General features: G+C 47.5%; 1 protein-coding gene across 1 annotated transcript; it reads left to right on the plus strand.

Annotated features, from left to right (window-relative positions):
* The first annotated feature begins 2,554 nt into the window (after window positions 1-2,554).
* On the plus strand, window positions 2,555-34,263 carry LOC146202076 (histone-lysine N-methyltransferase SMYD3-like). Its single transcript, XM_084583940.1, has 12 exons — window positions 2,555-2,661; window positions 13,170-13,233; window positions 14,862-14,972; window positions 16,303-16,372; window positions 17,567-17,694; window positions 17,786-17,853; window positions 18,080-18,188; window positions 18,294-18,395; window positions 20,071-20,152; window positions 23,815-24,001; window positions 26,544-26,652; window positions 32,646-34,263. The coding sequence occupies exons 1-12, from the start codon at window positions 2,555-2,557 to the stop codon at window positions 32,751-32,753; spliced, it is 1,245 nt and encodes a 414-aa protein (XP_084440066.1). The 3' UTR covers window positions 32,754-34,263.
* The last annotated feature ends 37,826 nt before the right edge of the window (window positions 34,264-72,089 follow it).

Raw genomic sequence — 72,089 nt, forward strand, 5'->3', positions numbered from 1 at the left:
GCAAGGGTTGATGAGCACCCTCCGTTCGCAAGCCGAGCCAATGTTTCGACAAGGGGCCCAGCTGAAGACAAGTCCCCTTTTCGAAACATTGGCTCGGCTTGCGAAATTTAGCCCCTCCTCAACTTCTGTTCAGTGCTGTTTGGTACTGTATGATGTGGTGTGGTGTGGTGTGGTATGGTATGGTATGGTATGGTATGGTATGGTATGGTATGGTATGGTATGGTATGGTATGGTATGGTATGGTATGGTATGGTATGGTATGGTATGGTATGGTATGGTATGGTATGTACCGTCTTTGCAAAAGGTAACCAGGCTGAAGGATCTGCTTCTCAGCCATGAAGTAGCCGATTCATACCATTTGTGAAGCTGTAAATATCTACAATATAAAGGTAAGTAGCTGTCTTCACTTCTTAATTGGTTGAGATACAGTGGGAATTCTTATTTGCCCTATAAAACAAGTGAGAAGCAAAATTTGCAGCCTGGTTACTTTTGGCAAAGACGGTACATCGGCTATGAGAGATGTCGTAGTGGATGGTTGCGGTAATTACGATCACCCGGAGTTCTGTAATGTGCACTCACGTGACGACAGAACACACGCGTGAGCCTTGCGTATCGTCTTCATCGGACCGCGTCCTCGGGGTTAGCATCCGAGCGCTCTAATTACGTAGTCACGTCGGCGGAACAGTACTCGTCATCTAGTGCGCTCTATATTTTCAAGTCAGCTCATGACGATCAGGTCAAACTTGCTCATGTTTTAAACGTTGAACGACCACAAATTTCATTAACCGAGAATTCGGAGCTCTTACTTTTTATCGCAAATATTAGCCGACTTTAGCGTCCAACACCCGACTACATTAGCGCGCTAATTTGGTTACAGTGAAGTAAGAAAAGCAAGAAAAAAAAAACACGCAGACAGACAGAGAGCAATTAGCTGTCACTTCCTAAGTGCGCTAAACTAAGGCCCGTTTCCTGCGTTTTAAAAATGGAAGGAACATATACGCCTAATTCTTGAAACCATTTAGTTGTGGCCACACAAGAACGAGGACTGAGAGAATAAGGACAGAAAAAGTGCTCACTATCGACTGACAAAATTTTATTGGGACACGAAATTATATCGAAAACAGAAAAACGAACACAAATAACAAAAACATGTGACATGCGCAGTCCAGTTCATGTGAAAACGGTCGAATCAAGAAGGCACGTGAAACAACTCAAACCGTATCAAGGGAAAGTGCATCATCAGGTTATTTATACTCCGAGTTGAGTAATAACAACGGAGGCACGCTCACACATTTATCGGCGGATTTTCTTATTCTAAAGGCCTCCATAATCTCCCGTTGGTTTGTGGGGTTTAACGTCCCAAAGCGACTGAGGCTATGAGAGACGCCGTAGTGGAGGACTTCGGAAATTTCGAGCACCTGGGGTTCTTTAACGTTCACTGACATCGCACATCACACGGGCGCCTTGCTTTTCGCTTCCATCGAAAAGGGGCCGCCGAGGCCGGGATTCGATCCCGCGTCCTTGGGCATAATAGTCGAGCGCCGTAACCACTGCACCACCCCGGCGGGGCAAATAATCTCCCGTGTTGTTTTATTTTTGTGTCTCCACAGAACATGTTTGGAAAGGTGTCCCGAAACCGCCATCAAGGGACTTAGCATGCTCACGGAAGTCAGCCGATGATTGTGTGAGCGCGCCTTCATTGTTATTACTCGTCTCAGAGTATAAACATCTTGATGATGCACTTTCCGTTGATATGGTTTGAATTGTTTCACGCGCCTTATTGACTCTACCGTTTGAACATGAGTTGGACTGCGCATGTCACACGTTTTGTGTTCTTTGTGTTCGTTTTTCTGCTTTCTATATAACTTCGTGCCCCAATAAATTTTTGTCAGTTGATAGTGAGCACTTGTTGTGTCCTTCTTCGCCTCAGTCCTCGTTGTTGTGGTGCTACAACCAAATCGATCCGTACCAGCGCGCCCTCTTTTCGACCCTTCTGTAATTCTTGCAACTTCTTCACACATCATATTTGTATATTTGAGCATTTATGGTTGGTGCACCGTATGGAACCAGAGTTTACTATTGTTTACTACTGTCGCCACTGCTGAGTGTTTGTAGTTGCGAGTTGGCTGAACGAAGCAACGAACCACTCGAAGTGAACAGATGACGGTGAGAAATATACAAGTGTCATGGCGGCCGAGGTGGCCAAGCCTCTTCGAGCAGTGCCCTCTCGTCGTCCTCGCTCGCGCTCCAGTCTGTCGGAACATTGGACGAACGAGGTTGGCGCGGGTTGCGCGCTGCCACGCAACCTGCGCCGGTCTGCCAGCGATTTAGCGGAGTTGGAGAGAGAGAGAAAAATAGAAAGAAGGGAGCTTAGAGGAGGAGAACCGCGCCAGGGTTAGGAACCCAAGTTCGTACACATAACGGCACCGGGCCCCGGTGGCTGCCAAGTGCAAGTCTGTTCGCGGGAGGCAGCGTCTGCGGAGACGGACGACTCTTAGCGGTTGATTCAGAGAGTGCAGGCCGGATCCTCCGCGCTGATTCAAATATCGCGGCCATGCTAACATACAAGCCGGGCGACTTGATCGTCTCCTCCTTGCCTTTTGCGTACGTAGTGGACCCGCTGAACGGAGCCGGCAGGGTCTGCGACTTCTGCTTCAAGAGGTGAGTGCGCACGCGACGCGGCTTGCAAGGAGTGGCTTAGGCCGCTATTGTCTTGTGGCGTGTGCAACGCTGCTCAATAGATTCTATGTCCGCTGTAAGGAAATAAATACAGGGGGTCAGAATTCATGATTTAGCAACCGTTTATTTGATTCAAGAGAGAGCGGGGACGGTTTAGGGCTCGCAACGAGAAAAAAAAAAAAAGTTTGTTCCGTTGTTGGGCACTGAGCAGTCTTCGCAAAGCGTCGTAGCAGACGACCGACGCAGTGGTAGTTTCGGTTTCCCTTCCGCCACGAATATTTAGATGGCGCCCTTCTTTCTCTCCGCCTTTTTTTTTTTTTTTTCGGTAGGCCGGAGTGGCGACGCTATTAGCATGCTCAGCACTATAGGCCGACGGGATATACTTGTGCACATGCAGGCCCGCAGGACCCACCTAAAGCAGATCTTGCGTTGTCATACATGCATGCTCACCCATACTTATAGTGCAAGAAGCCAACGATTCTAAGCGCTTACTTGCCGATGTTTTGACTAACTACAAGAAAACTGACGTCTGTGCACGAGTATAGGTGCCAGATCCTTTCACATGTAATATTTATTTTTTCTCGCGCGAGAAAGATATTTTTAACAACTACACGAGTAGACAACGTCACTGACTTTCTTAGATGATTTAGTATTCTTAGTGAACTTTCGAAGCTTCTGAAGGCAGTGACGCCCCTGTGTGCGACCGAGCTTTTGTTGCCACGCCCGCAGACGTTTTTACAATGTGGAACTATGAAAACGGCTCAAATTTGAAGCGATTTTTGGAGACGAAAACGCGATTTGTGAAAACCCTATTGGCCCGTTTGGTATTTGCCAGCGGAAACGAATAGAGCAGAGACTTAGCTTTCTATGCTTCAAGCTTTTGTTTTTCATAACAGTGAAACAAAGTGTCCGAAATTGACATTTTCAGAACATAGTCATCTATGCCAGCGTAGTAGCGGTATAAGCCAACCTGTCCCCTGTTCACAGTCGTTCCTCTGTCGCCGAGTGGTCTAATGATGCTACTTCCGGTCCATGTGACCCAAACCCAGCGCTTTCGCTATTTCTTTACGCATGATGTCAGCGCGCCATGTCTAGTTTAGAAGGCAGCCTATCTCTAGTTAAAAGCTCTGCGCCATCTGGTGGCAGCCAAGGGAACTAAAAGCACTTAATTGTGCTTAAATCCTGCTAATGGCAACGATTTATTGCCTTATAGACAGAGAGAAAACTTTATTGTACATCTCAGCGCCTATACAGAGGCTGTCATTCAGTTTTGTGTGATAAAAAAATTTATCCCAGGTTATCCCAGAGGTCGACTTTGGGATAAAACCAATAAAGCACTGAAAAAAAAAAAGTAGTAAACTCGGCAAACGTTTTGTGTGAATCGTGAACGTTTGGACTGACATTACATATCTAAATTAATAGAGCAGGTAAAGGTTCAAGATATGCAGACGTTGTTTCGGGACACATGCGTGTGCGTAGAAATATTACGGGGAACCTAAATTAGAACGCGACTCATGAATTTCGATCATGCCCGAAACAATTAAGATGACGCCTTCATAGAAGTAATTAGAGACAAACTAATGATGGACCACTGCAAATACTGCCCGATTATCAAACGCATATGTGCTAGTATGCGAAGGAATGACCAAAGGGAAGTAAAGATGTAGATACCGCAATGACAACTCGAACACACAGAAAATAATTCAATTTTATCTAAAGTATCAACTCTGCATATAGCCGGATATATAACTCGACGCCGCGGAAGCGAATGCTCCTCAAAAGAAAACCCTCCAGGCTCCAGCCAATCTTGTCGACCAGTTCTCATGACTTCGCAGTTAATCCCTTCGCGTGAAATATCAGGTGAATAGCGGACGCGCCTGTGGAATATTGGATTAACCACGGCGTTGTGACAGTCTATCGACGCCCTTTCTGAAAGCGCCTATTTGATGGGTGTCTTCTGCTGCGTTCTTGAGTTGTGCCTGATATTAACAAGAATAAAAATGATTATTTTTCCATATAAACAAACACCTGAATACATGTGAAATAAGCAGCCTATCAAAATATTTCGCAGAGGACCCGAAAAACACACAACATGCATCAATAACGACGAAAGGCACATATAAGCAGTCAAACATTACAAACGCCTTCAAGAATGTAATAAATAAATGTTTCACTTCACGTCTTCACTCCAATGATCTAGAAATGGATGTACTTGGTGAGCAAACTAGAACGCAACTTGCTTCATAGAACTTATAATACTCTTTTGTATGGTTTATAATTTTTTTTTCCAAACAGACAGTTCAGAAGAGTACATGGTGAAGAAAAAAATGTGACCATGATTTATCCATCCATGAAACATGTTTGACGTCTCTTTAGTGCATGTTAAGTCAGAGTATGAAAGCTTCCAATCCAACAGGCCAGATAGAATTGGCCGAGATATCAAAGCTAATCAATAAGCGCAACGTGGCCGATATAAGGAAGTATAACATGGAGAAAATTGAGCATGCTGTAAAGAACGAGGGAAGCCTTAAAGCGGTAAAGAAGAAATTGGGCATGGGCAAAAACCAGATGTATTCGATTAAGGACAAGGCAGGCAACGTCATAACGAATATGGACAAGATAGTCAAAGTAGCCGAGGAGTTCTATACAGCTCTCTACAGTAGCCAAAGTAGTCGGGACCGTAATGAGGTTGGCGGTAGGGAAAAACAGTCAGATGCTCCACCAGTGACGAAGGACGAGGTCAAGAAAGCATTAGAAACTATGAAAAGGGGGAAAGCAGCTGAATATGATCAGATAACTACAGATTTGTTAAAGGACGGAGGGATATCGTGCTAGAAAAACTGACCACCCTGTATACGCAGTGCCTGGTGTCATCGACGGTACCGGAACCATGGAAGAATGCAAACATTATCCTCATTCATAAGAAAGGGAACTCTAAAAACCTTAAAAATTACATACCAATCAGCTTACTATCTTTTACGTATAAGGTATTCACTAAGGTAATCGCTAATAGAATCAGGACAACCTTAGACTGCAATCAAGCAAGTTTTCGGAAACGGTATTCTACTATCGATCATATCCATACCATCAATCAGGTGATAGAAAAATGCTCGAAATATAACCAGCCCTTATACATAGCATTCATTGATTACGAAAGAGCATTTGACTCAGTAGAAACCTCGGCGGTGATGCAGGCATTGCGAAATTAGGGGGTAGACGAGCCATTCGTGAAAGTGCTGGAAGATATATATAGTGGTTGCACGGCAACCATAGTTCTGCATAAAGAAAGTAACAAAATGCCCATAAAGAAAGGTGGTAGGCAAGGAGACACGATCTCCCCAGTACTATTCACAGCTTGCTTAGAGGAAGTATTCAGAGACTTGGAATGGGAGCAGTTAGGGATAAGGGTAGATGGAGAATACCTCAGTAATCTGCGATTTGCTGATGACATTGCCTTGCTAAGGAACTCGGGGGTTTAACTGCAAATAATGATTGATAACCTAGACAGGAAAAGTAGAAAGGTAGGCTTGAAAATCAATATGCAGAAGACTAAGGTAATGTTCAACAGCCTCGGGAAGGAACAGCAGTTTACATTAGGTAGCGAAGTACTGGAAGTAGTAGGCGAATATGTCTACTTAGGACAGGTAGTAACCGCAGATCCGGACCATGAAAAGGGAATAACAAGAAGAATAAGATTGGGATGGAGCGCATTTGGCAAGCACTCGCAGATTATGACTAGCAGATTACCGGTATCGCTCAAGAGGAAAGTTGCATCTTGCCTGTACTCACCTATGGGGCTGAAACGTGGAGGCTAACCAAGAGAGTTCTACTTAAGTTGAGGACAACTCAGAGGGCTATGGAACGAAAAATGGTAGGGGTAACATTAAGAGTTAGGAAGCGTGCACAGTGGGTCAGAGAAATAACTCAAGTTACTGACATTCTAGTGGAAATTAAGAAGAAGAAATGGACATAAGCAGGACATGTAGTGCGAAGAGAGGATAACCGATGGTCGCTTAGGGTAACAAACTGGATTCCAAGGCAAGGAAAGCGTAGCAGGGGGCGGCAGAAAGTTAGATGGGCGGATGAGGTTAAGAAGTTCGCAGGGGTCAAGTGGATGCAGCTAGCACAGAACCGGGTTAATTGGAGAAATATGGGAGAGGCCTTTGCCCTGCAGTGGGTATAGTCAGGCTGATGATGAAGCCATTTTTGTTGGAATCGATCATGCTCTGTATACAGCACCCCCTCCTGGCTGCAATGATTGGATGTACTGTCGCCATCACAACATTGCAGGACATGGCAGCGCGTTACAGAGTGGCGTTACAAGCGCAAGCTTCACGCGCTTAATTAGGTATTTTAGGTCTAATTATAATTAGGCTTAACTGGAAGGTGTAATTACGGCCAATACGTGTTCAGACAGCAATATACTGTACTGTAACCTCGGGGTCGGGACCTCAAGTCAAGCTGTTACCACAGCTTTTAGTCCCATCTCCTCCTTTGTAACAAAGGAAATAAATTTTGATTTGGGAGGTGGTTTGTTCGAAACCCGCCGCCGGACACCCACCGGTAAAAATGGGTACAAGCGTCTCCCGGCCTGGCGCTCGGCTTTCACAGGGGTGTGCGCTTGGAAGAGGCTCCGCAAACCCCGGTAAAATAGTTTCGAACACTTCAGCCTGCAAAGGTGGTTCGAGTTACCGTGTTTCACGGGGTTCAAAACTGAAAACGAGTAGTGTCCTGCACACGCGAAAACTCAGAAAAGCCTTGAAGTTTCAAGTGCGAAACGCTCTAACCAGCGTGTCGAAAGACGTGAAAGTTCACTGTCACTGGTGAAGTTCACTTCTCAGAGAATCACTGCAGTCCTGGGCAAGTCCGGATTTCTGGCTGTTTGACTTTGCGAGAAAAATTCCTTTAATAGCCGGGCGCCATGACCAGGGGACGCCTGTACCCATTTTTACCGGTGCGTGTCCAGCGGCGGGTTTCGAATGAACCTTAGAGGTCTAACACGCTCAATTTGGGTTATGTGTGTTCAGACACATTCAGACTTCATTTGCTAACCTGTGCTTTAATTAAGGCTATAATTAACATTGACCTTGCCCTTGGTCATAGTACTCATCTTGGTCACTCAGCAAGCCAGTATAACATTGCACTGCAAGCTCGGCTTGGCTTCTGCTATAGCAACACTCGATTAGGCACACTTCAGTGAAACCGGAAATCGACGAAATCTGTCGTTCTAGGCTAGAAGTGCTTTCGCAATAAAAGGAAACAATCTCAGTAAACCTAAATTCTCCTTTTCTGCGTTTGAGGGCTCTAAGCTGCTAATCATTAAAATTGGTGCTTTTGCCAGTTTCATTTCAGCCCATGACATTGCAATTTGACAGCCTAACCTGTCCCTTCCGATTGTAGATCTCAAGTAGTTTTAGAAAATAATTGCAGCTCAGAAAGACTTATTCCGCACTGTTTCGCACTATAGGCACATACACGCATATATCGTCAGCAGCAGGGTGTTCAGCACCTAAGTGCAGGCGTCGTAAACGATTGGGGCACATCCTACAGCATTATATTAATTAATTATTGCCAGGTAGCCTAATGCTGCCTGACTCCTGGCCTCTTTACGGTCAATGTCTGCCACTTTAAGATGCCTATTAATTACTATCATAGAGAATGCGCTCTTTGAGAAGTCGTCGTGGCAGGGTGTCGGTTTCGTAATGGAATATCGTGCTCATTCTGAGTTGAAGAAGTGAGCGAAAAATTTCGACAACCTCATCAGCATATCACTCGCCCCGAACCTCCCCCTTTGCCTCTTGCACTGCAGCTGCTACACACCCCCTAAGCAGTACTCATAGTGCGGTCCGCGTACTTCGTAACCCCCAATTACGCATCTGCGGCATACTGCGGATGGACGTCAGCGTACGTTTCTAGCCGGTATGTGCACGTAATGTTCATTAAAAAGGAGAAAACAGGGATACCGGCAAGTGTGTCATTTGGGAGATCACGAGGTACAAACGAAAACTAGCAGGCCAACCAGCAGTGTCACATGCATCTGCTTATCCATTTCAGCGGCCCCCGCTTGGGTGCAATCGAAACGAAATAAACTCGGTCAGCTGCGCCGCCGCTGCCACACCTCGAGTGCCAACATGGCGAATGAAAGCCGTCTGTCAGCGTCCATCAGGTGACATACGCAAGCGAGCGACAGGCGACTGTTCAGAGCCAGAAAAATAGAGAGGGGAAGGAAAGGAAGAAGCCAACGAGATTGCAGCGAGGGGATAGTTGTGCTATAAAGGAGCAGAAGCGATGGGGCGCAAGCGTTGGCCGCACAAGCGCTGCTCAACGTACGCCGCGTATGGGGGAGGCACGCACGGCACTGCCACCAGAGCGTTCCGTCACTCGGACCGACCGGTACCGAAGGGCTGACGGGCTCTCGCATCGCACCCCCCCCCCCCCCCCCCCCTCCCCCAAAATACACGCCGGCTGCCACTGCTGCACTGGGCGCGCGCACGCGCGCTTGTTTACTTAGTGTACACGAAAAGCTCGACGCGCGGTGATTTTTCTTTTGCTTGGCACGGCGTCAGACGGCTAAGCTCGCTCCCGCAGCACCGCTTCTCTAATTGCGCCCCCCTTTTCCCCTTCAGCTTTCCGCCTCTGGCCGGTCGCACAGGTAGCAAGAGGTGCTTCTTCATTACGTCGAAAATAGACGGTGAGGGATGCCCCTTGTGTATCGCGGGGCTTACGCGCGAATGCAACCTTGCGCGCGATGTGACCGCTCTGCGACCGTCCTTGCGTTGGTTGCCCACCTGTGTCGTAACTCCAGTGGCGGAAAACAAAACAGGCTTCTCTTCGGCGTTGCACATTTTGCTTTCCGTGTCCTTTATTGCATCAGTGCTGCGATACAGAAGGGTTAACCTGCAGGAGCCAGATCTGGCGCGAGGGTCACATCACAAGTGCCCTCTTTACCTTTTAATTGCTAGCATTGTTCTGCTCGAGCAACGCGGCAACCGTCGCTTCTCGGAGCTGAGAAAGACGGCTTCATCGAATTTTTAAGGCACCATGTCAGGGCGGCGGTTCTTCCCCGGAACCGTACAAACAAGGCAGCCAGCAAAATGTCAGTACAAGGCAACGTCAATCTCATTGGAACTATCATCCGGAGCGTCACTGAAGAGGGTCCAAAGTTCTCGTTTAGAAGATTAAACCGAAACGCGCCGATTCAAAAATAGGGGTGTTCTATCGGTGACGGCCTTGACTACCTCATCCGTACTGCAAATGAGCAGCATCAAAGACTCCTCCTTTGAAGATAATTAACTGCTTGCCAGAGAAGACCTTGCAATAATTCAGGCTCATAGAAAGGCGGCTTTGTTATTACGTCAGCAGGGAAGGTTTTATTAGACCAGGAAGAATTTCAGGCCTATAGAATATTGCGAGGAGGGAGGGTCAAAACAAGCCTCCAGGAAGCTCCTCAAAAAGGTACAGCTCAAGTTTGCGCTCAGCGTGTGTGTGTCTTCCTGCCATTGTTTTCGTTCCTACTCTCCTAAAAAGCGTGTGGTTCACCGAGAACGGCAGCGGCTATGCATGCACTGCGCAACCGAATAGTCGAGCAATGAATCGCTTCTTTACTAACTACACTTTAAAATACGTACACGGACGTACTGGTGGTCTTGATCCCCTAAAAGAGAAGACAAAATACCTTTAACCCTTTCACTACTAAGTTTTTTTCTGACCTATCCTCACTCCCTGCCAGTTCGGTATGTCGGCTCGGTCTTTTTTTTATGTTAGATCTTTTAAATGTACTGCTAATAATGCACTATGATGTTCTGTAGCACATGTAAATATTCTAATTCCACTCGCCGATCAAGTTTCCTCTCCTTGATTGGATCCTCGGACGGAAGAGGTTCTTCCTCGCTGTCTTCGCTCGACAGCCGTTTAGCTGAGCCGTTGCATTGTTGCTCCTTTCACCCGAGTCAGAATTCATCAACACAATTTCTTCGTCCATCAAAGCACGGACTCATCTGGCACGCTGACTATAGTCATGGCTTGGTTGGGTTGCTAAGACGACGATACAGCGATGCGGCAATTAGGACAGTAATGGAAATACAGAAGCATCCGCTTCATCTGTTTGTCTTAAGATTTACCCTACAAGTTGTCTGTGTTTATGTGGCCTCTCCGTCGACCGTGCGACATGCCCGCAATATTAATTTTTACGCTAGTTCCCTTGGGAGTGGCAGGGTGCGAGTTAAAAGGGGAGTAACCGGGGTTAAGCGTGCGTGGTCTGCCGAGTTATCTCTGAAGCGGCAGCGAAAGGGTCTGAAAACGGGGTGTCAGTCAGGAAGAAAATTTATCCGCTGTTATTCATCAGTTGTGTGCCTGCAAAAACATGCACATCTTTCGCATTAATTTGAGAACGATTGGATGTCAGGATCAACTGGAAACACTTGAGAAACATGGTACGCGGACGAAGTTGTCAGGGGGCGAATGAGAGAGAGAGAGAGAGAGAGAGAGAGAGAGAGAGAGAGAGAGAGAGAGAGAGAGAGACTGAGCTTCTGGGTGCGCAGAACGTTAGCGTAATCCCAGAAATTACAAAGGTAGGTGTTTATGTTAGTTGGTTGGAAGAGGAAGACACGAGGTAAAGGGAATATTGGACAGCTGCTTACTGTATCCCCTGACGTTTCTTTCACTCGCTGCGAAGAACGACGTAAGAGACAGGAATTGTTGCGAGGAGAATAGTCGCGCTCAAAAGGCAATAAAACGAAAGAAATCCCATTAGGAAAAGTCGAGGAGTCGGTAAAAAAACACCAAGGGACAGTGCAAGGCCTCGGTACAGACAGCACGTTTTCAAGCAGCGCCATCCAAGACACGTCGATCCCGTGAAACGCCCTAAGTTGATATTGCAAGCCGAAAATACAGTGAACATATGGTTTTCGCTCATGCCAACATGAATAAACCTATTCTTTTTTTTTTTTCGGACAGCAGTACGAGTGAGACTAAACAAGGGGTTTACAGTTCGTCTTCTTAAGCGCAGTAATCATAGAAGATTCAGATTACGAAAGGGACTGATCAGGGGGATTCAAATGTCGCGGTATATATACATTTGGCACTTAGTCCCGATTTGAACAGCAACTTGCCGCTGTACCGGTCAGGCTCATGCTCTGCCTACGAAAAAAGGTTTAGATGCTTTGATTTGCCGCTGACGTGATCTTACTTTGCGTTTCCTGTGCTTTCATAGTGTGTCGAGGGCTGCTGGTCGCTACGATTGCATTGGTGTCTTTTTTTTTTTTTTTTTTTTTCATTCCGCCTATCATAACATCAAGCGGGGTTGCAGGGCCCGAAAAATAGAGAAATAAAATGGAGTACACCCACTGCGATGACTCAGTGCATTTGCCGTTCGGCTGACGATTGAATCCCGGTCGCGGCAGCCGTATACAAGCCCACGTGCAGCATGATTGAATCGCGCGTCTGAGAGCCCCATAGGGCCCAAAGTAATATGAAGGCCTTCACTACGGGGTCACTTGTGCAGCTTTGAAAAGTAAGACTTTTTATTTATTCATACTGTTGGCCACAGGCCGTTACAGGGTGGTTACAAAACAAAAATTACAAAATAGCAGTACTGCTATGCTTAAAGCAGGTAATACAACATGAATATTCAAGAAATGGCACAAATACAAAGTAAGAAAAAAGATAAATTCATCAGGATGTCACCTTTCTACAGCTGAAAATGAAAACATAATGACAATCAGAAATAAATGTACATATTGAAAATAAACACAGCATCAATGAATTGTTAGCTACGTATTTCGAGCCACCGAAAAAAGATCATTCAGGCTGGATCCAAATTTATTTATAGTATGGGCTGTTAGTATTTCATGGGGCAGTGAGTTCCACTCTTTTTTGTTCTCGGAAAAAATGAATACTTATATGTATATTCGGGCTGACATGGGTTGGATTTGGTCTTGGTGGCTGCTTCTGACTGCTCGAGACATTCGCTGCTTTATGTACTGTTGTGTGTCCAAGTTGAATGCGTTGTGGTAAATGAGATAAAGAAATTTTAACCTGGCTATTTTCCTGCGTTGGGAGAGTGGCGATAGGTTAAGTTCCTCGAGCATTTTAGTGTCTGATTCGGTTGAACGATATTGCGATAAGATGAACCTCGCTGCTCTTCTCTGAACTTTATTCAATGTTCTCTATGTGGGTCTTCTTGAACGGGTCCCACACGACGCTCGCGTACTCTAATGTACGCTGGATGCAGTACATTACCAAACAGTACCAAACAATTTGTAATTTTCTTTTCAGGTAATTTTGTTGGAAGCGCAGGGCGTATAATGAATGTGTGGGAAGCATATCGCTGCTGAGATTGCATCCCCTTTCACCGAGACGCATCGTTGGTTTAATGGGACGGAGGCCACGTTTCTGTCGATTTGAACTGCCTCCTGTGCTTTCACATGCAACGCATATGTTGTGCAAGAAATTCCAGAAGCGACTAAATACGGTCGTGTTTTCTACTTCAGGAAGGACAGCCTGAAGTCCTGCTCCCGATGCCGCGTGGCCCATTACTGCAACAAGTTGTGCCAGGTGAGCGGGGCATACTTCTGCCCCATTCCATAGGCGGCGTTTGTTGTCTGAAGAAACTCCTTCATACATTCACATTTGGTGAAAATTAAAATGTTCCCTTTGTCTCCTTTACGGCATGTGATGAAGTTATTATCAATTACCAATAGCGCACTGAGACATATCGGCGCCTCGGTTATTTTGCTCGCCTGGAAGTCTTGACTGGCAAGCGGAAGAGCGTCGACCAACTTTATTTCCGAACTTACGTACGAACGCCTCGGTGTATTCATCCTCCCTTTAGGGGAGCTTTACCACTGTGGCTTGGCAAGCGCAGAAATGGCGATTTTTCCATTCACATACTGTATACCTGCTCTGGCTTAATTGCAGGCAAAACGAATATCGCTGGCCTTATCATCGTGAATAAGTTAAAGCATCGGGTGCAATTTCACGATGATATTGTGATGTAGATAATTGTTGGCCCCTCCTGGAAAAGGTTTTCGGCGATATATATATATATATATATATATATATATATATATATATATATATATATATATATATATATATATATATATATATATATATATATATATATATATATATATATATATATATATATATATATATATATATATATATATATATATATATATATATATATATAGGAAAAAGAAGGGGATTCTTTGGGCTTGGTTGAGAACACGTGTTAAAAAAAAAAAAAAGTCGGACGTGGTAAAGAAAAGGTTTGTTTCTTCCGACGAAGGCCTGTCCCACGGCCGAAACGGCAATACATTCGATTTCTTCATCACGTCTCACTTTCTTTAACGTGTGTATATATATATATATATATATATAGCGTCTTGGTTATCAGTCAGAACACGACAAAACACGAGCTCAAGTATGTAGTAAATGTGCATACGTGGCTACGTTGTCTGCGTGGGTGTTTTGAAAAGTAAGTTACAGTGCGCGGTAATTCGTTAAGCACCTTCTTTCGCTCCATCTTTTGCTCCTTACCTATAAATTATTATTACGAGTGGCACACAGCCGTCTGTTTGTTATGAAGGGGTGCATTACAAAATGTTCTACTCCAGCTGGTTTTCGTAAGTAGCACCCTGGTAAGCAAACAGCCTCTTTTATATTATCTTTTGTGTGTGCTACGTTTAATTTCCACAGTCTTGAAACGCAACGACTAGCAGCGCGGAGTGACGTCTTGTTGTGCGTGGTTCTTGTTTTTTTTTTTATTTACTTACCCTTTTTTAATGGCGGGAGATTTAATTAAGCACACGTTTCGACCTTTGAGCTCGTACACATTAATTCGCGTCTTCCAATATAGTGCGAGCCACACGCGAGGTCGCTACAGGATCCGCTGTTCTCTCGCTTTGCGAGTACAATACAATGCTGTGCAATGCTGAGTGCCCACGTAGCACATTAGGAAGTCGCACTATTATTGCATGACGGGTTGTCAAAAGAAGGAATAGGCGAGTAGCTGCCTCACTCGGGGTGGACAACCAAACAGCGCCGCGAATAGAGGGATGAATGAGGGAGTGAATGAGGAGAGAGAGAGGGAGTTGCCGTTAGAGTGCTTCAAAAGGGGGTCGAAATGTAGTGGAGGGCTCCGGCGTTGTCTGCTCTGCAAATGTGGTTGACCGCAGGCGTCCGCCCTGTCCGAGCACCTGCCTGAATGTTGCTACTTCGAGGAGGTGTTTCCCGACATTCCAGACGTCACGGTGCGCCTGCTAACGCGCATAGTCTTCAAACTGCAGGTAAGCTGCATAGAACTCATGCGCGCATGCATGCTATCACGTGGCATCCATGCTCATGGATTCCACCGGCGCGGATCACGTTGAAAGGCTGGCCCCGAAATACATGACGGTTTGTACTGCCAAAGTGCGCTGCAACACTTTGTGCTGGTCACGAACAGCCAAGCGTCGACCTCCACGCGCCGCACAGCTTAGTTTTGTTCGGTATACGTGTGTTGTACTCTACTGTATCCGTTTGAAATTCCCGGCATGGTTTTTGGGTTCACCATCGTATGCCAGAAACTTCTCCTGATTAGTTTTATCTAAACGTCATGGACACTCACGATAAGCCCACAAATGACAGGAGCCACCGCTTTCGCAATGATGCACGCCTTAAGTGGTGTTGAGTATATCGTCTTCGGGATTCAACTCTTTTTGCGTGCTCTTAGTTATTTCGAGCAAGATCAGTGCGAGCGCTTCGGCTACTACCGAGAAAAAAAAACAAATACAATTGGCCAAATGTATGTTTCCTGCAGAGCTGATTCTTGGCTAGTTGGTTTACGAAAGTATTCTAGCGGAATAAATGGACGAATGCCTGAGACAGAAAAAAACATGGTGTTAGGATGCGCTGTGCTCGTTCTTGTCTCATATATTCGTCCATTCAAGTTATAACAACTTCATCAAGGCTTTAATCCCACCCTGTTCTGACATCTGTGGAAAATGATGGAAGGCGTGGCCACAGGCTCAACGACACCTTCGGACACCTTAAAAAAAAAGTAATGTTGAGATCCAAGTCTTGCATCACCAAACAATTCCCTAACACCCCCCCCCCCCCTTTCCGAAAAAAAAATTAAAAGTTGCACATCTACAAATTTTTTTGTTGAATGTCTATTCTGGTGGCACTAAACCAAACCAAAGTAGCATGGCGGTACCGTATACCAAACACCTGGAACCGCCACGCTACTACAGAAGTAAGCTGTTTGTTTTTTTTTATCCTTGCGGAGATGCTCACGCTCGCAAAGATGACTTTCGTTTGTTGAAGTTCTGACTGCCGTCTGTGTGATTTACTATAGGTATATGACTGAGTGTCGACAGAGCCATATTCCGGACTGTTAAGCATTTATCACTATACGCGGGATAAGGAAATCGTGACGTATTAAAGGGATGAAAAATAATAAAGTCATTAGTATCTAGTAACGCATTTCAACAATAATACTTTCGCAAAGATACACACCACCTTTTCGTTTTGTTTCTGGGTCAGTGAAGATGTTTACAACAAAAAAGAATTCCGTTCGGCCATCTGCGCTTGTCTGAGCGACGCTAATTATTTTTTGATCTCGTCTTCTTCCCGCAGAAAGAGCGCATGAAGGACTGCAAAGAAATGGTTCAGGGCCACACGAGGACGCTCGAGGACATGGAATCGCGTACGTAGAGCATACATCACTCATCACCAGAGAGTCCTTTCTCCCCCTTCTCCCTCTTTTAGCTACAGAGGTCAGGTTACCAAATGCCCGTTCACACACGTACGAGCTAGGCGAAATGGAACATTCAGTTCGCGCTAAATAATAACATCTGTGTCTTCTGCATCAGACTTGAAAGGCAATATCAAATCATCACATCATATCGATAACTTATGCGAAAAAACACAGCTATGTCTCTAATTCAAACATTTATATTAAAGGTGAAGCTACAGTCTTACAGAAAAACACACACAAGGAAGACAGCGGGACATGAGCCTGTCCTGGTGTCCTGTTGTCTTATTTTTTTTTCACCTTTCACATGAACTAACTAGCTCAGATCCAGACCGTCATCTAGATTAATCTTTTATTGAATGTTATTAAAGTGTTTCGTTTTGCATAGCTTCCATCTGCACACCTCTGCTCGATATCTACACACGTCACGTAATCGATAGGCGCGACTTATACAGATACCTTCACGTTCAGAGATTGACCTTACGTATACAAGTGTGCGCAGCTGCCTTGTGAATCTCGCCTTTAAACGCCGTTTATTCGCACATTGTTCAGTGAAGATTGCGTCCTTATCCGCCAAAATCGTTTGCAACCGCTCTGCTTATCAGTGCGTACGAGGTCACGAATTTTAGAACGAGTGACGTGACTCCCACGTTCACCGGTATGCACGCTTCCACCCACTGCTTCCTACATCTACAACAGCCAATGCCCTCTAATTAAGGCGACAGTTTTTATAGGCTATGTCGGCAAGGTCGTGTCAGCAAAATGTGTCCGCCGCCCTTGTGTCGTTCTCAGAAGAGTTAGGATTAAACAAATGGCTGTGATCGATAGAGGATGATATGAGGATGCTGAAAAAAAAAAGTCATGTCAATAGGGAGTGTGATTAATTAATTAGAGCCAAAAAATTTAAAAGTAAAACCAAGCGTACTTCGACATTAGCTATACGACTTATGTCGAGGTCCAATGGGTGTGACGACACGACACGACAACCGTCAGGGGTTGTGTTCCTGAGCTAATAATTGGTTGTCAGGAAAGGAGAGGCGCAGTATCTGTCGCACTTTCTGTGGACACCTGGCCGCGCCGTAAGGAAAGAGGGAAGATGGGAATGAAAGCGGGAAGCTATAGGAGCATGCCTGTATCCTGTTGCAGATTCGAACGAAATCGTCAACGATCCGGTGGCGCTGCCAAAGTTCCATGCCGCGTGGGCCACCGTCAAGTACATTCTAGGGGAGGAGAACGTCCCACCTTTGCTGGACGGGCTGGAAATATTCGGCAGGGTACGCATGCTTATCTAGTCGTATGCCTCATTAAGTGGCTCACCGAAGGGATCGCGTACGTGCTTATTACTTTATTTTTGGGCCTTTCCAGATGGTGATCAATCGATTCTGCATAACGGACGATGAGTTGAAGCCAGTAGGCCAGGGCTTGTACATCGGGTAAGTAAATTTTTTCGTCATGTTAAAGCCCCTGGCGCCAAAACCTGAGTCACTTAAAACACGAATATTTGTGGCCACGTGGAACCAGAACTTTTCGCCAGAAGAGCCATTCAGTCAACTTCGCGTGCGGGGCATGCAAGCTACTCGTTACAGTTCTTCTATCGTTCAGTGCTGGCAACATCGCGCGCGCACTTACAGGTTCTTTCCTTACCTTCCTCGTAAACAGGGCATCTATATTTGACCATTCCTGCGACCCGGACGCTGCCTACGTGTTCGAAGGAACGCGCCTCACCGTCAGGGCGACTAGGAGCCTCAGCGTGAACAGTGTGCGAGAGGTAAGTGCAGTGTGTATCATGTCAACGTGAGCTTGCGCTGATAGCATTTATGTTCCTGTATGCCTGTTGTTGAGATAAGCGACCGATGCTCCATTTTCGAAACAGATATACATCTGCTATGTGGACAAGCTGATGCTCAAGGAAGACAGAATAGCGGCGCTTCAGAGGCAGTACTACTTCACCTGCAACTGTGTATTTTGCCTGAAGGTACGGTATGACTTTTTGCGGACATACAGCTGTGGTGGGGGTCGTGGTGGAAAAAAGGCTCAGACGTTGTTATTCTGAAAGTAGTCGCGTTATGAATTAATTTCTTAGGCGAGCTCTTAGCTTCACTCAAGCACGTCGATATCCTCCAAGAACCTCAGTTGTAGCTGAGTGCGGTAGTTCACCTACTTCTGGCCGATGCTGGCCTCCTGAAGCTCCAAGAGCTGCAGAGCGACTCAATTGCATGCTTCTGCAACAAGTGCTAAGGGCTGAGCTACCGTTCAATTATTTGGGTCGTCTTCTTCCCGGGGCGTTGAAAAAGACGAAAATTTGGTGGCTTTTTGGAAGGATGATAATAGCATTTTGTATGTGCAATATTAAACCATGTCATTTGCATAAATAAATAAATAAATAAATAAATAAATAAATAAATAAATAAATAAAGAAAGAAAGAAAGAAAGAAAGAAAGAAAGAAAGAAAGAAAGAAAGAAAGAAAGAAAGAAAGAAAGAAATAAATAAATAAATAAATAAATAAATAAATAAATAAATAAATAAATAAATAAATAAAAATATAAAGAAAGAAAGAAAGAAAGAAAGAAAGAAAGAAAGAAAGAAAGAAAGAAAGAAAGAAAGAAAGAAAGAAAGAAAGAAAGAAAGAAAGAAAGAAAGAACCGCTAACGAGAGCGAACTCGGACAGCGGAAACAGCAAATGATGAAGGTGTGTCATCATTCACTCTAGGTTCGTCTGTGTGATGGAGCTATGCTTCCTAATGAAAACTAACTTGGCCAACATGTCACCCATATAGGCTTGATAAGCCTCTCTTTATAGCTCATTTGCATAGAGCAGAAAATACGGCCTGGCCGTCGTCATCATAGTTGGCCGTTAGCAAAAAAATCTTGATTTTTCGACAGGGTCATGGCGTCAGAGACACATGAGTTCGCGCGAGAATTTCAAATAACCAACGCTCGCGCCGTCAGGCGTGGAATGGAAGCGATTACTTGACATGTAATGAGACTTAGGGGTGCCGCATGTCTCGAACGATGTAAGTTTATAATGTAATTGGTTTCAGTCAAAAAAAGAATTTGCGAAATTTTAATTTTTAGGCGTGATTCGAGCCAGCCTCGCTGCCGACTAGGCCCCGCAAGGCCCACTTGTAAAGTGCGGGTACCAGTGCGGGATTGATATCGACCTCGTGTGGCCTTTCACGTAAAATGGTATCTTATACGTTATGAATGTATGTGCTAATCAATATGCGTGTAATTAGAGAGGACCACATGCCGTTATCGGGTCGTATACCCTCGAGGCGGAGCTTAAATGTCCTCCTAATTTTTTTTAAAAACCCCGCTGCATCGACTGTGGGACTAGGTCATGCAAGCGTGGGATAAGCATATTCGTGCACGCTTTGGCTTTTGTCTCCTGCTCTTTTTGGGGAGAGTAATCAAATTTTCAGTACTCAAGCTGGAAGGGGGCTTTATTTTGCTTCAGGTTTTGGAGACATTTTAGAGAGCTGACAGCTGGAACAAAATGATCGAAAACATGGAGGTAGCCAACGCACCAGGAAAGCTGCTGCGTGCATTCATGGCCTCACAGCGTGGCGTGGCAGGCTGGGTGACGGACTGCAACGGCCGCACTTGGGTGGCGCAGCGACGCATGAAAACTGGGTATCTTGCACTGCAGGACGCGAGGGAGCCGCTGTCCGAAAAATGGAGCGGGCTGACCGAGTGCGTTCGAAACCTACAGCTAGAGCTGGACAAAGCAGGTCAGTGCATCAAACTCGTTGTCTGGTAGCGAAAAGAAAGAGCTGATGATTGCTTATGAGTTGTGATGGATGGATGGATGGATGGATGGATGGATGGATGGATGGATGGATGGATGGATGGATGGATGGATGGATGGATGGATGGATGGATGGATGGATGGATGGATGGATGGATGGATGGATGGATGGATGGATGGATGGATGGATGGATGGATGGATGGATGGATGGATGGATGGATGGATGGATGGATGGATGGATGGATGGATGGATGGATGGATGGATGGATGGATGGATGGATGGATGGATGGATGGATGGATGGATGGATGGATGGATGGATGGATGGATGGATGGATGGATGGATGGATGGATGGATGGATGGATGGATGGATGGATGGATGGATGGATGGATGGATGGATGGATGGATGGATGGATGGATGGATGGATGGATGGATGGATGGATGGATGGATGGATGGATGGATGGATGGATGGATGGATGGATGGATGGATGGATGGATGGATGGATGGATGGATGGATGGATGGATGGATGGATGGATGGATGGATGGATGGATGGATGGATGGATGGATGGATGGATGGATGGATGGATGGATGGATGGATGGATGGATGGATGGATGGATGGATGGATGGATGGATGGATGGATGGATGGATGGATGGATGGATGGATGGATGGATGGATGGATGGATGGATGGATGGATGGATGGATGGATGGATGGATGGATGGATGGATGGATGGATGGATGGATGGATGGATGGATGGATGGATGGATGGATGGATGGATGGATGGATGGATGGATGGATGGATGGATGGATGGATGGATGGATGGATGGATGGATGGATGGATGGATGGATGGATGGATGGATGGATGGATGGATGGATGGATGGATGGATGGATGGATGGATGGATGGATGGATGGATGGATGGATGGATGGATGGATGGATGGATGGATGGATGGATGGATGGATGGATGGATGGATGGATGGATGGATGGATGGATGGATGGATGGATGGATGGATGGATGGATGGATGGATGGATGGATGGATGGATGGATGGATGGATGGATGGATGGATGGATGGATGGATGGATGGATGGATGGATGGATGGATGGATGGATGGATGGATGGATGGATGGATGGATGGATGGATGGATGGATGGATGGATGGATGGATGGATGGATGGATGGATGGATGGATGGATGGATGGATGGATGGATGGATGGATGGATGGATGGATGGATGGATGGATGGATGGATGGATGGATGGATGGATGGATGGATGGATGGATGGATGGATGGATGGATGGATGGATGGATGGATGGATGGATGGATGGATGGATGGATGGATGGATGGATGGATGGATGGATGGATGGATGGATGGATGGATGGATGGATGGATGGATGGATGGATGGATGGATGGATGGATGGATGGATGGATGGATGGATGGATGGATGGATGGATGGATGGATGGATGGATGGATGGATGGATGGATGGATGGATGGATGGATGGATGGATGGATGGATGGATGGATGGATGGATGGATGGATGGATGGATGGATGGATGGATGGATGGATGGATGGATGGATGGATGGATGGATGGATGGATGGATGGATGGATGGATGGATGGATGGATGGATGGATGGATGGATGGATGGATGGATGGATGGATGGATGGATGGATGGATGGATGGATGGATGGATGGATGGATGGATGGATGGATGGATGGATGGATGGATGGATGGATGGATGGATGGATGGATGGATGGATGGATGGATGGATGGATGGATGGATGGATGGATGGATGGATGGATGGATGGATGGGCTGGTCGTGCCAGCCATTGAAGTGTTAGTACATGCTCTGTTTGGACGAGAGCACAAAGAAAAGGCAGCTTGTGTGCAAAGTCCCTTTGAGTCAGAACAGAGCGCTGGAATAAACCGTAGGCGAAGCTGTTTCTAGTTTTGTCTCGGACGCAGTGCCATACCTCCAATAGATATTGCAGCGTGATCTGCATGTCCGATGTTTTAAGGGGGATCTCTCCTGGGGTAACCAGTGAGGTACTGACATGGTAGTGAGGCAGGGAAGCCCCCATAACATTCGCCGGTGCGCGATTTTACGTTCTGCGCATGCGCGACTGTATAAGCGCGCTAACTTCTGGTTTTCGACTCCACGCTCGTCTGCAATTGTGGCTGGAAACAATCACTGAATGAAACCTAAAACGGAGCAACAGAATCGCATGTTTTATTGTGCTCTTGTCCATAATTCGGACAAATATTCTCATACTCTCGCGCATCCGCAGAACGAAACGTAGTACTCTGGCGAATGTCTGGTATGAAACCCTGATGCACTGAAGTAGTGTCTCCTATAGAACAGTGCCTGCAGCGTCGTTCCCGTCTCCATATCCATAGTATTGAAAATAGTGGTCTGTTTCACTGAGGGACTGTGTCGGGGCGCTAGAGTTTCGCCCTATGTGTTACGCACGCGCGAAACATTTTCAGGCGCACTTTTGCATGCGTAGCCCTTTTTTTATTTTCTGTTGGTTTAAAACATCTTCAAGACCATGAATATGCGCGGAAGTTGCCTGCAAGCGGTTTCTCCGCTGGCGCGAGAAGTGTCAAGGCCTCCGAGATCACCCCCGCGCGCGCACGTTTCGCGCACGCGGAAGTGATTTCGGAGGCCATGTTGCTAGAGAATAACTTCGCGACGTGGCCGCGAGGCGAAGCCACGATTACGTTCTATTGGGAAAGGGAGTGGGAGAGGGTATGACTGAAGACAAAACCCCCAACGCTGCTGCAGGCACGGATAACTCAAGGTGGCACTGACTGAAAGCCACTCTGCCGTCGTTGCTGTGTGGCGTCACGCGCCGCGTGATCAGTAAATAAATAAAAAACAACAGTGAAAACCTATACGACCGCGAGCATGATCCGAATTAACCCAATGCGAAGTGCGCTGAGTCGTCGCTAGACATCGCATGCGTTAAACGGGCATTTTCTCGAGCTGTGTGTCTCCGTCTTCATTCATGCTCAGGTCCGTTACAAATCAATACCATGCAAGCACTTTCTCGGGCAAGACAAAATTTGAACACGTGGCTACATCCGCTTTGTGAGTCGTGCCGCGTCGTAGATGCTAACGACTTTTCGAACTGCTCCACGTCATTGCTGTGGTAAAGAGCAGGCATAGATAGCAATGCCCGTCGTCTGCGCTCCCCACCTAGATCAGGAGCCTACCAACCACTTCACACATTTCGGCGACAAGTGGCAATCGGGTGAAACGGTTAGCTTAGCTATACTATTCTAGTTTTGACGCTGGCTCCATTTTGCTTCATAATAAGCGAGCTCGTTCTAATTTCGGCCATTACCTAACTTGACTGCAATGGTTTATATTTCACGTCCGCGCAGAGAAGACTGGTGTGATCATTACCGCGGAAAGGCAAGTTCTTACTGGAATTATAAAAAAATCGCTTTGTGTTCCCATGGATAGTCCGACATGAAGAGTTTGCCCATACGCGCTGGCCGCGAAACCCCTCCCAAACTGCCGCAGATAGACCAGTATTTTCGCGCATCTAGTAAAGGCTCCGACTTGGATTGGCTTCGTGCGAAAGTTTTGTCCGGCGTGGCCCTGCAGAGAACGAAGGCGACGTGGAGCGCATTGCCAGCCGATGCCGCGAGATCCTTGAGTGCCAAGGCAAGGAACTGCCAGAAAACGACGTCGCCAAGGTGGAGGCCCTCCTGTTGGCCTTCCAGTGCGGCGCCAGGCTGTCTACCTACTCGGAAGCCATCGGCTATGCGCTACAAGCCATGGAAGTCATGAGGCGAGTCTCTACAGATTCAGGCGCCACATATTAGAGCGAAAGTGAAAAACTTGCACTTTGTCAAGGAGAGAAACTTTCGTCGTTGAAAGCTGGAGAAAGCGGTGTCGCTGTTGCCTGCTTCGTTTCATGCGTGGGGCATTCATTCAGTTGGTATTTGCAGCGCCCGTCATGCTGGTTCTTCCCCTGCTTGAGGCTTGTTCGCAGATCTCACTGCCTTGTGCATAACTGAAAATTGCAAACGAAACATTTATTCTATTTTTCTTGACATTACTTGCCTCAAGTCAAAAAGCAACTCGAATGACCGCCCTACGTCCACCAGCCGTAGGAATGCTGGCGATCAGGACACCGGTAATTCTCGAGGCTGGTAAACTAATAACCCGACCGGAGCGAGTCAGGAGGCCAGCACAACAGCAATCATGCGGCGTCGAGAAGGAGGGTGCGAGCGGGCAAGCTGGCTCTTCACAATAGCGGTGCGCTGCCACTAGCTTGGAGCCACGGTAGTGTGCGAAGGAATTTTAAAACAGGAATGCATTTAACGGGTATACATTTTGACCTTAGTCTGTCTGTCCACGCCGCGAGGGAATGACTATCTCAGTTGGCCACATAAGTTTAGGAACAGGTCAAATATGTTCAGATTGTCATCATATTTGTCTGGGGGGTTTCTATAGGGAACCTGCACCGCACAGGTGGGGCTGCAATTGTTCCACAGCGTGACTCAAAAATGCGGCTGTTAGCCGCTTGGTTCGCGATAAACGACCGAGCATATTCACCACTGTTATAGATACGCATGCGACAGATAACGTCCTTGCCTAGGCGCTCTCGATGTAGCCCAGTTATCTGACGCGCCATGCAAAGCTTCGACAGAGCGTACAAGTTGATCCCTGTAAGCTCATGCAGGGGGCGTGAAAACGTCCTGCGAAAGCGCCTTAAAAGTATTTGCTGTTCCCGCTGGGATATGTGTTACGGCGCGGCGATCGACATAGCAAACTTCATTGCAGGTTGCTTATACAACAGAGGGAAAGTAGCTGAACTGAAAACAAAGAAGATTAATTTGGGTCGGGTGGAAACCGAACCAAGACCCTGGGATTGCGAGACGGGCACGCTACGCGTATAGCACAGCACTAGATGGGCTCCTTCTATTAATGAATGCACACCGTCCTCGCGACGTGACTAAGAAGAAACTCATTGAAAACGTCGCTTTTTCTACTTTTGGAACGCAAACGTTGTCTATCCGCATGCCGATACCCGCATGGGTTTGTAGCCTTCATCACACGTGTTCTTGCGCGTAGTCGCACGTGCTTGATGTGGGCGCGTTTGTTTCCTTGATGTGCGTTTGTTTTTGTGAGTGTGTGGTTGGATCGCTGCGTGCCTATGATATCTTTAATAGTCCTGTGCCTGTGCAATAGCGCCCTTGTTACCTGCATCTTCCAGACCTATCTCACCAGGAAAAGCAAAAGAAATGAAAAACATATGCTTGCGCCTAGACGCCGACAACAGCGAGGATTCTAGTATACGTATACATGGTCGCTCCCGGATTATACAATATTGCGTAATGAAACGAGTGCAGGAAGGTTTGTTTAGTGACAACTTTCTTTTGTGCTGTTGCTTGCATAATATGCATCGGATAACAGCTTTGAACAGCCCGTATGCATTCCTGCAGCAGGTTAATCAAGGCTTAGCACGAAACATTTTTCTTTGTCCTCTCACATTTGCAAGAGTCTACCCGGTTCTCCATTCGGCAAATGGGTTCTCAACATGACTTTGTCGAATTCATGCTGTTGTAAATTCCCAAGTGAACAATGGTCTTTGAAAAGAAGCCTTTGTGTCAGAGACTCATAGCATTATGAATACCGCCAAATAGATAGCAATGGGAAGGTTAATTCGAGATTCCTGGCTCGCCATGGTTGCTTAGTGCCCGTGCAGGAACTCGGCTGCTGATTCAATTTTGTCGGTTCGACCCCGGACGCAGTGGCCGCATTTTAATGATGGCGAAATATACAAGCGCCCGTACCTATCGGACATCTGCCCGGAAAAATAGGTACCGGCGTTCCACGTCACGGCGCTCAAATTTCTCAAGGGTGCACACTTGAGTCAGCGCCAACCTGCGCTGCACCCTTTCTGGCACCTACAAGTTCCGAGCGCATTAGCCAGCAAAAAGATGATTCCCGCTACCACACTGGGGTTATTTTCCTGGCGAGTTCAATTTCTTCGGCGCTATAACGAGCGTGTCTCATTAGCCGTACAACAGGGTCTTTCGAAACAACATGGCTTAATACTACGGTCTTAGGCAAGTCCACATTCATCTCCGGCTGTGGGACTTATGCGAGACCTCTGGGACCCTAAATTAACCCCTAGTCCTGCATAAAGCCGTCTCTCAGCCATACGTCGCTTCGAGACGTTAATTACATATAACATATAGGTTGCAATGCACGAAACATATCTCTGAACCCCACGGATGTACCGCTTATACATACGCCACAGGCGGAATGTCGCATACACTATGTGACCGGACGTACCATTTCCGTTTCCTTTTCGTGTGCAGGACTTGCTACGGTGTGCACAGCCCCATCTACGGCCTTCACTTATTCCACATCGGAAGGTTGTACAACGCCTCTGGGAACAACGTCAGCGCAGAGAACTTCCTACAAATGGTATACCAGTTGTCTCGAGTAGCGTCGTTGCGGTTAGCTTGTTCTGCATACCATTCACGTCAAATCAGTCTTCACTTTCTTTGAATACCACGAGTGGGCAACTGCAGAAATACTCTGAAACAAGCATCTTGACAGTTCAGTCGGCCCTGAATGAGAGTGCTATTTTTTTACTGCGCCCTTTTTGTATTACTCAGACATTGCAGTGCTTTTTGCTAAGTAAACATAGTATCATTGCCATCACTATCATCATCAACCGAGGCAATTCATTTCGGGCTCCCCTTCGTCTCGGTAATTACGCCTGTCTCGCACCAGCCGCGGCCACAGTGCACAATGGCGAGCATTTCGTGAAGCGTAATACGGAGAACTACAGAGCTCTTGCGATGAAGGCGTCCGCGTGACAACAGCGCTGCAGCAGCTAACAGAGAGGGGAGTGATCAATTCTCAGTGGCACGCGGCAGTCATGCAGAAAGTATTACAAGTGGCTTGACTCCACTGGGCGAACCTATGAATCAGGCGTGTGTCGCTCTTAATTCAGTCCATTGTCTCAGTGGTGTCACGAAGCAATAGAGCAGCTGAGGTTTGTAAGGTCGTTATTTCTGTAGGCTAAATGCAACATTCGTACCTTCTCGATTACGGAAGAGGACCGTGCCAGTCCGTCGGAATGGATAAATTCTCAAAGCCCTCAAACTTGCATATTGTGGTTTCTACGTGGACATAGGCCACGAACCACCGCGGGTTCGAGCGTCGCGCGAGCCGAAGCCCCGATCAGCCGTCACCACGCGCACACTGAAACACTGCAGCGCGCACTCAACCTCCATCGGGAGGAGAGCACTTCGCTGCAAGGACACAAACCTCCGAGTTCACAAAGGAGACGTTTATTGAAACGCCATCCTCTAGCGGCACACACACACATACGCACACACATACACATATTTACAAACGCACATACGCACACATATACACATATTTACAAACGCACATACACACACATACGCAGTCACCGTGTCAAGGGAGCGCGCGAGGAGCTAGGCTCCCCTGCGCGCACGAAGTGACACGGAGTGCGCGCCGCAAGCACGCAAGGGCGTGCTGTGATCTCTCTCGCAGTGACCAAAGGGTTCCTTTGAGAGTGTGGGCAACCACCGCAAGGTACGCCTGTCGCGGATCGTTGGATCACGATCGACAGGCTCGAGCTTCGCTCTCAGGTAAGACCCGGAGCAGACGAACTCGAGTACACACTGGTCTGCGCGGACAAAGGCCGGCAGACAAGAACAGTTGCGTACGCACCTTGCGATGTCTCGGAGGGGTCTCTCTCTCAGCTCCGCTCGGACAGTCGCGCGAGCGCGGCTGTCGAAGCGGTGCCGTGTTCCCGCCAAAAAGGCGCCAATGAGAACAACCATTGGGACGCCAGGGCGGAGCTGTGGCCCGAACGACAGTGACAAGTCGCTCGAGCCCCTCTCCGCCGCCTCAGGCGGGAGAAAGGGAACGGGGAGAACAACTGGGAAGCGGGCGGCGGCCGCGCAAAGGGCAGCCGCAGCAAGCCCGAATCCCACATCCTCCTCTCCTTAATTGCCCTCCTACCCATCAGTGAAAGCACGCAGCAGGTCCCCAGCATGAGGAAAAGAATGCTATCCTCACGCAACAAGTCAACTACACTTCAGTTCCAGCAAGAACGATCTCGAAAAGACACACTCAAGAAAGACAAACATTAGCAAGGCGCACAAAAAAAAAAAAAAAATGAACAAGATGACATGAAGAATAATGTACAAAATTGCGGAGGCTAAGTAACGACTATGTACAGAACACAATCATGTACAGAACACAACTATGTACAGAACAACTATGTACAGAAGTCCCAAAGATCGTCGGTGCAGCTCAGGGAGCCTGCGGTGACTCACCGCTCGTTGACTTCTGGGTGGCCAACGTTCACCCTTGGCTGCAAACGATCTCGGTCGGTGGTGGTACAGGTTAGGTGCAGGGACAGCGAACACGCCGAAGGGGCCCCGGGTGTGGAAAGTCCGTGGCTCCGTGGCGATCCAAGACGCACATGGGAAGACCGCGCGGGGCTTCCTTTCCACCGCGCTTCGCACACGCCGGCAAACACACATGGCGCGACGTCGTCGCCTCCACGCCCAGGCACGCACACGCACAGCCACTCACACACCAAACAAAGGGTGATGCCGACCTTCAGCGACGAACCTGTCCCGAGCACCTTCGCAACCGCGGCGGCCTTGGGTGAAAGGGCATCGTCCATGTTCCCCGTCCCCAAACGGCCCCAACTTCATCTCCACACACACCGGAAAAGCCGCGCGTCGGGCTGCCTAATGAGCAATCCTCGCAATTTCAAAAAAAAAAAGAAGAGATATGACGCGCTGTACAAAAGAAGGCACTCACTGTACAATATTTACAAGTTAAGAAGCAAGAATGGAAACAGAAGAAAGCGAAAAATGGGAACAGAGGCACACAAAACAAAAACAAATAATAAAGCACACAGGCTGGAACTGAGCGAGCTAGAAAAGGGAGACACCAACCTTGCTTCCGGGTAGGGTTCGACGAGCAAGCTCGCTCGGTCGGTGAGGCGGTATGCCTTCGGTTGCGGAAAAGGCCCGCCGTCCGGCATCAATCACACAGGTGAACGTCGCCTCACCTAGTACCGGTGCGGGGCACGGCTGCGTTCCACCGCATCGGGTGTGCCTCGGCGCTTGCCTGTGGTGACAATGGGCACCAGTGCAAGCTCGTCAGACCGTTACGCATAGGCCTACAGGTCTGCAATGTAGGCACGGCTGGCTCTCCCCATAGGGGGATTCTCCAGCAATGAGCCCCTGCTTGTTACTGGGGAAATGCCCCATGAAATCGCAGGTGGCCATCTGCCACGGACGCACACTGTCAGTTGGTTTCGTCATGCCCGGTGGCTTGCCACCCCTTGACTTCTCCATTTGACAGACATGGCAGGAACGGCAACAGCGGAAAATGTCGCGCTTCATGCCGGGCTGCAGTCACCGATTGACCCAGTTTCTTGAACCTTGGAGCCACTCAGATGACCAGCCAATGTTTGTCATGAGAAAAACGCAACAGAGCGCCGCTCAGACATTGGGGAATAGCCACTTCAAATGGTTCATGGACTCATCATCCATGGCTATGTATTTCAGCGCGAGCCCGTCATGGCCCAGCAAATATGAATCCCCGGGGCACGCCGCGACACACGCTGGCTCGTGCCCCCCTGCGCCCGCTCAATACAAGTAGCGTAACGGCGCTGCGCCCGCTGCAATACAAGCAGCGTAACGGCGCTTCGTCTCCCAGAGACCGTCGCTGACATCGCGACAAAACGGGTCATTTTGCTGGACCGTCGTAGCTCTTCATGGCCGAAAACGATCCCAGTCATCTCAAAGGAGAGCCTGGTTTCGTCCCCCCGCAGGTTCGCAGCAAAACTTCCGCTAGCATCGGCGTCTCAGATGTGCTCACAAAGAGCTTTCACCCTCGCCTGCTTTGCGAAGCGCTGCTTACCTGGATAGCGGAATGGGGAACCCGTCTGCGGGCGTCCCCTCCGTGCCGCTCTGCGGCTCGTCCGCTGTTTCGCCCCCTTCGCCCGCCGTCCGTAAAGACGCCGCCGCGGGCGAGTGGGGCACGGGATAGCGCGTCAGCTACCACGTTCGTTCTCCCCTGTAGATACTGCACCGAAAAGTCGAAATGCTGTACCAAGAGAGAATGGCGCGCCAGCCGGCTCGCAAGTTCAAGGAGCCGCATCAGCCAACTGAGCGCGCTTTCGGTCCGGTTTCCAGAGGGAGCCCGGCCGACGCCTCGCCGTTCCCCGAACAGAAATGACTGCAAGCGGGGTACGGGTGCTGTTGTGCGGAGATGCCGGCAGCGGCGGCGTCGCGCACATTGCTTCCGCAACGGCGTAAAGCTGAAACAGCGGAGGCATATGGTGAACGGTCGCACCGCAGGGTGGCCCGAAGAACCATGTAGCGTGTTTCAGTGCCTTTGCCGAGTGCCGCGCAGGGGGCGGCAGGCATGGCGCATGAGCTTGATCGTCAAGGCGACCGGCTCGGCCGATGTGCTGTCCAACGACTCATGGAGCCAAGGACAATTCACGTTGGGCGCCAGTTGTGGTTTCTACGTGGACATAGGCCACGAACCACCGCGGGTTCGAGCGTCGCGCGAGCCGAAGCCCCGATCAGCCGTCACCACGCGCACACTGAAACACTGCAGCGCGCACTCAACCTCCATCGGGAGGAGAGCACTTCGCTGCAAGGACACAAACCTCCGAGTTCACAAAGGAGACGTTTATTGAAACGCCATCCTCTAGCGGCACACACACACATACGCACACACATACACATATTTACAAACGCACATACGCACACATATACACATATTTACAAACGCACATACACACACATACGCAGTCACCGTGTCAAGGGAGCGCGCGAGGAGCTAGGCTCCCCTGCGCGCACGAAGTGACACGGAGTGCGCGCCGCAAGCACGCAAGGGCGTGCTGTGATCTCTCTCGCAGTGACCAAAGGGTTCCTTTGAGAGTGTGGGCAACCACCGCAAGGTACGCCTGTCGCGGATCGTTGGATCACGATCGACAGGCTCGAGCTTCGCTCTCAGGTAAGACCCGGAGCAGACGAACTCGAGTACACACTGGTCTGCGCGGACAAAGGCCGGCAGACAAGAACAGTTGCGTACGCACCTTGCGATGTCTCGGAGGGGTCTCTCTCTCAGCTCCGCTCGGACAGTCGCGCGAGCGCGGCTGTCGAAGCGGTGCCGTGTTCCCGCCAAAAAGGCGCCAATGAGAACAACCATTGGGACGCCAGGGCGGAGCTGTGGCCCGAACGACAGTGACAAGTCGCTCGAGCCCCTCTCCGCCGCCTCAGGCGGGAGAAAGGGAACGGGGAGAACAACTGGGAAGCGGGCGGCGGCCGCGCAAAGGGCAGCCGCAGCAAGCCCGAATCCCACAATATTTAACATCTTTATTGAAGAATTCTCTAACCATGGCTTCAGCGTGGCGTGATAACGTATTTGAAGGTCCGTGCCTCGCCATGAACATCTCAACCAAAAGGCAAGCATTCTTCTACGAGCGAAATAAAGGTTTGGCGTCCCGTTGCGGAAAGCACTCGTGGAAACTCTAGGCCCACTTGCTAAGAAGCACTACGGCTGTTGGCATTTCCGCGACTACGGGAGCAGGTAGGCCACCGCCGCTTGCGGCAGGGGCTTGCCTGCCGCCGAATTTTTGTCTGTTGTAGGCCGTCATTGCACCCGCCACCGCTTCAGTGGTGGACGTCGGCTGTTGTTGTGGCGCGCGCCTTTCTCTTCCTTTTCTTTCTTCTCTATTTTCTCTTCTGTCTGCACGAGGCAGCGGAGGTGGCTCAGCTATACAGATCCAGTAGCAGGCCCGTGCATTTTCTTTTCTTTCTTCCTACAGCCACAACAACAACAACATTTCCGCGACTACCATGCAAGTTTCGTTCACCGATTCGTGGACAGTATTTTTCAGAAATAACCGCACGGACAGCTTGGCAAAGCTAGGCACTTTGGGGCTTGGAGCTGGAAGATGCAAAAACGACGAAAAAGGAGCACTTGTGCGCGATGTCGTCACAGAAAGCTGCCGAACCAGTCATGGCACGTGTCCATAAAATTCTCAACATTGACATCACCGTTCAATCACTGCTGGTATCTAAAAAAATTTTAATGTGAGTCCTCGATTAAGATATTATGAGTGTATAGCGAACGGGCAGATTGCCAACGACTGAGCTGATCGACCGCATGTGTGAAGGACGGAATAAAGTTCTAGAGGTAGCTATGTTGTAACAAGCACGAAGGAAAGCAACACATGACGTCGAGCTTGTTTTAGTACTTTGTGTGCTCTTTGCTAATGGAAATACGCTAAAGGAGTAGTCATGAACTGGGTTTGCAGCCCCTCTAAAATATGCTTTTATGCAAACAAACAAAACAAAAAGCGTTTTCTTGACTTTTCCTTCTCTCCTTCTCAACAGGCAAGCTCAAGTCTCGCTGTCAGCCACGGCGTCACGCATACAACTTACCGCGAACTTCAGCAACTGCGAAAGTCGAACCGCAGGGGCATTCCCGGCGGTTGCAAGTGACTTTCTGCGCCCGGCACGATGCCCTGCACCTAGCGCTTCCTGCCGTAGGACACGGAGGATGGAAAATACAGGATATATGCTTTTGCGAGATCGGACCAATTACGAAGCCAGACGCAGCACTCTTCGTTTACTCTACTGGCTGTTTCATGTAATGACTGTTGTTTTGATAGTTTTAGAATAAGATAGAGCCTCCTATTTCAGTTCAATGTTTTTATTCCGAAACACTTACACACGCGCAAAAACCGAGTGTTTCACGTAACTTGACCCGACTACTTAAACAAAAGAGCGAAAGCACGGCTGTGCGGCGCCTTTGGATGGCTTGGTTCTTGATGGAAGCAACGCTGCGAGTCTCTTTTCCCTTGGCAATCAACCCCTTGATTACGATTTTACGTCCGCGTCCTGAGTGCTCTTGTTTTATCTACTCAGTGATTGTGGCTTTGATTGGTGCAAGATTGTAACGTTCCAAGTACAATACACTTGCCCCCGGTTCCATTTTCGGGTGAGGTTTCTAAGAGGGTTCTTTTGAAATTAAAAGAAATATGCCCATATTTAATGCCTTCGGCAATTATTTGTTCGGAAAGTAACGATTGCAAATGGTTATTGTGCATGCGAAGTGTTTTATTGAAAATATGTGTTCTTCATTGCAGATATCTGCCGCACGTACCGTATGCATGTATCGGATGAAAACAAGTATAGTGGCAGCTTCTAGAGGCACCGATGCACAACAGCCGATTGGGCTGCTTCAAACTAATCGCAACAACTAGAAGACGAGGCTCGCTGTACCAGTAGGAATTTTGCGCATGCCCTTGCCCTCGCTTACCTTGTTACCTCCGATAATCCAATCTCTTCCGGCGCAGCAGCGCCACGGGCAGTCGACGGTCGCGCTGCACTTTAAAGAACTGGCCGGGTGTACATTTTGCTACTCTTTCAATTCTGTTCCTAGAACACATATGGGATTCTCGTTACTTCGTTGACCGTGAAGGATTTTAAATCAGACGAACCTTTAGTTCAGCTCGAGAGGCTCCAGACCACTAACATTGTTTGAAAAATTGTTTTGTGCATGTGACAAGCCAACAACGTATCCGCTTAATGAGGCAACGATATTCCAGAACCAACAGCACAAGACAACAAATAAATTTTACCTAATACACACTCTATCGAAAAAAAAAAAACACTTCCAGATTTTATCACGCGCTCACGATCAATCGTTTGTGAATGCCTTCGCAATCGCAACATACTTGTCGAAAGTTTTTATAATAAAGCCTATTTCATTGTTCCACAGGTAACACTGAACAATCCATTCAATTTCCCTGGTAATAAAATGCCAACGCCATCCATCGGTGTGTTATGGGAGACACATTAATCAGGTGTCGATGGTAATGTTTCGTCGAGCTCAGATTTATCGGCTTTGATAGGACGACCATGCATGCATGCTGACAGCTGTGAACTATAATTAGGGAGTAACTTCCCATTGACATCCACCCAAGCGCAGCCATACGGCTACAACAGCTCCCTCAGAAGCTTAATAGTTTAAAATTCGAAGAGTCATTGCTAAAGCAGACTCTTCTTTATCCGCTTTCGGTGGCGCAGTAGTATCTCCTGAACACGTTCGCTCGTGGGCTTATCCACGCGCATTGGTACGCATAATCATGGGCTCAGAAGAAGAAAAGTGATCGTACAGGACGACAGCGCTTTCCTCACAGGGCATCTTTGCCGTCCTCGTTTGAATATGCGGCCTGCCTGTGGCTGCTGCGGTCTGCGTTTGCCGACGAAGCGGGCGCCTCCAGGTGAAAGCATCGTCTCTGCTCAGGACAGCTCCGTCGCAAAGTGCAATCGCGGGTGCCCCCGAGCATCGGGTTGTATCACGAGACTGTATCTCTGCTGTAGAGAATCACAGCGGTGCCCTGCAACACCGCTACTTTCACTGGCAACATCCATGGCACCGACAGCAGCCAAAACCGTTGCCCCACCTTCCCCGCTGCGAACAGTGGTCATCACCAAGACTGCTGCGGCCAATGCCACTAGAACAGCGGCGCCCACCACCGCCTCTTGCACTATTTCTCGCACCACCAGTGGTCATCACCAAGACTGTCGCGGACAGTGCCACTGTAAGCACCACTGCAACCATCTATCCAGCACCATTCCCGGCACCACTAGCGGCCACCACCAACCCTGCCATTGAAGCTTACACCATCGTCACCGCGACCGTACCCGTGGCCACTAATGCGACCGCAACCACACTGCCGCTGCCACCACCTGCCCCATCCCTGGCACTACCAGTGGCCCGTAATTGGCACAATAAAGCTCACAGATGACTACGACACTATGGTCTATTGAGAATGTTTATTGCACACATCAGACGGCCTTTAGAGGTTGAGGCCCAGAATAAATCTATTGTTAGTGCTATTAGTGCCTCCGTCACTTCTTTTGTGCCGTGTTTTAGCGCAGTTTCCTCCGGCTTCTATGGACGGTCACCAACTATCCCGACAACTCTCGCTGATTGGTCATATAAGTTTTGCCTACAGGCTTATGTGAACCATGAATGAGTGGCTCAAAGAGGAAGCGTTTGGTAATTGCGAGCAAGTTTGCAATTTTTCGTTCTGAAAAAGGTTTGAGTCGGTTAAGCGAAAATGCGTGGTACAGAGTCTCGGGTATACAGGCCAGGCATTATAGTACGGTGGCTGGTCGGAGCCGCCGAGCTAGCCGAAGAGTTTCTGACGAATCGGGATAGCGTAGCTAGGGGTAGTCAAAATAAGGATTTCGAATTAATTTTGAGAGGCCGCAGTTAACTCCCATTTGTAAAATGGAGGAGAAAAAAGTGGTACGGATACCATGTGAATAGAGCCCGAGCGAGCCCATTGTAAACGATAGTAGCCGAATACGATGGTAGAAAGAAATTCGAGGCAGGGCAATTGCAGGTGTGTTATATGTGGAATATTCCGAATCACTATTTGGCTTAGTCTTAAGAAACAAAAATAAAAGTCGTGCTTTTTTTTTACGCAGCGGTGAGAGCCGTACACGCGAGACCTGGCCATGGACGGTTAAAATTTCCGAGTGCTTCGCGATTCCATAGTTAATATGAATGTGGTTCACAACTTTTGTGCAGAACGAGATGGTTAGGGGTAAGGCTTCAGCCCGTCGCGTAAACACGGCCGGTAGCCACGTTTGACCTTTAGAACGACCGCAGATGGAGCCCCTCTTCAAGCCGTAGGGTAAACCTGGTCGGTAGCCACGCCGCGCCTCAGATGGCGCATCGTTGCCATAGCAACAAGAGTGACCGCAGATGGCCCCCCTCTTCAAGCCGTTGGGTAAACCCGGTCAGTAGTCACGCCGCGCCGCAGCTAAAGCTTCGACGCTGTCGAATGGAGGCGTTGCGCTCTCACCAGATGTTTCGGAATATAGAGAGGAGGTGGAAACTGAGTATAAAAATACATGTTCGCGCGCTTTACCCGACCATTCGACATCCTGTCTGATAAACAGAAACGGAAGCTACGTCGGCTTGCTGCAGCCAGGAACCAACAACGGGCTCAAAAGGAGGATGAAGAACGCCAATGGATTAATGGATTTAATGCAGTATTGCTTACGCAACCTACAGGGTTTAACTAAAGCTAAACCCTGCTCATTTTGTTTCTTTGTGCAGCGGTGACGAGAACGATAAGGTTCAAGGACCGTACACGCGAGACCTGCCAGTGAACGGTAAAGATTTACGAGTGCTTCATGATTTCACAGCTGATATGAATGTGGTTTACGCCTTTTTTGCAGAACCCGAGATGGTTAAGTGTAAGCGCGCGTAGATCAAGCCAGCCGTGGAAGCTGATAGCGTGTGCTCATTGCAAAATTGCTTATTTAAGGACCTTCCGCATTTGAGACGGAGGCCGCGGTGTACATGATATATGTTCCCCAACCAGTACCCGTATCGATTTTCAATCGTGTCATATCACCTCCTGCGCGAAAAATAGCTTTTGATTTGAGACCCTACCCGTCTCCCTCGTTTTTAAGTTTTAAGAGCTTGACCAGAGCAAGAGCTTATGAGCTTGCTGGGAAGGTAGCCGGTTCGGAGGCGACGCTGTCAAATAGTGAGAAAGAGTCACGGGCGCAGAGCGCTGAGATTGAAAGCACGTTCATATTCGGTAGAAGAAAGTGAAACTCTGAAGGCACAAAATACGCGAGAAATGTTTTGGAATGCAGCAAACGCCACAAGAAAGGAAGCACGTCGAGTAAACAAGATCTTCGGTTTTTGATGCTTTCTCCGTGAGCAAAGTAGAGCCCAACCCAACGTCACAGCAGCAGTTCTGCGATGCGCGACGACTGGTTCACTAACCGCTAGCAGAGACTTCGGAGCAGGCAAAGAGGACGCGAACGCGAAGTACGACATGCCAAAGCACATCAGTCAAGAAAGAAACGCGTTAATCGAAAAGACTGACATCAGGAAAGAAGCTACTGAAGGGACAAAGCAAATCGCTTCAGAAGGAGAGTCCGGCATGTACGCAGCGCTAACGATATAGCTTGCCAAGACAAAGTAAGGGTCGAACTGGAACTCTGAGAATAGCACTTATACTTTATGTGTTGGCAAGCTTAAAGGAATAATCTAAAAAGAAAAGGAAACACTGTTCTCCGAGAAGATGCCCGAAGGCACCACAGGCAGTAGCAGCACGAAGGGCAAATGAAAGCTTGTTTAACCGGCGAAAAGCTATTGCAGCTCAGGAAGAGGCGTGGCATGCCGAAGGTGGTTCAAAAGCAAAGCGACGACAGAAATCACAGAGTGCCAAAAAGCGGCGGTTAGATGAGCAAAAGAATTCGCGTGCAAGGACGTGCTAATTCGTTACTCAACAGATTAACATTCGAATGCGATCATCCTGGAGGCGTCCTCCTCGACAATAGCTAAGAAAGGTTGATTACAAACCCCTTTCCTAGCTAGGAAGGACAACCCTTGTCCCCTAGATTCGGAAAACTGTGCTGCCATCCCGTACGGCAATCCTCGCACCATTGTGCCTAGGATAGCATGCCATCCAGATGCAATGGTGCTCACGAATTTCGCGTATGCATCGACTTTCGTCTTTGAATGACAGCAGTGAGAGTGCGTCCCCCATCGCTCTCTATTGAAGAGAGACTTCTGCGCGGCAGCCAATATCCTCCTTGTGGCGTGGGAGGACACGTAGCCAAAGACTTTGCCTATCGAATTGGCTGACTTACTCGCCAAGACAAAACGTTGAGACACAGACGACTGTAATTCTTCCAGTTCCTATGTTAGATTACTTATCGATAAATGTTGGCTACCTCAAGCCACCCTGCGGCTGGCGTTTGAGCCCGTAGAGTCCATTACTTTGCTCAGGAGAGTTTTCCACAACTTGGACAGATAAATACGGAACGCCATGTACAAAGCTCCGTGTTAATCCTGCAAGCCTGCGAACGTACATGGGTGGCCTATGTGCAGTGTGTGGTCTTGCTCAAAACCCAAGGGTACTGGAGGGCTGAGTGCTTAACTGATATATAATAAAAAGGCAAAGACCAAGTTGGTAGCGTCCGCCAACTACTCCATATCATGTGGTTCTTTGACATCACGTTACCCGACGACCAGCAAGTGCACAACTATGTTCTCTGCCGACTACCGCCCGCAAGAGGCAGTGCCTTGTTAGAGGTTGGACTCCGGTGCCGCTGGACGAATCCTCAGGCCGCATCGACGCCCGCTCCACCCAGGAAGACGTGCCGCTGAGCGAAGGAGTTAGGAGTTGAACGACGAATACTTCGTTTATTTACTCTTCTGAAGAAGCAGGGAAGATCAACGATTCTCCAACACACACACAGTTCTATAGGGTTCGTGTTCACCGGGTTGCCTAGGTGAAGGGCGGGCTCGTCGTGGAGGGAGTGTCCTTATCACTTCCATGTCACTCACAAGAGGAGCTCGGTGTCTGCCGGGGGCGCATGGTCTGGGCACGCCTGCGTCGAAAGGGTCGCCGCACACCATCGGCAAGAGGAATTGGAGATGCGTAGCCAGAGACGACCCCGTCTGTCACTCCGTTCGACTTCTCAGAAGAGATGGCCGCGTGGCCGCCTTGAGGGTGGCGACCCAAGCGTGAGCCACTTGAACCTTTTTTTCCCTATGGCCCGTCGTTCACGGCTGTCGGCGACGGGCCGAACAACACGCGTTCCTTTCCGGTCTTTTTTTTTTTTTTTTTTTTTTTTTTGTGATGGCCATTTCCAGTCGCGTCTCGCTGCCGCCGTTCTTGACCACTCCGCCTGTTTCGGTCGCGAATTCTTGCCTTAATGGTCGAAAGCGACAGCTCCCACGCCGGACTCACTTTCGTCATCCTTAACAGCCGGCGGCGACAAGGCTTTCAATACCAACGTCGGATCTTCTTAGGAACGGGGCTTCAATGCTACCGCCTTAAAATGCATAGGCGGGATGTTAAGAACGCAAAAATACTGCTAATTAGCGACTGTCTGCAGTTCTAGAGCTGTGTCTCTATGCGTGACATCTACATCTCAAGAACACAGTGTTTGTAAGTGTTGGCAAGGCTTTATGTGCACAAAGGGGGTGCTGATGTCCCGGTTATAGGGCTTTATTCAGGGTGAAGAGCAGGAATACACGAAATAGGGCCAGTAACAGATTTAATCAGAGCTGGATGCCCCCGCTCACCCGATAGTCCTGATGTTGCGTCAGGACGCCACTGCGATGATCCGGTGCTTGAGGTGGGAGATGATGGCCATATAGCTGCAGGCAGCGCTGATTGTGAAGGTGTACACGGCGAGCTCAACAGACGCGCCGCCAGGACTAGCGAGCCACCTTCGTATCTTAGGTCAGTTGTCCCTCGGGAGACGAGGCTGGGTTTATCAGCTCTAGCGTCTCGCGTTCCTCTCTGCCCCACCGTCCTTCTGTTGCTTTTCTTGTCACCTCGGGTCCTTTGTTCCCGTTCGCGGAACCCTCGCCATCCTCGCAACAGCGCACGTGTAGCCATCATTAGCGTATCGTCCCCGCATTCCAGCGTGTCGTTCAGCGACCCTTCTCGCATCCGGTTTTTGAACGAAAGGCGACACGAGCAGGCAAAATTGTGAAGAGGTCGGTTGTTCCCGGAAACACGCGCAACCCGTATCCTAAGTTCCGGAACAGGCAACTGATAATATAATATAATATAATATAATATAATATAATATAATATAATATAATATAATATAATATAATATAATATAATATAATATAATATGAACACACAACATGTGTGTTCTATCAGTTTTTTATCAGTTTCCACGGGTGGCTTGATCTACGCACGCTAACACCTAACCATCTCGGGTTCTGCATAAAAGGGGTAAGCTACATTCATATCAACTGTGGAATCATGAAGCACTCGTAAATCTTTACCGCTCACTGGCAAGTCTCGCGTGTACGGTCCTTGAACCTTCTCGTTCTCGTCACCACTGCAGAAAGAAAAAAAATTACCTGGGTTTAGCTTTAGTTAAACCCTGTAGGTCGCGTAATACTGCATTAAATCCATTAATCCATTGACGTTCTTCATCCGTCTTTTGAGCCCATTCTTGATTCCTGGCTGCAGCAAGCCGACGTAGCTTCTCTTTGTTTATCAGACAGAATGTCGAATGGTCGGGCAAAGCGAGCGAACACGCATTTTTTGTACTCAGTTTCCACCTAATCTCCACATTCCGAAACATCTGGCGAGAGCCAAGGACTCCGGAACTTCTTTTTTAGTAGGGGGGGGGGGGGGGGGGGGGCAAATTTTGTCAGGTCATAATTGTTATTTTTCAGGTAATTTTGATTTTATTTTGTTTTACTGTTATGTTATCATTTTATTTTACCTTTTAATTAAATTTAGCCCCAAATTTACACTTTGTAAATTAAATTTTACGCAATTTGAAAGCATGTTTACCCCTAAGAGCAATGAGGCCATGAATTGTTCACAAATACAGCCTTCTAAAACACGATCGCACTTATACTTTCAAAATAATCGTTACTATATTCGCTTAAAATTACCAACATGATTCAAGTCGAAGCAATCGAAAAGATGGTTTAATATAATACATAACTTAAGGGAGCCAACAAAAGCTTGTTTAAGAATCCTAACAACTTTCCTTCAGATTCTTAGCGAGAAGAAATTGTTATGTTGACTCAAGGGTGCCCTAGTCTTGCTATCTGTCAATTTTCACGCCAGCGAACGAAACTTGGGCAAAGAAATGAAAAAGAGCCTTAATTCGATATGATATATATATATATATATAGTGGATGCAGCTAGCACAGAACCGGGTTAAGTGGAGAAATATGGGAGAGGCCTTCGCCCTGCAGTGGGTATAATCAGGCTGATGATGATGATATATATATATATATATATATATATATATATATATATATATATATATATATATATATATATATATATATATATATATATATATATATATATATATAAACCTTTGTTCAAAGAAGTATACGCGCGACCAATATACACTTGAGTTAAGGAAGTTCGCGCACGGCCTGTTTCAATCCCCTGGTTCTTGCTCATCAACTGTGCTCAGTCATTCAATACTTTTTTTTTTTTTTGAGAGTATTAATCTAGTTAAAGCAAAGAAAAAGTTTTCGAAATGGTGGCAGTGCATGCTAGCTCATTTACAGCACAGTCTACATTTTAACGTCCTAGAATTTGAGCGCTCATAAAAGCGATTTTAGTGTGAGCTGTAGGAAGGGGGGGGGGGGGGGGGGGCGCCGCCCCCTTGGAAAAAAAGTGGGCGGGGGCGACCGCCTCTCCGGTGGCAGCGACAGCGGTGGTAATCGCACTAGCGGTCGCAGGTACGGCGCCGGCGACGATGGTGCCAGCTTGACAGGGTTGGTGGTGGCCGCTGGTGGTGCCGGGAATGGTGCCGGATAGATGGTTGTAGCGGCACTTCCAGTGGCACTGGCCGCGACAGTCTTTGTGATGACCACTGGTGGTGCGAAAAATAGTGCCTGAGGCGGTGGTGGGCGCCACGGTTCCAGTGGCATTGGCCGCGGTAGTCTTGGTGATGACCATTTCTATTCCCAGAAATGGCGCCGGCAACGGTACGTGGTGGCCGTCGCGATTCGAGTGGCATTGGCCGAGGCAGTCTGGGAGATGACCACTGTTCGCAGCGGGGACTGTGGGGGCGACGGTTGTGGCTTCTGACGGTGCCACGGATGTTGCCAGTGAAAGTGACGGTGCTGCCGGGCGCTGCTGTGATTCTCTACAGCAGAGATATAGCCTCGCGATACAACCCGATGCTCGGGGGCACCCGCGATTGCACTTTTCGACGGTGCTGTCCTGAGCAGAGACGATGCGTTCACTTGGAGGCGCCCGCTTCGTCGGCAAACGCGGACCGCAGAAGCCATAGGCAGGCCGCATTTTCAGAGGACAGCAAAGATGCCTTGTGAGGAAAACGTGCCGTCCTGTACGATCACTTTTCTTCTTCTGAGCCTGTGATGGTGCGTGACAATGCGCGTGGATAAGGCCACGAGCGAACGCGTTCAGGAGATACCGCTTCTTCTTCGTCTTCTCCCTCGTTGTAATGGCACATACCCACAGTAGGGGATTGGCCAGAATTCGTTGTAGGTGACATAATATTTTTGATAATGTCGATTTGCCTGTATGATATAGATAACCTAATAATTAGGAGCTAGTGTTGCTGAAATAACTTGAAATTTTGAGGCGATGTAATAGAAAGCAATGAAAAAAAGGATTAATACTGTAAATTAAGAAAAAATACAATTCAGACAGATCAGCTCTAACACACAAATTTTCCAGTAGCAATATTATAATTATGAAGTAAGTCAAAGACCGGTTTTAGGGCATACCCTTTGAAGGCTGCACCAAAGGAAAGGAGGACAGGAACTGTAAATGGCAATCCTAGGCGAGTAAGAGGTATTTCTAGATAATTTCTTCTCTGAGTAGCATACCTGTGGCAGGACAGGATGTAATGTTCAATTGTTTCCACGTCGTTACATGATGCACAAAGATTCGGCGGCGTGAATCCAGAGCGACATAAATAAAGATTGAGGGAAGGAATTCTACAACGCATGAGCGTCATGGAAACCTCAACATCGGACATTTCAATGGTAATTTAAATGGTTAAAATCCGTAGTCGCAAGGAGTGGCTCATGGCTCAAGGAGTTTAACGTTTGAAATCGTTCAAAACGGGATATATTTAGCAAGATAATATTGGGTACAACATCGGCAACAGGCCCACTGAGAGCTGAATTTGCTAAATAATCCGCCATTGTATTAGAAGCGATGCCGCAGTGTCCCGGAACCCACTGAAAACGTACTTCCTGTAAATGTATCGGAAGGAAAAACATCAGGGTTTGTTTCAAAAGACGCATTTTCGGACTTTCTAATGCTGCTAAGACTGACAGGCAGTCAGAGAGTATGATTACGTGAGTAACATTACCGGGAACTTTTTGAAGGGCCAAACCAATTGCAAGCAATTCAGCAGTAAATATTGGTGTGTAATCAGGGATCCGTACAGAAAAACTCCAATCAAGTGCTTGGGAGTAAATCTCTATTGCTGCTGTTTCATTTCGTTGTGAGGCATCTGTGAAAATAGCTACGTGTCGTGGATACTGTAATAGATAATCTTCAAGGTGTCTCTTTATTACCGTGGTAGTCAAGTGTTTTGCATTAGATGGCAACGACTGGTCAAAGCACAGTGTGGAAGTAGCTTGAACATTGCCAACACGTCTTACTGACATAAGCGAAACTGCAATTTTGGACAGCAAGGACTGAGTAAATACAAATTGTGGTTGCTTATATTGCGGCCAATGATAATCTAGAAACTGAGATTGGTGTGTAATAAAAATGGGAGAAGCCACTCCAGACAGAGATTCCAGTGCTCGTAAAAAGGTTCGCACAGTGAGCAGCTCAAATCGAGAGTTCAAGTCACGTACACGGGCCTCTAAATAGAGGACTGCATTTGAAACTGCTCTTGGCAACCCCAAACATAGTCGTAAAGCGCGCCTCTCCAGTAGAAACAAAGGTCGTAGTTTGTATTTAGGACTTCCCGAGAAAAGAACACAGCCGAACTCCAGAATTGGTCTCAAATACGTTTTATAGAGAAACAAAAGAGTATCACTACGCATACCGAATTTCTTATGGCTAATTTGAATCAGGCGACCAAGGGCTCGCTCACCTTTCAGGCAATAACTTTTGATATGAGGCCGCCAGTCTACATTGGAGTGGTATAATACACCCAAGTATTTTAAGGATTCAACCTGTGGGATTTGTGAACCGCAATACGCAAGGGAGATATAAAGAGGGTGTGCCGGTGGGAAAACGAGTACCGAGGATTTCTTCACGTTGAGAATTAATTTTACTTTACCGAGCCAAACATCAAGGGCATTCAAGTAGGCTTGCAATACCTGATATAAGGAATGAACATATCGTGCAGAAGAGAAAAAGGCAATATCATCCGCATACACGCACACTTTTGTATTTGGATGACCAGGAATATCTCTCATTAATATATTAAATAGCAATGGAGACAGCACCGATCCCTGAGGCACGCCTCTAGTTTGGTAATAAGTTTCAGAAGTTATAGAACCTCTCGTGCAGAAAAATTTTCTATTGCTTAAGAATTCTTTTAACCATGCAAACATGTAAAAAGGTGACCTAATTTCATTTATCTTATTCAACAGAATAGAGTGTTCTACACTGTCATATGCTTTGGCGATATCTAAAGTGACCAATGCCGACACTTCTTTCTTCTTCATTGCTAACCTAATTCTACTCTCCAAATCTGTATGAGCCGTCCAAATGGAGCCCCTTGGCGAAACCCAATTTGTACATCATTAAATGCATCCAGGGTCATCACATGGTTTATGAGGCGCCGGTGAACTATGCGTTCAATAAGTTTCACTAGATTTGAAGTTAGAGAAATTGGCCGAATATTATCCAAATCAAAGCCTTTTTTCGGATCTTTGAGGCTTAGTATAACTTTTGCAACTTTCCAGTCTTGAGGTAACCAAGAATTTTCCAGAGAAAAATTGACAATATTCAACACTTCCGAGCTGTGGTCCGGCACTAGAGCTTTCAGCATAGCCACTGTAATACCGTCACACCCAGGAGCTGCAGGTTTCAGAGCAGCCGCTATACAATGCAATTCCGGTGGCTCAACTGCAACGAAATCAGCACGTGGCGTAGGTCGAAGTAACGGAGCCACCGTTTGCGCTTGAAAGCGAATAGCAAGACCGTTCGCAATTTGTTCAAGTTTCTCTTTTGCTTCATTGGGTGATAACACCTCTGACTCGGTTACATGTGGTGGAGAAGAACTTTGGTTGCGTTCCATGAACCTATACAATGCCTTCCGATTAATTGGATTAGAGAGGTAAATATTCATATTAGCATTATACTCGTCCTTTGCTATACGAATAGTTTTTTTTTTTTTTTTAATGAAGCTGCATAAAATTTATAATTTATCCAATTTTGGGGACACTGGTTATGGGAAAGGCTCTTCCACGCAGCTTTTCTACGACGGAATGCTTTCTCACATTCTTCGTTCCACCATCGGCATGACATTTTGTTAGGGACAGACGATTTCACAGTGAACACTGAACGCTCAGTAGCATCTAGCAGAGAAGAGAGTGCTTGTTGAGCACGTTCAGAAAGCTGAGATGATGCTATGGAGGAGAAATAAGAGTTCACAAATTTTTTAAAGAGTTTATGGTTGACAAATTTTTGTTCACAAGTAGTTACTTTAAGGGGAGCAGATTCTATATTAAACGTAACTGGAAAGTGGTCGCTAGATGTACCACAATCCACCGTAGCCCATGATGAGACCTTTAATCCATTTGCTGCTAACGTTAAATCAATTACTGACCTAGAAGCTGCTCGCATGTAGGTTATGCCTGGACTATTACAGCAATGCACATCATTTACAGACATCCAGTTCCAAAGTCGCTGCCCACATATATCTGAACGGTAACCCCAAATAACATGGTGTGAATTAAAATCGCCAGCAATAATCAGTCCGTTGATTGAACTCAAAAGATCACTTAAACCAGCTGTTGTACGGACACCTGTTGGAAAGTAAACATTTGCAATAGTGAGAGGAGCAGACTGTGGAATCGCGATATCAACTGCAAGCAGTTCGCAGTCTCGTCGTAGAATTTTGTGTGACACCTTCGCCCGAATAATTGTTTTTGACGAAATTAATGTTAGCAAGCCGCCACCCCGGCCGCTAGTGCGATCTGATCTAAAAGTTCTAAAATACTTTAAAGAACATGGCCGATTTCGTAAAAGCCAGGTTTCTTGTAATAAAACTATGTCTGGGTTGAAATTTGAGATAAGATTCTGTAAATCGTGAAACGAAGATGCAATTGAACGACAATTCCACTGTAGTACTTTTAACCCCACCATGATTATTGTAGAATCCGGGAGGCTGTAACAGCCTCCTTTAAGACATCAATTTTATTCTGAAGATTAGGGGAACCTTTTTTACTTTCAGTATTAGAATGGGCGGATTTTGAAGGAGAGGAAGAAGCGCGACGCTTCTGGGATGAACATGTCATTTCTACATCCAATGGGTAAACGGTGGACACGTGGGTATCTACAGGACCCTGACCCTGTATATTTCATTGACGAAAAAGCAGCAGGCGTCGTCTGGGTAGAATCTCCCTCAACAGAGGCCCTAGAAACCACAGGAGCATGGCATTCAGCTATACCAGGGTTGCCAATTTGCAAAGCTGCAATTTCGGTCGAACCAATCTTTGTAGCTATGACCTGTGACACAGCTTCTGTAAACGTGCTTAACATACGCTGAAAGAAACCCTCAAGAGATTTCTCTACAGCTGAGACAACCGACTTTGTCATGCCTGTTTCCACATCTGAAGCTATTGTTTTTGCACAAGCTACATACGAATTCCTCTTATGGTCTAGCTGTGCATAGGCATCTGCTCTAGAACACTTTTTATGCTGGATAATGTTAAGAACAGTTTGTTCATCTGCGCGTTTTGGGCATGTACCATCATCAGCAGGGTGATCTGCGTGACATAGTGCGCAAATTACCACAGCAGAAGTGCCCGTGTCAGATGAATGGTTGTCTCCGCACAGTCTGCAGCGTGATGCGGATTTGCACGTCTTGCTGCTGTGTCTGAATCGCCAGCAGTATTTGCACTGCAAAGGGCGAGGCTGCAGGGGATCTACACGGTACACAATGGGCCATACTTTAATCTCTGTTGGACAGTTAGCCCCGGCAAACGTCGCTATCATCGATTCTGTCGGCACCCTAGAGCCACCAGCATCCCTGCTGCAACGGAATAGTGATAAGATGACAATGCCAGCCTCATTAAATTCCTCAATCATTTCTTGCGGAGAAGCAGACGAATCCACGCCGCGTATAATACCTTTTGCACATGCCAGCCGTTCAGGTATAAATGGTTTTACTGGCAGTGATGCAAACGATGTGCATCGAAGCAAGTCCGACACACACTGTATATTCGAGGACTTAGATAGAATACCTCTCCTGCCAAACGGACGCACCTCAGAGATTTCTAGGTAGTGGGGGGTGACAGCCTTTAGCTGCTCCTGGATTATTTTTGGATTTTTCAACTTCAGGAATCCATCCCCAATTGGTACAAATGCCACCGGTATTGTGCTTATTCCATTTCGTCCGAAAGATTCCAAGTCCAAGCTTTGGGCCGGCAGACTGGCAAACCAGGATACCGAACCCCACCTGGGGAAGCTAGAGACATTATAGGTCTAACTGTACATGAATCCTAGGCTTGGTTTAAAACAAATACTGGCCAATCCCCCGACATGAAATGGCCTCACCGGAGAGAACGATCAGGCTTGCAGACAAGACAGGATCCAGCAGTCAGGAGGAGAAGGCAGAACAGCACACCAGCACACCAGCACAGTAGCACAGTAGCAAAGTAGCAAAGTAGAAGGCCCGTGAAATTCCATGAAGAATTCCGCGAAGCTGATGTCTTACCGGCAGAGAAAGAAGAGTCTTTGATTTAGAAAAGACTCATCGCATTCCTAACTATTAAGCTTCTGAGAGAGCTGTATAGCTTTCCTTTGTAGCCGTATGGCTGCGCATGGGTGGATGTCAATGAGTAACTTTTCCCTAATTATAGTTCACAGCTGTGAGCATGGTTGCATGATTGATTTACCAAGGGTGATAAATATGAGTTCAATAAAACACTACAGTCGTCATTTGGTTAATGTGTCTCCCCTGACACACCGATGGATGGCGCTGTTATTTCGTTACCGAAGAAATTGAATGAACTGTTCGGTGCCACTTGTGGAACAATGAAATAGGCTTTATTCTAAAAAGTTTGACAAGTATGTATTGATTTCGAAGGCATTTACAAACGATTGAGCGTGAGCGCGTGATTTATTCGGGAAAAGTTATCTTTTTTTTTTTTCATCGAGCGTGTATCAAGTAAAACTTTATTTGTTGTCTAAGGCTGTTGGTTCTGGAATATCTTTGCCTCGTTAAGCGAACTCTAATACGTTGTTGGCTATAGTCGCATGCACAAAACGATTTTTCAAACAATGTCAGTCGTCTCGAACCTTTCGAGCGAAAGCATAAAACAAGAACGGCACAGCAGCCCCTACAGCGACATCTCACCGTACAAGATTCCTTGTGTGATATGCACATTCGATTTGGCCGCCAGCAAGCTGGGGCTCACTGGCGGCCGAAAGTGATTTTTTTTTTTTTTGCATTCTCCTCTCGCTTTGCTTTGGTTCAAACCTTGACTGGCCTCAAAACTAAAACATCCAATTACCTGAATAAAGTAATCTCATTATTGTACGTTATCCTTTAACGTACTCGAGAGATGCACCTCATGTGTACTGCTTGCCTTCTATAGTGGATTAAAACGCACAAATTCAATTGAGCGTCTGCTTCAGCAGCAGTAAGAGGAGTCACGTGATCCCACTTTCTCCCTTAGGTCGACACTAGCGCCGTTCGCTCCGGAGGTGGCGCTCGCGCCCAATATGTACAAACGCTACTGCTGAACCTGCGCAGCATCTGTGATGGTCGCCAGTCAGTTTTCTTTCGAGGTTTCGCCCACACAAAAGCTAACCTGCCGCACTATGCAAGACACGAGAAGTTCAGCCCTCACTCGAGCTTATCCGAGTTTGCGTGACGGCAGTGAGAGAACGTAGATAGCACGGAAAGCGTGAAACAGCAGACACTCAAACAATAAAATGTCGAGAGAAAGCGACACGAACGCACCATATATATGCAGGCCGCTTCCTCGTTTCAAACTCAGCAGACTGAGCACTACAATGCGCCAGCGCCACTTATTCTTATCACTATAATATCGAAGATTTAAATGCCATGAGCCATCTCTTCACCGCGGCATGTCTACAAACTCGCTGGAATACGCTTGTAATGCCCATTTCGGGCGGTTCGAGGACACGTCACCTCTTTCAGTCTTCAACTTAAAAGCTAATAGTCGCATTTATTTCTATAGTTTGGGTTGATATAGAGTGCCAGCCTTGCACGTTTTGACCTTGCATCGTTGCTGAGACTGCTGAAATTTATTTCAGCTGTTGCTACGGTCCGTTACTTCTCTGCACCCTGACGTAAGCAGAGCGAACCCAGTGCAAGCTCCCATTGCTACCCGAAACATAAACTCACAGATTTTTCCTTCCTTAATTAAAATTTCAATTGGATTATCAGCGAGTGGTCATTCTCATGATGTGCGCTGCAGGCATTTCAGCGAGCGAGATTTTGTCCTTAGAGTTGGCGCTAAAAGGTGGGTGAGCGACGGAAGAAACAGCGCGCGCGTTTTAATTTGCAGTTATCGCTTGTGAATTTTAACGATACTGTCGCTGGAGGGATGGAAAAGATACTTGCTTCTTCATGGAGCAGTACCCTCCCAAAGAAGGATTCTGCGAAGGCCAGAAGGTCTCAAATTATTCTGAATGAACACGTTGACACGGAGATAACTGAAGTGAACTAGAAAGTACTGTAGTAATTTCAAATGACAGTATCCGTGGATAAACGAAAGATACTGCATTGCATGCATGTTGTGATGCGCTGTTCGAGATACGCGTAAAAAAGAAAAAAGCCTACTATGCGCGAGAGCAACAAATATCTGCTCTAAACAAGAGTGCCAATGACGGTAGTCAGTGAGCAAGAATTCGCTGTGTGGAACACACGTCTTCACAGTTGCTAAAAAATTAATCCATGTTATCACCGCAGTCAAACTTGCTTGCTCTACTACATTCAAGGGAGCAGGCGAACGGTGTCACTTCCGCCGGCGCTATGCGAAAGCGCTCAACATCTGTCAGGCTCCTGACAGTCATCTGCTCTAGGAGAGGGATCCCATTACCTGTGCACTGACTGCTTACATCTGACTGGTTGCGTAGTAGCTTCAGTAGATTTTTTTTTTTTTTTTTTTGCATAGCAGAAATATTGCAGTCGGTTCTCGTCGTAGTAGGAACTTTGATAACTCTGATTCGGTGAAGGGCTTTTTTGCCGAATGACTGGGTCTCATATCTCAAAACAAGCTTATACAGGCCCAGACCGAGGTGCATACTAAATAACTAAGTGAACGTAATGCTAACGCGCGACTGAACTGCCCAGGAAACTATCCTAACAACAGCCGCTCAAAGTGCGTTATCCCACTTTCTTCATCACGCAGGCGCTTCCGAGAGGTGGCGCCACGGTATGCCCTCGCACTCAATACGAAAATTATGGTGGTATAATAGACTTTATCATTGATTATCCTAACGCAGTTTTTTATGGCTGAACTATTTAATAGTTTCGCGAGCGGAGCATCCAATGCCAAGCAGGTTGTTGGTGGTTTAGAAGGTAAGAAAAATCCCACCGAAGGTATCTTTCGACACTCTATAGAGTAGCGAGTTTTTTTTAAAGCACACGTCCAATTGTGGGTTCATATTATCAAGTGGCACCCCCTTTATGCACATAAAGCCATACCAACACGTACAATGTGTTTTGGAGATGTGGATTACACGCATAGAGACACCGCTTTAGAACTATGGACAATCGCTAATTAGCAGTATTTTTGCGTTCTTAAATGCATAAGCGCGGTGCCTATACATTTTAAGGCGGTAACGTTAAATACGCCGTTTTTTAGAAACTCTGACATCAGTGTTGTCAGCATTGTTGCCACCGGCACTGCCTCTGACGCGCGGTAGTCTGCAGGGAGCATATAATTGTGCACTGGCTGGTCGTCGGGTTACGTGATGTCAAAAGAGCACATGATATGGGGTAGCAAGCAGGCGCTACCAACTCGGTTTCTGTCTTTGCATGAGTTCTGAACCCAATCCTCCTGGGCCCTTGGATCATGAAGACACATTTCACACAGGCCACCCATGCCAGTTATTAGGCTTGCAGGTTTAACACGAGGCTTTATACAGGGCGTTCCGTATTTATCTGTCCGAGATGTGGAAAATTCTCCTGCGCAAACTAATGAAATCTACGAATTCAAACGCCGACAACAAAGTAGCTTTTGATGGCCTAAGTTTTTCGATAAGCAATTTAACATTCGAACTGGAAGAATTACAGTCATCTGTGTCTCAACGTTTTGTCTTGGCGAGGAAGTCAGCCAATTCGATAGGCAAAGTCTTTGGCTACGTGCCCTCCCACGCCATAAGGAGGATATTGGCTGCCGCGCAGAAGTCTCTCTTCAGTAGAGAGCGATGGGGGACGCACTCTCACTGCTGTCATTCAAAGACGAAAGTCGATGCATACGCGAAATTCGTGAGCAGCATTGCATCTGGATGGCATGCTATCCTAGGCACAATGGTGCGAGGATTGCCGTACGGGATGGCAGCACAGTTTTCCGAATCTAGGGGACAAGTGTTGTCCTTCCTAGCTAGGAAAGGGGTTTGTAATCAACCTTTCTTAGCTATTGTCGAGGAGGACGCCTCCAGGATGATCGCATTCGAATGTTAATCTGCTGTGAGTAACGAATCAGCACGTCCTTGCACGCGAATTCATTTGCTCATCTAACCGCCGCTTTTTGGCACTCTGTGATTTCTGTCGTCGCTTTGCTTTTGAACCTTCGGCATACAAGGCCTCTTCCTGAGCTGCAATAGCTTTTCGCCGGTTAAACAAGCTTTCATTTGCCCTTCGTGCTGCTACTGCCTGTTGTGCCTTTGGGCATCTTCTCGGCGAAGAGTGTTTCTTTTGTTTTATAGATGATTTCTGGTTGCCAACACAAAGTATAAGTACTATTCTCAGGGTTCCAGTTTGACCCTTACCTCGTCTTGGCAAGCTATATCGTTAGCGCTGCGTACATGTCGGACTCTCCTTCTGAAGCGATTGGCTTTGTCACTTCAGTAGCTTCTTTCCTGATGTCAGTCTTTTCGATTAACGCGTTTCTTTCTTGACTGACGTGCTTTGGCATGTCGTACTTCGCGTTCGCGTCCTCTTTGCCTGCTCCGAAGTCTCTGCTAGCGGTTAGTGAACCAGTCGTCGCGCATCGCAGAACTGCTGCTGTGACGTTGGGTTGGGCTCTACTTTGCTCACGGAGAAAGCATCAAAAACCGAAGATCTTGTTTACTCGACGTGCTTCCTTTCTTGTGGCGTTTGCTGCATTCCAAAACATTTCTCGCGTATTTTGTGCCTTCAGAGTTTCACTTTCTTCTACCGAATATGAACGTGCTTTCAATCTCAGCGCTCTGCGCCCGTGACTCTTTCTCACTATTTGACAGCGTCGCCTCCGAACCGGCCACCTTCCCAGCAAGCTCCTGAGCTCTTAATCTGGTCAAAGTCTGAACACTACAAAAAAAAAAAAAAAAAAAAAAAAAAAAAAAAAAAAACGAGGTAAGCGGGGTACAGTCAGAAAACAAAAGCCATTTTTCGCGTAGGAGGTGATATGATACGATATAAATAGGTATGGGTACTGGTTGAGGAGCATAGCCTGGACGTATACCGCGGCTTCCGTCTCAATTACGGCAAGGTCCTTCAATAAACAATTTTTCAATCAGCACACGCTAACAGTTTCCACGGCTGGCTTGATCTACGCATGCTTACACCTAACCATCTCGGGTTCTACAAAAAAGGCGCAAACCACATTCATATCAGCTGTGGAATCATGAAGCACTCGTAAATCTTTACCGTTAACTGGCAGATCTCGCGTGTACGGTCCTTGAACCTTCTCGTTCTCGTCACCGCTGCACAAATAAAAACTGAGCTGGGTTTAGCTTTAGTTAAACCCTGTAGGTTATGTATGTATTACTGCATTAAATTCATTAATTCATTGACGTTCTTTATCCGTCTTTTGAGCCCGTTGTTGGTTCCTGGCTGCAGCAAGCCGACGTAGCTTCTCTTTCTGTTTATCAGACAGGATGTCGAATGGTCGGGCAAAGCGAGCGAACACGCGTTTTTTACACTCAGTTTCCACCTGCTCTCTATAATCCGAAACATCTGGTGAGAGCGCAGCGCCTCCTCCTCAGCGACGCCAGCGCCTCCACTCGGCAGTGTCGAAGCTGTAGCTGCGGTGCGGTGTAACTACCGACCGGGTTTACCCGACGGCTTGAAGAGGGGCCCCACTTGCGGTCGTTCTAAAGGTCAAACGTGGCTATCGGCCGGTTTTACGCGACGGGCTGAAGCCTGGCATAGTATTGTACGCAATAAAAAAAAAAAAAAAAAAAACTTGTTTTTTGTTTGAATTTTTTGTTTCTTGACACAAAGCCAAATAGTGATCTGCAATCTTCCACTTATAACGCGCCCGCAATTGCCTTGCCTAGAATCTCTTTCTGCAATCGTCTTCGGCTACAAACGTCGCAAATGGGCACAGTCGGGCTGCGCATCCGTAAGAATTTTGGCCCCCATTTTACAAATGGGAGTGAGCTGCGGCCTCTCAAAATTGATACGACTTCCTTATTTTGACCCCCCCCCCCTCCCCCCTAGCTACTCGAGCCCGATTCGTCAGAAATTCCTCGGCTAGCTCGGCGGCTCCAGCCTCCGTACTATGACCAGCCTACCCGTAACCCAGTACTGCACGTTTTCGCTTAACCGGTTATAAAACTTTTTCAGCTCGAAACATTGCAAACTTGCTCGTAGTTACCAAACACTTTCTCTTTGAGCCACTCATACATAGTTCACATAAGCTGTTTGACAAAGCTTATATGAAAAATTTCTGCCTTCAGCGAGAGTTGTCGGGATAGTTGGCGAACGTCTATAGAAGCCGGAGGAAATTTTGCTAAAACACGACACAAAAGAACACACGGAGGCAGTACTAGCACGAACTAACAATATATTTATTCCGGACCTCAACCTCTAAAGGTCGTCGGATGTGTGCAATAAACAGTCGTGATAGGCTATAGCCGTCGTAGTCATCTTTGATCTTAATTATGCCAATTACATGCCACTGGTGGTGCCGGGGATGGTGCTGGTGGCGGCGGTGGCAGCGGCAGCGGTGGTAGTCGCACTAGTGGCCGCAGGTACAGCGCCGGCGACGATGGTGTCAGCTTGGCAGGTTTGGTGGTGGCCGCTGGTGCTGCTGAGAATGTTGCCAGATAGATGGTTGCAGCGGCACTTCCAGTGGCGCTGGTCGCGACAGTATTGATGATGACCCCTGGTGGTGCGAGAAATAGTGTCTGATGCGGCGGTGGGCGCCGCGGTTCCAGTGGCATTGGCCGCGGCAGTCTTGGTGATGACCACTTCTGTTGCCAGAAATGGCGCCGGCGACGGTACGTGGTGGCCGTCGCAATTCGAGAGGTATTGGCCGCAGCAGTCTGGGAGATGACCACTGTTCGCAGCGTTAATGGTGGGGGCGACGGTTGTGGCTGCTGACGGTGCCACGGATGTTGCCAGTGAAAGTGGCGGTGTGCCGAGCGCTGCTGATTCTCTACAGCAGAGATATGACCTCTCAATACAACCCGATGCTTGGAGGCACCCGTGATTGCACTTTTCGACGGTGCTGTCGTGAGCAGAGACGATGCGTTCACCTGGAGGCGCCCGCTTCGTCGGCAAACGCGGATCGCAGCAGCCATAGGCAGGCCGCATTTTCAAACGAAGACGGCAGAGATGTCCTGTGAGGAAAACGCTGCCGTCCTGTACGATCACTTTTCTTCTTCTGAGCCCGTGATGGTGCGTGACAATGCGCGTGGATAAGCCCACGAGCGAACGCGTTCAGAAGATACAGCTGCACCACCGAAAGCCGAGAAAGAAGAGTCGTTGATTTAGCGGACTCATCGCATTCTTAACTATTAAGCTTCTGAGAGAGCTGTATAGCTTTCCTTTGTAGCCGTACGGCTGCGCTTGTGTGGATGTCAATGGGTGATAACTCCCTAATTAGAGTTCACAGCTGTGAGCATGTTTGCATGATTGTCCTAACAAGGGCGATAAATCTGAGTTCGACAAAACATTACAATCGCCACCTGGTTGATGTGTCTCCCCTGACACACCGATGGATGGCGCTGTTGTTTCATTACCAAAGAAATTGAATGAACTGTTCGGTGCCACTTGTGGAACAATGAAATAGGCTTTATTCTAAAAGGTTTGACAAGTATGTATTGATTGCGAAGGCATTTACAAACGATTCACCGTGAGCACGTGATTTATTAGGAAAATGTTTTTTTTTTTTCTTCGATCGGAGTGTGTATGAATTCAACATTTATTTTTTTGCCGCGTGTTGTTGGTTCTGGAATATCTTTGCCTCGTTAAGTGAACTCGTTGTTGGCTATAGTCACATGCACAAAACGATTTTTCAAACAATGTCAGTCGTCTCGAACCTTTCGAGCGAAAGCATCAAACAAGAACGGCACAGCAGCCCCTACAGCGACATTTCACTGTGCAAGATTCCTTGTGTGATATGCACATTCGATTTGGCCGCCAGCAATCTGGAGCTCACTGGCGCAACTGGTGGCCGATAGTGATTTTTTTTTTTTTGCATTCTCCTCTCGCTTTGCTTTTTTTGAAACCTTGACTGCACTCAAAACTAAAAACATCTAATTACCTGATAAAAGTAATCTCATTATTGTACGTTATCCTTTAACGTATTCGAGAGATGCACCTAATGTGTACTGATTGCCTTCTATAGTGAATAGACAGTTCAAGAGTGAAAGAGGTGACGTGTCCTCGAACCACCCGAAATGGGCGTTACAAGCGGATTCCAGCAAGTTTGTAGACATGCCGCGGTGAAGAGATGGCTAATGACATTTAAATCTTCGATATTATAGCGATAAGAATAAGCGGCGCTGGCGCATTGTAGTACTCAGTCTGTTAAGTTTGAAACGAGGACGCAGCCTGCATATGGTGCGTTCGTGTCGCTTTTGCTCAGTATTTTATCGTTTCAATGTCAGCTGTTTCACGCTTTCCTTGCTATCTACGTTCACTCACTGCCGTCACGCAAACTCGGATAAGCTCGAGTGAGGGCTGAACTTCTCGCATCTTGCATATTGCGGCAGGTTGGCTTTCGTGTGGGCAAAACCTCGAAAGCGAACTGATTGGCGACCATCACAGATGCTTCGCAGCTTCAGCAGTAGCGTTGTAGGTATACGATAATAATGATGGTATAATAGACTTTTCCATTGATGATCCTAACTCAGTCTTTCATGGCTGAACAATTGAATAGTTTCGCGAGCGGAGCATCTAATGCCAAGGTTGATGGTTTAGAAGGTAAAAAAAATCCCACCGGAGGTATCTTTCGACGCTCTATATTAGCGAGTTTTTTTAAAAGCACGCGTCCTTTTGTGTGCTCATATTATCAAGTGACACCCCCTTTATGCACATAAAGCCATACCAACACGCTCAATGTGTTCTTCAAATGTAGATGTCACACACAGAGACACTGCTTTAGAACTATGTACAATCGCTAATTAGCAGTATTTATGCGTTCTTAACACTGCACGCATGCATTTTAAGACGATAGCATTGCCTCCACCTTTGCTGCCTCTGGCAAGCGGTAGTCGGCAGTAGACATATGGCCATCCGCTGACTTGTGGTCGGTTTACTTGGTGTCAAAAGACCACATAATATGGGATATTTGGCAGATGCTACCAACTCGGTCTTTTGTTTTTGCATTATATGTGAGATGACAACCCGGCCCCAGCATTATTTGTCCTGATAAAGACCTTCACACTGCTTCTAGTCTACCCATGCACATTCGCAGCCTCACATGATTAATTCGTGGCGTTTACAGGGCGTTCCGTAGTTATCTGTCCGAGCTGTGAAAAATTCTGCTGCGCATCCGAATGGGATCAAACGCCATGGGACCATAAGGTAGCTTGCGATGGTCTACGCTTTTCGATAAGAAATTTAACGTCGGAACTTGAAGAACTTACAGTCTTCTACGGCTCAGCTTTTCGTCTTGGTGACCAGATTATCCGATTAGACTAGCTACATCATCTGGCAAACTGCGACGCCCCCGGGTCAAATGCAGCATATTGGGTGCTGTGAAGGAGTCTGTCTTCAGCCGGGAGCGATGGCACTCGCGCTTTCATTACTGCCCTGCAAAGACGAAAGCCGATGCTTTCGCGAACTTCGCGAGCTTCATTCCATCTTGATGGCATGCTATCCTAGGCACGATAGTGCGAGGATTGCCGGACGGGATGGCTGCACGATGTTTTGCGACTGGAGGGGACGAGTCTTGTCAATCCTAGCTTAGGACAGTGCCCAGTCGAAAACAAAACTGTGGAACCGTGCCAAAAGTGCACTAAATATTTTATACTTCTGTCGTACATTGTAAAATATGTGTGAAATTACAGGTATTTTTAAAGAAAATTTCTGTCCCCGTACAGATAATATCTGTTTCTACTTCATTTACCGAAATACGTTCAGGATAAAAACAGCAATTTTCTGTTTTCCAGCCGAAACCTCAATTGGAAGCCAAACAATTAGATATATTTTGTTTCGCCTGTTCTATTTTCTACCGCGAACTCATTTTTACTTGAATCGTAGGTAAATGCTGAATAGAAAGCGAAATGTTATGACAACCCCGAAGGCGCTGTCCGACAAACGGGTGCGTAACCATTTCGATTCGAAAGAATATAAATAGTGGCGCCACACTGAGGTTCGTTGTAGGTTGGCTCCCTGCTACAGTGGTGTCTGTTAGGCGTTTTTCCCTTGCCTTTTTTCGGTGACTTTATGGGTGTCATCGGGTATTGCCAGCGCCACGAGATATTTGTGAGATGGAGTTGGCAAGGATTTCGCCTTAGAAATGATGTTCATTAAAGAAATTGGCGCTTAACGCAATTTTGTTGTTGTTATTGACTGAAAACGTGAAATGAAAGTCAAGTAAAAAAACAGATATATTTGGATCATGCTTTTCACTGCGACATAAAAATAAAAAAAAAAACAAGAAACGCCGTATAACAATAACTTTTTGCCAATTTACAAAAAATTTCTATCAATTGTAAGCAATAAAAAAACTTAAATTGCAGAAAACATAGCAGAACAAAAAATTTCTGGCAGGGCAGCTACCAGAAAATTTCTGTATTTTTCAACAAAAATTTTCTAGTGTAAATGTCAGTTCTCTATAGTTCTGTAGTACGTTTCTGTAGTTCTCCAGTTTCCTTTCTGTAGTAGATTTATGTTCTCTGGAGTCCTGCAGTGCTTTTTATATTGTATCTACTGAAAATTTTGATGTTACCAAAGAAATTTTTGGTGTTACAAAAAGACTTCTATAAAAACTGCACAGAAATTCTGTCGTAACAACAGAAAATTAACTGTATTTTTTTTCCGACAGGGTGGGGTTTTCAACCAGTCTTTCTTAGCGATTGTCGAGAAGGACGCCCCCAGGATGACCGCCATCGAATGTAAATCGGCCTTGAGTGACCAATCGGTTTATGTTATTGCATGCGGATTCTTTTGCTCTCCTGAGCGCCACATTTTGGCATTCTGAGATTTCGGTCGTCGCTTTGTTTTTGAACCTTCTCCACGCTACTGCCATTTCTTCAGCTGCACGCGCCTTTCACCTGTCAAACACGGTTTCATTTGTCTTTCGTGCTGCTACTGCGCCTTCGAGCATCCTCTCGGCGAACAGTGTTTTGTTGCGTTTGGGATACACTTGTTGGCAACAATTTGTTTTAGGTTGCCGATACGTGGGTTCCAGTTGGACCCTTGCTTCGTCTTCGCCGCCTATATCGTTAGCGTTCCAGACACGTCGGACTGTCCTCCTGAAGTGGATGGCTTGCACTGCAATATCTCCTTTCCTGTTGTGAGGCCTTCCGATTAGAACATTTTCTTCTAGGCTGATCTGCTCATCGCCTGTCGTGCTCCCCGTTCGAGTCCTATTTGGTCTACTCCGAATACGCCGCTAGCGGTTATAGTGAGACAGTCGCCGCGCATCGCGGAACTGCTTACCGTAACGTTCGGCTAGGCTCCGCTTTGCTCGCGGAGAACGCATTAAAAACCGACGCTCTTGTTTCCTCGACGTGATTCCTTTCTTGTGGCCTTTGCTTAATTTCAAAACATTTCTCTTGCATCTGGTGCTTTCAGATTTGCGGGCTCACCAACCATGTGTGCACGTGCTTTAAATCTCAGCGCGCTGCACCTGTGGCCCTTTTTCACTCTGACAGTGTAGCCTTCGAAGCTACCAACTTCGCAACAAGCTCCTGAGCTCTCGATCTGGTCAAAGCCTAAGCACTACAAAACAGAGGGGGGAGGGGGGGGGGGAGGGAGACTCGCATCCGTACTGCATTTGTTCTCCATTTACGAATTTCAAATTTTTTATTTTGACCGCCCTTAGCTACGCGAGCCTGATTCGTCGCAAACGCCTCGGCTATCTTTACCGCTTGTCTTCGTACTATAATACCTGGCCTATCAGAGACACAGTACTGCACGTTCCCGCTTAAACAACTATAAAACCTTTCCAGCCCGAAACACTACTAATTTCTCGTGCTCCCCAAAACCTTTTTCTTTGAGCCAATCATGCATGGTTCACATAAGCTGGTAGGCAAACTTTATACGACCAATTTATCCCTTCAGCGAGAGTTGTCGGGATAGTTGGTGAAAGCCTAGAAAAGTGGCAGGAGATTGCGCTAAAAACACAACACAAAGAAGACACGTAGGCAGTACGAGCACTAAACTTTATTCAGGGTCTCAACCTGCAAAATTCGTCTGATGTGTGAAATAATCATTCACGATAGGCAATAGTCTGTCGTAATCATCTGAGAGTTCTATTATACCAATGGCAGGCCACTGGTGGTACCGGGGATGGTGCAGGAAGCAGCATTGGCAGCGGACACGGAAGCGGTGGTACTGATGCGGTCGGGTATGGTGCCGGCAACGATGGTGGCAGCGGTGCCGGGAATTGTGCCGGCGACGGTGGCGGCCGCAGCGGTTCCGGTGGCATTGGCCGCGGCAGTCTTGGTGATGACCGCTGGTGATATGGCGGGAATGCTGCCGGCGAAGGGGATGCAGTGCGGTTCCAGTCATTAGCCGCGTCAGTCTTAGTGGTGACCAGTGGTGGTGCCGGGAATGAAGGCGACGATGGTGGCCGCCGCGCTTCCAGTGGAACTGGTCGCTGCAGTATTGGTGATGACCACTGGTCGTGCCGGGAATGATGCCGGCGACGATGATGGCCGCCGCGGTTTCAGTGCAATTGGCCGTGGCAGTCTTGGTGATGACAACTGGTCGGGCTGGGATGGTGCTGGCGACGGTGGTGGCCGCCGCTGTTCCAGAAGCAATTGGCCGCGGCAGTCTTCGTGATGATCGTGCCGGTTGATAGTGGTGGCCACTGGCGGTGCCATGGATGTTGCCGGTGACAGTGGTTGTAATGCCGGGCAGGGCTGTGATGTTGCATAGCGTAGGTGCAGCCCCGCGAGGCAACCCGATACTCGGGGACGCACTTCTCGATGGTTCCGTCGCGAGCAGAGGCGATGCGCTCACCTGAGGCCTTCGCTTCCTCTACAAACGCGGACAGCAGCAGCCATTAGCAGGCCGTATTTTGAAACGAGGATGGAAAAGATGACCTACCTGTAAGTGTGAGGAAAACGCGGCCGTTCCGTACGAACACTTTTCTTCTTCTGAGCCCGTGATGGCGCGTGACAATACGCGTGGATAAGCCCACTAGCGAACTCGTGTAAAATTTACCGCTGCGCCACCGAAAGCGGAGAAAGAAGTGTTTTAGCTTTAGCAAGTAAAACAGCTACCATTGAAGAGTTGGTGGTTCTCAATCATGTATAAAAATGTTGTGTAGCAATCGTGTTTTCTGACATCTTTATGGTTTCAGTATAGTTCATTCATGGCCACATTACGGACGACAATATGCACATATATATCTACGCTTCAGCGAAAAGCAAGACGCCCGTGTGCTGTGTGATGTCAGTGCACGTTAAAGTACCCCAGGTGGTCGAAATTTCCGGAGTCCTCCACTACGGCGTCTCTCAGAGCCTGAGTTGCTTTGGGATTTTAAACCCCACAAACCACCACCAACCGCTTCGGTATAGAAAGGGAGCCGACAGCCTCTGACACCAACCACAGTTGTACGCATATGATAATAATGTTGATATAATAGATTTTACGATCGATTATTCAAACTCACTCGGCGACTCTCCCGGCTGCGCATTTAGATCAGAAACGAACCGGCGCCCGACGCTATGGAATGACGTGACGCGGAGTATAAGCCGGAAGGCGAAGTCTTGGTTTGGACGCCGGTTCGCCGTCGTCGACTGAGTGAAAAGCTCTTACGTTCTTCGGTCCGTACAAAGTCCTGGCGACGCATCGGGATACTTGACTACGAAGTCATCTCCGATAGCATGACCACATCCCAGAAGCGCTGCGTACCACTGAAAGCTTTATCTGTTGTTGCTTTCCACAGCCGCCAGCACACGGCCTTATCACTCTCATTGTAACACACAGGACGGTCTTGTTCATGCTCAGTGTTGACGAAGCGCGGCTTTATCATTTTCTTTGTCGCCCAAGATGCGCCAAGATGTATCTAGACTGACTGCAGCCACTCGTGTCTGTTTCCGCAATGCGCAGGATATTCCGACGATATTTTCCATGTTTATTTAGATGCTTCTTCGCCGACTTCAAATTGAGCACTGTCGATTGCAACGGGCATTCGTAGCCGACGCTCGCCGAGCACTATTGCTGTTATCGCTGCCGAATTTCTTAGTTCTTTAGCGTGCGCAAGGTTGTTCAATAAAGAGTTAATTCCAGTGAAATTCAAGCGAAATCCATTGTGCATATACGGCCTTGTCACTACCACGTGACTGTGTATATAGTGGGTGCTTTTAATGCATGCAGGGGCCCTATTCTAGACAAATCGCCATTTCTTTCAAATTGTGGACATACGCGTGACGTGTGCAGCAAGACGATGCCAGATTACGTAAGCACACAATAGGGTGCACATTCTTAAGAAAAATAACAACAAAAAAATATAGAAAAAAACCATCCTGTCGTCTGCTACTATATTCTGGCGTCATGTATAAAAACCTTTGCCGACGATTACGTCACCTCCTAATGCGAAATTTTAGCGCAGCTCGTGAGCTGTTTCAGCTTTTCGATAGATTGAGGCAAAGAATTCGAGAAATACATGTATGTGCAATAACAGACAACTATTTATTTTTCACGCATATTCCTCCTTCAAGAAACACTCCACTAAAAGTTCTTGATTTTCATGAAGGAAGGTTTGTGGTCGGAGAAATAGATGAGATATATGCTCGGCTTGCTGCTCCAATACCTGGTTCTCAAAAACAAGGTCTATGCAAGTATGCAAGGCACACCGGAATGAGGCCCTGAAATGATGGCGTGCCGAAGAGCCCAATGAAGAACGGGCTTTGCGTTTGGAGAAGCGCACAATGTACTGAATCCAAGCTTGCGAATGAGCGTATAGCCATGCATACATACATCAAGCTTTAGCTTCCCTCCAGGGTTAACCGAAGTTAAACAACCACCTCAGGTTTTTTTTTTTATCTTTTTCTTTCACAGCGCAGGTGTTGTCTTCTTCCTTGTCCTTTGTCTCCGCGCTGTTATTCCTTAAAAATATGTACCAACTAGCTCAACTTTCCGTGTTATTGTTCTTTCCACAATTACTTATATTTACCATCCAGGCAGTATGAATAGCTCTGTTAAAAATCCGTCTGCAAGGTCACGTCATTTCGACGTCACCGCAGAAAGCCATTTCGACAGCTCAAAATTTCGTGCCGCAAGTTTGAAATACCCACTTCATTCTTCACAGAACCAAACACACAAACAATATGGCGCCGAACAGCTGCCATGCGTGTAGCCCCAGGAATGTATTTAACGGCAACATTTGCAACTCGCTTTGTCCTTCTCGGTTCCGTCACAAAAGGCTACAGGACAACCATAGGTGACCCACAAAGAGGTACGTGGTGCGTTAAAAGCGAAGCCGGCGTCCGCCATCTTACAGGGGGCAAGAACGACGTATCGCCGTAAGGTCCTTCCATACATGTTATATCGTTGAATAGCTGATGTCGAGTATAATTGCACTAGACTTATGTTATGTCTTAATTACCGTTAATTAGTTATTTCTAGTAAATTCAACTTCGTGCTACAGCATCAAGTCATATATATCGTTGAATACCATATAACGTGTACGATATATTGCACTATAATATTTGCCGGTATTAGTTAAAGAGTATTAATTACGGGATTTCCTTAACAATTGAACTTTAGGCTACAACATCAAGTCATATTGTTCAATGGTTTCTACAAGTAGAATTCAAAATCCCACTCTAAACTACGTAAAACAAGTTAACGCATTCACAGCATGGAAGGAGTGTTAAGTGCTCCCGTAATTTTTTTTTTTTTTTTTTTTTTGACCGCTTGAAAGAAACCAACATCAGGCGCTTGGTGTGTCATCTTAGTTTTCGATTGGCAGAAATATTGTGAAAGGAGACAAAAAGCGAATAATCATTTTTTTTCCTGCACTTAATTTTTGCAACACCATCAAATGTTTATAGCTTCAAACATTTTTCATTAACAGGCTGTCATTTTTTATCACACACAGTGCTACCGAAAAGAGTTCGAAAGATGTCGCACTTGTTCTAGAAGTCGCAGTGTGTTAATATGGTATTCAAATGCTATTAATGCCACTAAAGTATCAGACTTATGTTGCAGCCGCGCTGGTAACGCCGGCAACGAACGACGCTCATTTGGAGATGAAATTTAAATGCTCTCAGCGAGGCATATGTAACGCAGTGCAAATCTAAGGACATATTGCGGCGAAACCTTCAAAACTGTATTTGTTGTTTTTTAACAGCCGCCGGCATGCGGGCGGCTGTGATCCTGGCACGCGTATCAATTCTGTATGCAGTGTTTGTTTACGCTCGTTGTCGCTATACGACGCGTTATATTTTATTTGTCGCGAACGATGCGCAGAAATCTGTCTCGAAGATTCTGATCACTTGCGTATGTTTCTACAATGTTCCAGGTTGTGCTTGTAGCAGTTTACGACGTTATCTAGATTGTTCTGAGCAGCCTTTAAATTGAGCGTTGACGAGTGTGACGAGCATTCTTTGTTCGACGATCGACGAGCAAGTTTGTTGCTATCACCGCCGCCGAGTTGCTTAGTTCTTTTGCGGGCGCAAGTCAGCCCAATAAAGAGTTAATTTCAGTACCACCAAGCCTGTGTCTTCTTTTGGTGTCAACGGCCTTGCCACCACTACGTGACAATATTCTCATCCCGAAACAGTGTTCATTAATTTGTGTGCACTAATTTGGAATCTACTTTTACGGGTATGCTATGTGCTCCGCGGCTCCATTCATAGTGCAGTGGTCCAAAAAGCAGTGATCAAATCTGGGGAACATTAGAGCCCGCCGCGGATTGCACCCACTCCTAAATGAAAAGCGCATGAAACATGAAATTGGCAGTCTAAACAAGGGATTTTAACGTCAAGATGACCTCATTAAATTTTCTCAAATGTACACGCGCGGAAGCGCTCGCGAAACTCGTACTATGTGCTTGCTTGCGCTGGCCGAAGCCGCATGCTTTTTGCCCCTTGGAACATAACCGCTGTTGGTTCAGCCGGCTTCACCCGTCAGCATTGGCGTCCATGGGGAACAGCCACTCCAGAAGTTCTATAATATTACCTTCGTAGTGCCTCTGTGAGGCTCAAAGCTAGAGTTTCAAAAATTCTCGTGCGTCGTTTTTCTAAGTGTGACTTAAAAAAAAATATCGTCAGTAAATCAGTACTATCTGCGAAAGTATTTTGAATTACCACCTACAATAACGACAATACGAAGGCAGAAGATAGTCAGGGAGTGTTTCCAGCGCGTGGGCCCGGGAGCCATAAATAAAAATTGGTTTCTAAGGAAGGAAAGGCCCAGTGTCTGTCAAACATCTCCGGGGGCACCTGACCCGTGCTGAAAGAGAGGGAGGAAGGTGGAATTTAAAGAAAAATAATTCTAGGGGGCACTTAGGACCACTAAAGTGCGATGTGGCGAAAGCCTTTATTGCGCGCGGCGGTCCGCAGCCCTCCACTACGGCACCCCTTCCTTCCTTCCTTCCTTCCTTCCTTCCTTCCTTCCTTCCTTCCTTCCTTCCTTCCTTCCTTCCTTCCTTCCTTCCTTCCTTCCTTCCTTCCTTCCTTCCTTCCTTCCTTCCTTCCTTCCTTCCTTCCTTCCTTCCTTCCTTCCTTCCTTCCTTCCTTCCTTCCTTCCTTCCTTCCTTCCTTCCTTCCTTCCTTCCTTCCTTCCTTCCTTCCTTCCTTCCTTCCTTCCTTCCTTCCTTCCTTCCTTCCTTCCTTCCTTCCTTCCTTCCTTCCTTCCTTCCTTCCTTCCTTCCTTCCTTCCTTCCTTCCTTCCTTCCTTCCTTCCTTCCTTCCTTCCTTCCTTCCTTCCTTCCTTCCTTCCTTCCTTCCTTCCTTCCTTCCTTCCTTCCTTCCTTCCTTCCTTCCTTCCTTCCTTCCTTCCTTCCTTCCTTCCTTCCTTCCTTCCTTCCTTCCTTCCTTCCTTCCTTCCTTCCTTCCTTCCTTCCTTCCTTCCTTCCTTCCTTCCTTCCTTCCTTCCTTCCTTCCTTCCTTCCTTCCTTCCTTCCTTCCTTCCTTCCTTCCTTCCTTCCTTCCTTCCTTCCTTCCTTCCTTCCTTCCTTCCTTCCTTCCTTCCTTCCTTCCTTCCTTCCTTCCTTCCTTCCTTCCTTCCTTCCTTCCTTCCTTCCTTCCTTCCTTCCTTCCTTCCTTCCTTCCTTCCTTCCTTCCTTCCTTCCTTCCTTCCTTCCTTCCTTCCTTCCTTCCTTCCTTCCTTCCTTCCTTCCTTCCTTCCTTCCTTCCTTCCTTCCTTCCTTCCTTCCTTCCTTCCTTCCTTCCTTCCTTCCTTCCTTCCTTCCTTCCTTCCTTCCTTCCTTCCTTCCTTCCTTCCTTCCTTCCTTCCTTCCTTCCTTCCTTCCTTCCTTCCTTTACGGCGCGGTCAGTTGTCCGCGGAGAATTGCGACAGATACGGTGCTTTTCTTTCCTGTAAATCAATTTGAAACTGCTGTACTGGAGCCTGCATCTGTATGCTGTGTCGTGCGGCGTTCGATGAAGCGCCAAATGAAAAGCGCAGCACAGAAGTCTGGATTGGACGCCCGGCGGTGTCACTTTCGTATGAAGTCATCGGCCATGACCGGACATGACGTGTGACTGGATGTGACGTCATGATGGAGTCAGTTCCGGTTATTAGACATTTCCGTATGTGATGTCATGATAGCATGACGCATGCGGTCATTGCCGATGTTGTTACCAAGTGATTACGCACAGTCGATTCATCATCAGGAACTATCACAATCATTATTAAGGTGGTGGTGGTGAAAACGTTTATTAAAAAAAGTTACATGGAGGTTGCTCTGGGGTCAGACTTAGTGCCCTTCCCCTCACAAACACTAGGCGGAGTCTCTAGTAGGGGACCCCAGTGGCTTCCGCTGCCGCCATTGCTCGTTTGGCCAACGTCTTTTGGGCTTTCAGGTCGGAGCAGGCGAGTATAGGGTCGCCTCCCAGTCCTCCCGGGTGGGGTTTGGGTGAAGAGCAAAGGCAGTGTTGGAGGGGCACGTCCACAACATGTGGAAGAGGTCCGAGGATATTTCCTCACAGTGCGGGCACTCCTCGGAGAAGACATTGCTCATACTCGCGGCGTCCGTCCGTCCGTCCGTGCCTTGGAACGGTGCCTGCTGTGGCCACTCCCTTTCATATCGGCGCACTCCTTCTCTCTCCCTAGCAACCACCTGCGCCTGTGACACAATTCTACAGCATCCTGCACCGGGAGCGGTCCCTCGCTAGCCACCATACGCTCGCTGCTGTCACTTGCCTCTACGTCATTGCTTGGACGAGCGCGCCCCGAGCGGCCGGTGGGCGGCGGCGGCGGTGGCAGCTGCGCCAGCTGAATGCTAGTGTCGTCAGCTTCTACGCTGCGTGCTGCCGAGTTGCCTTTCTGCTTATTATTAGTTTTTTTTTTTTTGCGCTAGTTTTAACAGAGTACAGGGGCGAAGAACTTCGTTACATTTAGGCTGCATCAAGACAAATATAGAAATAATCATATGTAGTTATTGCTCAGGACCAGCTTTGTTGTAATTTCTAGCAAGCATTTAAGCAGAGATACGCGGAGTGCGATTTAGTACGCATAATAGCCGTTTTATACCTCTGCCACACGAGCACTTCCGAGCATGTCACATGTCGGTGGGCGGGGCACGCGCGCGCGTCGACAGTAGGTGCGGCGACGCTCCTTCGACAGACGTCGGGGCATGCAGGAGGGAGACGTATAGCGACGAAGCGGCCTGGTGACTGTGCAGCAAGCGGTGCAGAGAAGCGGCGACGGACGCCTGATTGCCCCAACACGAAACACGAGAAGAAGAATCCGTTTGATCGCCACCATTCCCGGTTCTGGCGTTTCTTCCAATCAGAAGACTCGCGGCCAGGGAGACAGCGACACTCTCGATAACGACGCAAACACGGAATACGGACCCAGAGGCAGATGCAATAAAGCAGGAATCAGAGGCGTTTCAAACAAACGCTTCCGCCTCATCGCATTTTAGTTGTCCAAAGTGCCACGCAAATTTTTTATCATCAGCATCACTAACTGCAACTATCACTATCATTATCGGCCACTGTTTCCTTATTGACAGTCAAACAGAATCCCGTGGACTCTCGCGAAGTGTGGCACTTCTCGCGGGCACACGCACGCACAGCCTATAAAACCTTTCGCCTAAAAAGAAGTGCCCTAGTGGAGGGCTCCAGAATAATTTCGACTGCCTGGTAATCTTAAATTATCATCGCACCGCGCACGGGTACATTTGCGTGTGCTATGCGATGTCAGTGCACATTAAATTTTCACAGATGGTCAATATTACTCCGTTTCGCTCCACTACGGCTCCCATTTCTCTCTTTACACTTTCACTCCCACCTTCGTCTTTTCCCTTACGGCGCGGTTCAAGTGCCCACAGAAAAGAGCGCGACAGATACTGCGCCTTCATTTCCCGTAAACCAATTTACGCACTCACTTTTCGCCCTGCCGCGGTAGCTCACTGGTTAAGATGTCCGATTACTGTGCGGGTGCCCGGGATTGATCGTGACAGCCTGCGCTGCGTTTCGGAGGCGAAACGTAGAGGCGTTCATGTGCTGAGCGATGTTAGTGCTCGTTAGACATCCCCGGGTGGTCGAAATTACTCCGTAGCCCTCCACTACAGCTCCTCTTTCTCTCCATCTTCCTTCCTTACATCCATCACGGCGTGGCTGAGGTGTCCACAGAAACAATGTCACAAATACTGCATCTTTCTTTTCCTGTAACCCAATTTTGTTAACCATATCCTATGGGATTGCTCAGACGACCCTCCTCCCAAGGCTCTCATCGTAGTTCCCTCACTTGAATTCTCAAAGTGCTGCACAACGCGAACACCGATGTACAACTGGGCCGTAAACCGCGTGGGAGGAGTCTCCGCAAGCTACCAGCTGACGGCGACTTGGCTCTTCCACGATAAGAATACTCAGTAACTCTACTAAAAACACATACAGGGCGGGCGTTCCGCATAGCTTGAACCAACGGGTTTAAGACGGTGCAGCGAAGCTTTGTGACACCAACGACATATCGTTTGCGGTCATGTAGCGCTCGTCAGAGTATTTTTGCATTCCGCTTAATTACTTAATTAACTACGATGGATTTTGTAAAATCTTCATTATTCAATTTGGTGTCAAGTGGGTTTCATCAAGTTTTAGAGGGAGTTCGGAAACAATATATGAAATTTTTTCTACTAACGTACAGTTTTGGTCAAAAGTGTAGAGCCCAGGGATCTCCTCCCGAACCCAGTAGTGGCATTGATTTAGCGTTAGTGGATGCCCTTCCCATCGGAGAGGGTAGGGGAAAACGTCTTCTTACCAACAACAGATTCGGAGAACCGGAAATGCATTACAAGCCTCACGAAGTAGCTAAGAAGCATGCAGATCCCCTGGGCTCTACACTTTTGACAGACTGTACATCGGTCGTGGCCGTTTTTTCTGGAATTTGAAGAATGCCCGTGCAATATAAAGAAATGTCACGTTACTGCTCTCTTGCGTTGTAATAGGGCCGTTTTTTAACCTACACCAGTTGTTACACCTGTGTCGGAAATCTCCAATACCTCCAATGGTTTTTTGCTACACTATAGGTGGTGGCGAAATTGCTGCCATCTATCGGCCGCCGCGCGCGTTTCCGCCATGTTTAAGGGTAGCTGAATTGAGGAGCAGCAAGTGGCATAGTAGGGGGTTGAGTGGCCGGCTGCGTTAGTGCTCGTCGTCGGCGATAATGTCGAGATACTGTTGTGCCCCTTGTACGCAAAACTAAAATAAGGATGTAGAAGAAAAGAAGCAGCAAGTTATATCCCTTGAGCTTTTTTTTCCCCCTTGAAGCTTGTGATAATCTGCTCTGGCGAATTGTCGCGCTAGGAGCACTTTCGATCAACGGGCGTGCTCCTGAATTGTAAAATGGTATCTTATTCAGCGTGCTTCGAAAGATTGCAAATACGTACTCGGTGCTAAGACAAACGAAATATATCGCCTACAGTGTGTTAAATTTTCCTGTACACGGACTGCGCGTCGCCTTTTCACCTAAAAGATCTGCAAGAAAGTTGTTCCTGATTTTCTTGTTGTGCCAACTCATCCCAGCTTTTAAGGTTTTATGCATACAAGCTGTCAACAGATTTTGCCCGTATGTATATACTCCAAGTATGCAGATAGAACACGTTTCGGCACTTCAAAGACGCCAGACTGTCCGTATGCATGACCCAGTGCACCTGTGCGTTCCGCTATAGCGCTTGCCAGTTGAATATACCAGGTCTTTGCTGCGTACCGTTTGCAGCTTGGAAAGTGCAAAATTACTTCTGGCTATTACCCTATAAAGGGGAAGCACGTGTTTTGCTTCCCTGTTTGCAAGCCTGTATAGGGAGCGTACAGGGTGATCTGGACATTTCAGGATAGCGCACAGTACATATCAGTGCTCCGTGTCGCTCATGCCGATTTGGTAATAAGATGTAATTGTACTTTTTGGCTGGAGCAATGGAACTGGGTTTACTTGGAGTTATGAGGTCCCTCTTCTTCTTTGCAGATTATTCTGAGTCTGCACCTTGCAGTCGCATTACGAGTGGGGGTTTGTCGAATGCACGACCCGCCTAGTGGCACTGGCCATGTTTACTGCCTTGGGCTGTCTTGTATGTGTGTCAAAATAACGGCTTGAGGGGCTAGTTGATGCTGCATCGTATTCAGAAATGTGGCGCAACAAACACAAGAGAAGATACACAACACACGCGCGTGTGTTATGTATCTTCTCTTGTGTTTGTGTTTGTTGCGCCACATTTCTGAATATGTTGTGTGTGTGCACGTCCCTTTATTCGCGTAAGAATTTTTGCCCTTTGTTAACAGCAACTATTGTGTTACTTGGCTTGAGAAGAATAAAACTGAGTGGATTGTAGTGTGCCCTCTTTTAGAAAGAACGCGGCAAATCCGGATATGATTTCCGACTCACTGCTAGTCAGGACGGCAGAGATATAACGTTCGTGTCTATTTGCTGCATGAAGCCTGTTTGGGACGTGAAAAGCATTGTACCCGGCGAGTGAAAATGAGCGCGATTGCCGACTGCAGCCCAGCAATCCATTTGAGACCACAGAATGCCGCGAATACAACTAACGAACGAGGAATGCGACCCACGTCCAGGGAGCTTCGCAGCGTCTCTGCGGAGCGGCCCGCCACGTGCTTCCCGGAAGGTCCGCCCTTCTGCTGCGAGGGGCGTGCACATCGCAGCCCGATACGTTAGGCCTGAGTAGCGTACCTCGATACTTTTGCCTCCGCGGCGCTGGCCACAGTGCATTCTTTCCCAAGCGCCCCTCTCTCCATTGCCTTCCTTGGTCGAGTCGCTGGGATAAATCTCCCGAAAGTGTCTTCTCAGGGCAGTCCCTCAACGACAAGTTGGCGTGCAGTTGACCAAAACCAGCTGGCTTTTTGTTAATCAGGAACCGATGAGCCAAGGCTGGTTCAGTACCTTGTTCCAAGAGCCGTCCGAAGGCGAATATCTGCGGAACTCACGACACCGAAGAAGGAAATTGAGCGCGGGTGGTTGACAGCGACTTTCCTCCGTAAGGGGCGGCACGCTTTTCACGATACTTTCAAGGCTGGGCTGCATTGTCGTATGGCCCATTTCTGCTGCGCTTGGTGCTGCTCACTGGGAACCACACCATGCTTTCCGCACTGCTAAGAAAAAAAAATCATAGTTTAACTCTGGTTAACCCTAGTTGAATTGCAATAGGAACGGCGGGAGCTTCTTTTGCCTGCTGCATTATTCCCCTATCACGTCCTATCAGTGTAAGGTGCTACATTATTGAGGACACTTAAGCTCATCCTTTAAGAGTATGACGCGAGAGCGCAAGCTACCAGCCTACATATAAATGAGAAGGGTTCAATGCTGCTGAACCGAATGTGGAGCGAAAGTATTAGCTGCCGGTGACCGAGCGTTCTTCTTCTTCTTCTGATTATTATTATTGGCTGTTCAAGATCAAACGTGGCCCTTCGCGGGACGAAGCGACGGGCCGGAACCTGGCGCAGTATTGCTATCGCAATAAAAAGAAGAAAGCGTGCATGCTACTGTGTGCTTTGTTCGCAGAACGGCTAGACGCTTCCACTCCTCTAGCTCGAAGCCGCGCTCCGCGACGACAGCCAAGCGCCTCCTTTCGTCCTTCCCGCGCATCAGACTTCAGAGACATCTTGCAGCCACACTCACTCCTTCCAGTTAAAAAAAAAAAAAACACCGACAGGACACGCAGGAGTGGCGTAGAACTGCGTCACTTTTGTGTCACGTGATTGCACGCCAGGACCTGCAAAAGTGACCCTCCCTGCTTCCCCAAATTGGTAACTAGTTGGGTCAGGACGACGTGCACACCGCGGTCACTCGCTGTTGTCTGCAGCACTAAAGAGTGGTCGTAGTCAGGAACCGTCAAACTGCCGCACTAGGCAGTGCTGCTTAAGGGCAAGACTTTCTTTTGTCCGATTCCATCCGGCCTTT

The sequence above is a fragment of the Amblyomma maculatum genome, chromosome 1, assembly GCF_055883805.1.
Source record: "Amblyomma maculatum isolate TAMU_Amacu chromosome 1, ASM5588380v1, whole genome shotgun sequence".
Lineage (NCBI taxonomy): Eukaryota > Metazoa > Arthropoda > Arachnida > Ixodida > Ixodidae > Amblyomma > Amblyomma maculatum.

What these genes read in the sequence shown, in the direction of transcription:
- LOC146202076 (XM_084583940.1), top strand. Translation starts at nt 2,555, where the DNA reads ATGCTAACATACAAGCCGGGCGACTTGATCGTCTCCTCCTTGCCTTTT. An exon ending in TGCGACTTCTGCTTCAAGAG is followed by an intron (nt 2,662 to 13,169) that starts GTGAGTGCGCAC and finishes TTTCTACTTCAG; the next exon opens with GAAGGACAGCCTGAAGTCCT. An exon ending in CAAGCCATGGAAGTCATGAG is followed by an intron (nt 24,002 to 26,543) that starts GCGAGTCTCTAC and finishes TTTCGTGTGCAG; the next exon opens with GACTTGCTACGGTGTGCACA.